The 72089-nt window shown below is 31.9% G+C and overlaps 9 protein-coding genes across 12 annotated transcripts in view; 5 read left to right on the forward strand and 4 right to left on the reverse strand.

The window, feature by feature from the left end:
* Nucleotides 1–12140: 12140 nt before the first annotated feature.
* LOC107031954 (probable calcium-binding protein CML36) lies at nt 12141–13194 on the reverse strand. The gene has a single exon (XM_015233480.2). The coding sequence runs from the start codon at nt 13036–13038 to the stop codon at nt 12409–12411; it is 630 nt and encodes a 209-aa protein (XP_015088966.1). The 5' UTR covers nt 13039–13194; the 3' UTR covers nt 12141–12408.
* A 3100-nt stretch (nt 13195–16294) lies between these two features.
* LOC107002460 (triacylglycerol lipase SDP1) lies at nt 16295–20930 on the reverse strand. The gene is made up of 3 exons (XM_015200500.2): nt 18751–20930; nt 17707–17850; nt 16295–17534 (listed from the first exon to the last, which is right to left on the reverse strand). Exons 1-3 carry the CDS (start codon nt 20179–20181, stop codon nt 16524–16526), a joined length of 2586 nt encoding a protein of 861 aa, XP_015055986.1. The 5' UTR covers nt 20182–20930; the 3' UTR covers nt 16295–16523.
* A 3168-nt stretch (nt 20931–24098) lies between these two features.
* On the forward strand, nt 24099–28209 carry LOC107032403 (calmodulin binding protein PICBP-like). Of its 2 annotated transcripts, XR_003574643.1 has the most exons (3): nt 24099–25531; nt 25631–27326; nt 27858–28209. XR_003574643.1 is itself a non-coding variant. In XM_015234001.2 (2 exons), exons 1-2 carry the CDS (start codon nt 24262–24264, stop codon nt 27256–27258), a joined length of 2898 nt encoding a protein of 965 aa, XP_015089487.1. In that variant the 5' UTR covers nt 24099–24261; the 3' UTR covers nt 27259–27741. The 2 variants fall into 2 exon arrangements, 1 of the variants encoding a protein (XP_015089487.1); XM_015234001.2 differs by lacking the exon at nt 27858–28209 and having other exon boundaries at nt 25631–27741.
* Nucleotides 28210–36970: 8761 nt separating this feature from the next.
* LOC107002417 (protein EARLY RESPONSIVE TO DEHYDRATION 15-like) lies at nt 36971–39164 on the forward strand. Of its 2 annotated transcripts, none has more exons than XM_015200439.2 (3): nt 36971–37121; nt 38097–38456; nt 38777–39164. In XM_015200439.2, exons 2-3 carry the CDS (start codon nt 38120–38122, stop codon nt 38908–38910), a joined length of 471 nt encoding a protein of 156 aa, XP_015055925.1. In that variant the 5' UTR covers nt 36971–37121; nt 38097–38119; the 3' UTR covers nt 38911–39164. The 2 variants fall into 2 exon arrangements, with proteins under 2 accessions (XP_015055925.1, XP_015055926.1); XM_015200440.2 differs by having other exon boundaries at nt 37080–37162.
* A 1212-nt stretch (nt 39165–40376) lies between these two features.
* LOC107032322 (dihydroneopterin aldolase 1-like) lies at nt 40377–43101 on the forward strand. Its single transcript, XM_015233913.2, has 3 exons — nt 40377–40531; nt 41793–41985; nt 42772–43101. The coding sequence occupies exons 2-3, from the start codon at nt 41798–41800 to the stop codon at nt 42974–42976; spliced, it is 393 nt and encodes a 130-aa protein (XP_015089399.1). The 5' UTR covers nt 40377–40531; nt 41793–41797; the 3' UTR covers nt 42977–43101.
* An 808-nt stretch (nt 43102–43909) lies between these two features.
* Nucleotides 43910–49143, forward strand: LOC107031844 (peptide chain release factor PrfB3, chloroplastic). 2 transcript variants are annotated; one of them, XM_027912036.1, is made up of 6 exons: nt 43910–44262; nt 44822–45039; nt 45165–45365; nt 46001–46213; nt 47208–47379; nt 47506–48509. In XM_027912036.1, the coding sequence occupies exons 1-6, from the start codon at nt 44106–44108 to the stop codon at nt 47604–47606; spliced, it is 1062 nt and encodes a 353-aa protein (XP_027767837.1). In that variant the 5' UTR covers nt 43910–44105; the 3' UTR covers nt 47607–48509. The 2 variants fall into 2 exon arrangements, with proteins under 2 accessions (XP_027767837.1, XP_015088817.1); XM_015233331.2 differs by lacking the exon at nt 47506–48509 and adding an exon at nt 48516–49143 and having other exon boundaries at nt 43918–44262.
* Nucleotides 49144–49353: 210 nt separating this feature from the next.
* On the reverse strand, nt 49354–53899 carry LOC107002171. The gene is made up of 3 exons (XM_015200085.2): nt 52350–53899; nt 51281–51720; nt 49354–51063 (listed from the first exon to the last, which is right to left on the reverse strand). Exons 1-3 carry the CDS (start codon nt 53811–53813, stop codon nt 49575–49577), a joined length of 3393 nt encoding a protein of 1130 aa, XP_015055571.1. The 5' UTR covers nt 53814–53899; the 3' UTR covers nt 49354–49574.
* Nucleotides 53900–54463: 564 nt separating this feature from the next.
* LOC107002174 (glucan endo-1,3-beta-glucosidase, acidic-like) lies at nt 54464–55867 on the reverse strand. The gene is made up of 2 exons (XM_015200088.2): nt 55730–55867; nt 54464–55588 (listed from the first exon to the last, which is right to left on the reverse strand). Exons 1-2 carry the CDS (start codon nt 55809–55811, stop codon nt 54636–54638), a joined length of 1035 nt encoding a protein of 344 aa, XP_015055574.1. The 5' UTR covers nt 55812–55867; the 3' UTR covers nt 54464–54635.
* Nucleotides 55868–71961: 16094 nt separating this feature from the next.
* LOC107002172 (cytokinin dehydrogenase 1-like) overlaps nt 71962–72089 on the forward strand; it is a 2850-nt gene continuing 2722 nt past the window's right edge. The window contains exon 1 of the mRNA XM_015200086.2: nt 71962–72089. This exon is cut by the window's right edge and continues 588 nt beyond it. Within this exon, the coding sequence (XP_015055572.1) occupies nt 72044–72089 (46 nt within the window). The 5' untranslated portion in view covers nt 71962–72043.

A 72089-nucleotide genomic window follows, 5' to 3' on the forward strand; every position in this document is an offset into this window, starting at 1 on the left:
CTTATTGGAAACACAATCCCTAAATAAGCCTTTAATTGATGTGCGATTTAAATTTATTTAGAGCTCCGATAAAAACTTTAAATATCGAGTAAATTTTTACTTAATTTCAAAAAAAATGACAATTGGTAAACCAAGTGGGACAGGAATCAATTAATTTTTATATTAAAGTTATTATTATCTTCAACTATTTAAAAGAAAGTCACAAGTATTTTTTTGGATTCTATCTTTGACTCAAACAAAATTTCCTAATGGGGAAAAAAAAGTAGTAAAAAATATTTACTGTTATTTTCATGATCTTTTACCATATGACATTTGAAGAATATAATGATTTCGACTTCAAAATAATGATTCCAAAGCTTCCTAAAATTGATTTTAATTCTAGAGTTTTAAATTTCCAACTAGGGAAAGTAAGGAGTTAATTAGCTAGTAAGTAATTTTATACAATGTATATTGGCTTTATGAGTAATTATATGATAAAAACATTCTTTAGATTTTATAATGAGAAATAAGTCTTTAAGAGAGATGTAAAAATTACGAGAAAATGCACGAGTACTCCTTAACCTATATCTGAAATCTCAGAGGCACACTTATATTATACTAACGTTCTATTATCCTCCTGAATTTATTTTATAAGTAATTTTCTATCCCTTTTCGACTTAACTGACACTATCTTGAAAAAAAAATCAACCAGCGTTGAACGACAAGATAGGGCCACGTAGGCCGAAAAAGGATAGAAAATTATTTAAAAGATAAGTTCAGGGAGGTAATAGGACCTTAGTATAGCATATGTGTGTCTTTGAGATTTCGGCATAGGTTGAAGGGGCACTTGTACATTATCCCAAAAATTAAAGATAAGGGGGATAATAAAGAAATTTAAAGTGAGTCACATATTAAAGTATAAATATTTATAAAATTATTAAAATTTAACTTACAATAGAAGGTTAAATGTTGTTGAGAGTATGAACAAAGAATTATATTGATAATTGAAAAGATTGCAAAACATATAAAGAGTGTAAAAATATACTTATATTATGTGAAAACTTTTTGGGAGTAATAGGTTTCCACTCAAACGAACAATATCATATGATCATTGTTAAGGGTGTTTTTATCTTTAACTTATTGTATCAAATAAAATGATTTAACGAGATGAATATGAAAACAATGATTACAAAGTGTTAGGGCTCGAATCTATTAATTGTCTTTACCGATGAAGCAGCTAGCTCTGGGCTTAGTCAAGTGAGTGATATAGAGTGAAATTTATAAATGGACTCGTAAAAAATCGTAATAATAAGTCACTGAAATTAAGTTCGAAGAGAAGATTCTTAAATCATAGCAATGAGCCACGGTGAAACCTAGTTTGATGAAAACTTTTAAATATTCAAATAAACTCTCGCATTGATAATTTAAATAATAAACTGTATACCTCTTAGAGAATATAGTATGAATTAGACTCATATCGAACAATATCACATCACAATTTATCTACATAAGCTAACAACTATCCATTTCAAGAAAAGGCCACCAAATTGCTTTATGACCTTATTTATTGATCATACTTACTTTTGAGGGAACATAACCCATAGGAGTATGTTTTGTTAAAGCAAAAGCCATCCAATTAAAAAATCCACTTTATTATTAACCCCTTTGACTTCTTCCTTTTTTAGACAAACTTTTAATCATAACCAAGTCCATAATACTTCAATTTTTTTGAGTGGCATTAAGATGATGACCTCCAAATTCCCATCTTTCAACTTAAGTGGAACTAAGGTAATAATCCAAATTAAAAAAAAAATACTTAATCTAGATCGTCATAGACGCCCCCTAAATATAATGACAAATTCAAAACTACGAGTAATATATAAACTTCAAATTCTGATTTCACTTCACGCTTTGAGTGGAACATGCATGGGGTAGGTCTATGATATGATATGTGGTTTGTGACTAACATCACATGGAACCAAATGATGAAAATGTATCATAGTATTTACATTTTTGTTTAGACAGAATATTTTGGAGACTTCAAAAATGAAGAATAGTATAGTGACAAATAGGAAAAGTTTTCTACTACTTTTATGACTAGTCTTTTTTGTCTTTCTGCACACTCACTAGAAGTATCATCAAAAATTGCATTATGATTGCATGTGGACCAAAAAAAAATTTAAAATATCTCAAACTTAGTGTAAATTAACTATTGGTCATTACTCATTACCCAATAAAATAAGTCATTTGTGTTGTTGAAGACACAATTCATTAAAGAAAAGAATTTGAAAGTGAGAAATTATCAAGTGGAGTTCACAGTGTAAATCTAAAATATAGACAAGTAATTTAATTGAACTCAATTTCTCAATTTAAAAGGAGAAACCATCTAACAAAAATATTCCTATATTCTTGTTCATACACCTAAATATTTGAAATATGAAAATAAATCTGTCTAGATCGAATTCATTAGGTCATGGTAACTTATATATATAAGGTAAGTCGTAACATCCGTTTATAAGAAAATTAAATGTCTTAGATAGGAAACATATCCAATTTTTTCTTGTAGCTAGTTAAATGTTTGGTTCGATCACTAGTCACTAAGCAATACACCACTTGTGTTTAGATCAAGCTAAACTCGGCGACACTCTCATCTACTAACACCATATCTCAAACTCATTCTAATTACTAAATTCGTTAGTGGTAGATCTCAGACTTACTTGTTTTGATCATCTGAATCAACATGTTTTTGAACCACGTTTATAAATTTAACTATACCATTTTAAATCTTGAATTCACCGCAATAGAACTCAATAGATCATAAAATCCAAAAAAGGGTCAGCCCAAGCTAATGCATGAAACATTATTAAGTGGTCACTTCTTATTAAGATACAAACTTTGATGTGACAAGACAATGCAAATGTGACAATTGCTAATGACAATGTAAGTGTATCTTCTTCTTTCTTTTTGACAATGGATATCACACATATATACAATGAACTACTCCATCTTTCCATCAGTCTCTATTTTGTACTTTTCAGATCACTAATTTGTTTGCAAGATTTTTTTTTTAACTCCAGTCATGGTTTAGGTAAAGAGGGGCAATGTGGCACTAACTTCAATGTTTCACTCACCTTACTTCAATGATAAGATTAATTTAACTTTGTGTTTGTGCAATGAAATATTTTAGAGCTATACGTGTAAATTAGGTTTTAGATTTAACTCAAAAGAGTCGAATTGATCAACGATTAATTTAAATTTATGTCTGTAATATGAAATATTTTAGAGTCATATATGTAAATTAGGTTTTAGATTTAACTCAAAAGAGTCGAATTGACCAAGTTGATCGCAATGAAATTCATTCCATTCATTATCTCTTTCACGCTCAGATCTAAACATTTTTTATTTAGGGTTTGACTATGTACGCCTTTTCATAGACCGAGGTAGTTTCAACCCTACTAAAAGTAAAACATACACCAATTAGGTATTTGGCATAACTCACACACCAAAACTATTTTCCTAATAGTATAAATTTTTTATATTGAATGGATCTAAGCAAAAAAATAAGACGCAAAACTTATAGGTCGTTATTGCTCCTATGCTATCTAATAAAGATTGGCATATGAGTAATGAGATGTTAGTTGGTTACAAATGGATGAATTCATTGCACTACACTCGTTGATGATTATAAATGTTGATTCAAAGATAAAAATATTAATTTTTATGAGAGTAATTAATTTTCACTAGGGATTCAATAATTTTAGAATAACTTGGTAAGTCATCCTAGTACTATTCTCGTCTAAGCATATACCTTTTCCAAATTAGTATAAGAAAACGATGCATGCATTAGTGTTGATATGATTTAATTCAGAGTTTTTTTCTTTTTAAATAGAATCAGAAATATATTTTTTTATACAACAATTATTAATTGAATGACCATACGAGAAATTACCGAAACATAAACGATCCTTTTGGCTTTTGATCGAAAAGAACTGATTCGTTATGATTTCATATTTAGCGTCTCTTTCAATCTGTCTTTTTTAAAAAAAAATAAAATTCTTTTTGCCTCTCTTTAAAGCAGCTTTAGCTAACTGAACTTATAGTTTCATTATACTATTCAAGTCTCCTTTTTCTATATTCTTTATTGACCACCTTTTTCTTTTCTCCTTTTTAAATTTTTTATCGATATTTGATATTTCTATAAGAATTGCGTAGAATTTATTTGAGGGGGCGCATTCTCTATTAATTTATTTTTAAAAAAAATAATAATTTGAACTCAAGACATCTGATTAAAGTAAAAGCAGTCTAATCTGCGTCATATATCTTGAGTGGTTATTCACCACCTTCCATTCACTCACACATAAATAATTTATTTGAATAATCAGTCTAATTTATTATATATATATATATATATATAATAAAAATAAAAGTCATATAGATAAATAAGTTGTAATCTAGTGAATAGTTTAATGTAAATATCGAGTACTGCTTATAAAATCTTTAGATTAAAAAAAGAAGAAGAGGGGAATGTGTGTTTATACTATTATGAAAACGTTCGTGTCTCATTGTATTCATGTATGAGATACGAGATATGTATACACAAAGTTGGCTATTGTATATCTACGAAAATTTGTATTTACTTATATACGAATCTTTTCATACACTAATAAGAGATACAACTAGACGATAATCGACTAGAATATACGTATATGGTGAAAATCAATTAGCTAAAACAAAATAGTCAAAAAGTTTGTAGGATTTGTAGGTGCAGCAGTACTTACTACCATGGGACAAAGACATAATTGTAGTAGGTTTGAAGAAGACTAATTTTTGAGCAATAAATGTACAAGTATAATGTTGAATAGTCATGTCAATACATTAAACTTCATTGATTCTTCTTTTATTTCCTTACGATATCTACGAGATAACTGCTACTTTTCATCGATACAAATAAAAAGAACTCATTCAGTAATATTATCTATACTTTAATATAAATATAATATCGATGTCATGATTGTTGATTTGTTCCATTCATCACTATGTCATACCTTTGGTTAGGGTACTACCTTTAATACTCCCTCAATTTCAATTTGTGGCACTTAATCTTATTTTATGGGGGGAAATGTGCTCTTTATTAATATGTTACAAGATTTCTTTGACTTCGAAATTATCTGATTAAAGATAAAATATAAAATTTTAAATAAAATTACTTCCAAATATATACATAAACGTGTCATTCTTCTTAGATTCAACTAATAAGGAATTTTGTAACACCTAAAAACAAAATGAACTTTTAAGTATTTCCTTCATTCTATTTTATGCTATGATATTTCATTGAAAATAGAATTTACTTGTAAAAAATGAAAGCTCTTTATATAGTTTATAATAAATTTTTTCATATTTGTATGACAATTAATCATTTAATTAAGGAATTATTCCGAAAAAAGGAATTTCAAAAGATGAAAACAATTTATATGGGCCGGGAGAAAACTCTCATTGTGATGAAGAAAGGCCCAATGGTTTTATGTGTGGTATATTTGGGCCTTTAAATAACTGGACTTTATCTTAAAGGAAAAACTACATATCTATCGATACTTAACTATCACATATACATATTTTATTTCTACTTTAAAAAATATATCGTATTTATAAAAAATTAAATCAAATACACAATCCCTTTAAATATGATAATGAATAGTTATCTTAAAATTACTTTTCCTCAATTAGTTGGACACTACCAATTCAAATTAATTTTATTTTATTCTTTTCAGTTGTTTCCCTTCCCAATCCCAAAATAGATACCTCACGTATCCCGCCATTACCCTTTTTTCTTCTTCTTCATTAAACGTTTCCTTCCCCTATCACAAAAAATATTGTATCTCATTCTCACTCCCACACGTATCCCTTCTTCCTTAACCATTTTTATTTTCTTTTGCATGTGCTAAATTCATATCAAACTCTACATAATTAGCATTAGTTAAAGTGACAAAGTAAGATTATCTTTAGTTTTTTCTATTGTATATTTGTTTTCAGTCGTATCATGTATTTGATTCGATGGTTTAAATTTTTCTAGCCAATCTATTGTAGGGTTTTTATATAGTTTGCTCCATTTTAATGGCTCACAATTCAGAAAATAGTATGAATATTGCTATGTATTCGAGACACATGCTTTTGAATATAATGTATGAAATTGATACTTGATACATCGAATTAATAATAGATACATGAAATTAAAGTAAGATCTATAAATAGATACATGAAATTAATATTATCATATAAATAGATACATGAAACTAATACTAGACACATATAACAAATACACAAAATTAATATTAGATACTTTTATGGTACAGATGAATCTACTTATATGATACATATCTAAGTGTTTTGTTTGTTGGATACATCATATATTGATAATAGATATATCAAATTAATGAATTTTATTATTTTAAGAGTAATAAAAATGAAATTAATCAAACTGCATGACCAAGATATACATATTTTTGTCTTTTATAAATGATGTTAACGAATCTATTATTTCAAATAGTAATAAAATGAAATTAATTAAAATAGATACACTCCTTGATTTTCGCCTTATATTAAGGAATTTCGTTATAACCAATTAATTCAAACAAATAAAATATGTATCTCAATTTTAAAATTCGACAGATACATGTATCTCACGGATTCAAACCAATGTATCCTAAGTATGAAATATGGTAGAGGAAGTAATATATAAAACTATTGGGAATCTAAGTAATTAGAACCTAAACTAATGGGATTTATGTAGTTTACCCACGTATACATGATCTTCATTAACGTCATTGAAGAATAAAAATACAGTGCTTAGAATTAAAACTTGTCTCCTAGCTCTCCACCACGAGCGAAATTAGGGGGAGTTACGTGGGCTCAGACAAACTCAATAGCTTTATCATAAACCCCTATATTTGTACTAAATAATTAAGTAATAACTTGTGAACCCCTAACAAAATTGATTGACAGCTCAATAATAAGAAAGGGGAAAGAAATTTAAAACTCATAAACTCCTAATACTGACGCCGCATCTGCTCTCCACCCCTAGCATCTCATTCAACCCCCTTACTCCAGTCTACCATACTCACTCCGCCCCCAACCCGACCTTTATCCCATGTTAGTAGTGTTTATCAAAATTATATATATATATATTCGCGTTTGCAATACTATTTTTTATTTACCAATCAAATATATTAAAAGATACACTCATTTTTCACGAAAACTTTTTTTCGCGAAAAACATTTTCCTTTCTTCCAAAATACTTATTTTAACATATATAAAGACATAACAATCTATCAACTACTTTCGATTTGTGTCATCATGTTAACCTAGTTGTCAAGTTGAAGCAACTAGCTAGTGCACCCAAAGTGGTAGGTAAGTAGGTACCTTAATTGGATTCTAGTTCACACATGTTTTGCAACTTGTCATCATGTAGAATCCTTGGCAGAGTGATTTTACTGTTACGATCCACTAAGATTCAATCATTAATTATTTTAACTTTTATAAAAAAAATTATTTTTAAATATCGTATTATAAAAAAAATGATTTCAAAGTAGATGAGATAAAAGAAAATTTGACATTGGTCACTTTCTTGAATTTTTTTTTATTAATTACAACTCAAGTAATTTAAATTTGTTCATATACGTGGATATAACTTATTATCTTATGTTGGATTATTAAAGATCTACCTTTATGAGAAGATTATTGAATTATTTCAAATGTGTCCTTTTCAAATTTGATAATATTAATTTTGTAATGTAATGAGAGAAAGAAGGCAATTTCTAAAAATTTTCTTACCGTTATTATATACTTCCTCCCTCTGTCCCTATTTACTTGTCCATATTTTTTTTATATCTGTCCTATTTACTTATTTATTTTAACAAATCAAAAAAGGACAATAATATTTTTTCTAATATACCCTTATTTAATTCTAGAAAATTTCTACTACTACGAAGTTGTAATGCATGTTTTTTGGAACCAAAAAATATATTTATTATATTTGGGGAATTACATAATCTTTTAAGTTAAGAGTATGTATGTCACTTTTAAAGTGGACAACTAAATAGGAACAGAGGGAATACTTAGTTGCAAAATAAGATAACTTTTTCGTTTTCCAATTACAAATTATTTGTAATTTCATTCAACTCTCTAATTATATATTTAAGATAAGCATCATAAATTGTCTAATTAATATTTAACAGTTTAATACTTGACTTACCTCTCCAAACATAATTAATTTAAGTCCAGAAAACTTAATCTAACCCCAAACAGCCAAAAAATTTCCACAAGAAATAGGTCACAACGTGTGACTTTTTGCCAATAAATATATTCATTTCGTATCGAATGTAAAATTTTGAATTTATAGTTCGTAAATTTAAGAATAAAACAACTTATAATGTTTGAAATAGATAATTTATACATACTAAAATAATTTTTTCACCCAATATAAAGTTTAAACCATAACAATTTATCGAAATACAACTTATAAAATAACCATGAACACTATTTATTTATACTCTAGAACTAAATGCCAAGTTTCAAACCCATCCTCAAAGGAAGAGAAGAAAAAATATTTTTTTTAAAAAAAACATTCTTTTTTTAATATATAAATATTTTAATAATGATACACATGTCAGTCTTTGGTTATAATTTCATATGGTCCAAATATCAAAATAGAAAAACTATGTTTACCATCACTTCGCTCCAAACCGCCCATGTTTGATGACTTTTTATAGTAAATTAAAAAACAACTAAAATATTTATTAGCTAAATTAAAATAACTATTAAAAATTAGTATGGCCTTCTAATTGACAGTTAATTTTTTTTGTAAATATATATAATAGCTTTGTCTTATAAATATTACTCTCTCTGTTCAGAAATATTTGTCATGTTGTGCTTATCGAAATTTAATTTGAATAATTTTTAAAGGTAAATTAAATCACATTAATTCGATATTTTAAACAAAAAAATTAGATATTCTAAAACTATATGAATAAAACTTTTTTCATATTAATATGATGAAAAATGCATCTTAAAAATGTTAGTCAAAGTTTTTATAGTTTGACTCTAAAAATAGAAACCATGACAAACAATACCGGACGAAGGGAGTATTATTTAGCATATATATAAAATATAATATAAAAAATGATTTTAATTCTTTTTTGAAGATTATACTGATATATTATTATAGAGGATCCGTTTGTATTAGATTTAACTAATTAAAACTTGTTACTCTCAGCAAGATAGGAGCTCTTTTGATCGAGTACGAATTTGAAGAAATAATAGAAGATTTTTTACTCTTATAAGGTTAAATTAATTGTATTTGTGATTTTGTTATGTATAACATATTGAAATTGAAAAACTTATACTTCCTTCATTTAAAAAAAAATGACCTCCTATCTTTTTTAGTATGTTTAAAAAAGAATGACATTTTTCTTTTGGGTAACAACTTTTCACGTGGCATGTTTAAGGCCACAAAATCAAAGGGCAATTTTGTATATTTGATCTAACTTTAATTTAGGACCACAAGATTCAAAAGTATTCTTTATATTCTTAAATTCCGTGCCAAGTCAAAATAGGTTATTCTTTGTGAAACGGAAAAAAAGAAGCGGAACATCTAAAATGAGTATCAATTATCGAATAAGTATTATATACTTGAATTCACTTTCATTGTCGAAAATTAAACAGTTTAATTATGAATTTACGCATAAATTGTCATAATTAATAAATATAAATTTTATTATTTAACAGTATGGAGTGCTGATCATATCGAGGAAAGAACCATAAACAAATAGCAAAAGTAACAACTTGCATGGATATTTATCAATTTATGGCCTTAAGTTATCGAATTTAATTTTGCCTTTTATGACCTAGCGTTTGACATTTAAATCAATTATTGAACCTAATCAATTAATTTGTTGCATTAGTTTTTTCCTTACACCTATTTTTTTTTTCGTTGTTTCCTATTTAGTGTTTGGAATCTGCATTGAAGCTCTGACTAAATACGAATCACTCACTGCAAAACTTATTTGAAGGTGATGTTCCCAACAAGATTTTCTTCATAATCAGACTTCGAACTCGAGATCTTTGATTACGAGAGTAGCAATCTCACTATTAATATACCACTCTAACATTAACTTCCATTGTATATTAGTTAATCATAGAGCAAGTATACTTATAATCATCATTATAGAAAGAAGTCAACTCTTTTAATGTCTTTCTTTGGATCCTTTTATTACCAAAACACAAATTAAAAGTGAAAGCAAGTAGATTTTTAGAGAGTTGTGTGTAGCTTATCTAATGGACGGTTGGATGATGATGTTGATAGTGAGAGGTGGGGCCCAACCAAAAAGAAAAAAGAATTTTCTATAGTTATTGGAGTTATATATACATGGGTAAAAATAGACATGTATAATATCAAATTATTGTTAAATTACATGATATTTATCGATCAAAAGATAATTGAGTCATCAAAGTATGAATGATGTGACCATACTATATATGCAAGACACCTCACATATTATCAAGACTAGTCCAAAATTTAGATGAATATTAGCTCAATTCATCTCGTAAACTAGAATTATTGTAATAGACGTTGAGATAATATTTTGAAAGAAGCAAATAAGTGCGTAGATCTTTTAACAAATGAAGAACATAAACATAAAATAGATATCGTAATAAATGAAGCTCCGCTCAAGAAAATGGAGTTAAAGGTATGTTTTGCTAGATGTAAGAAAATAAATGAATAATTGAAGTGATAATTAATTAAATCAAAGAAATTATTAGAAACAATCTAAGCCATAATGGAATATTGCATTAGTTTTGAGTTTTGAGTTAGTGATTGGTTTGTATTTATGGATTTGGTTACAATCCAATTACTAAATCATTATTAAATCAACAGCATTAGCCTCGTTTTTAAATTAATCATGCTTTAAACATAATAATGAAATAATATTGCAATTCAAGAGTAAAAATAAAAGATACTGTATATCACTATTTTAAGATAACAATAACGATAATATATTCCCGTATAATTTTACGAATCAAATATGAGAAGATTTATCTTTATGAAATATGAAAATCAATCTCGATAGACCATCTACTTGAAATAAAGAGATATTTAGTGAATGACACAAATGGAAAAGCTTTGTACCAAAATTCCATTAAACTTGAGTTTTTCACTATTAGCATATGGTCTATGTTTAAGATGAAGAAAATATTATCAATTGCACTCATAAGGTAATGATAATAATAATAATAATAATAATAATAATAATAATATTTATGTGAAATGCTTTGGATATCTAACTTGCTATATACAATAAAATGCAATAATTATTTAGTCTTTATATACACAAATCAATTACTATAATATAGTTCAATCATTTCCACAAATGATTTTGACATTTTATAAAAATAAAAATGAATGAGAAATATTATTGCTAACATGGAACATGTTGAACTTAGCTATCATTGAAAAATTAAGGTCAAATACATAAGCAAATCTCTAAAATTGTTGGGTTTTTTTCCTAAGGTATTTCAACTACGTCATTTTCCTATTGAATCATTGAATCCCCATAATTTGTTCCAAAAAATAAACACTGTTGTCTGATGTGAAACCAGATTTATGAAGGATATTGATAGAGGAGACATATATTGTTCCATAACTCATTATTTCAATTGATAGTGAAAATGTTCGAGAATAATTGTGTTTTACTTAAGTCATTTGAACACATTTGAAAACAAATGAGACTAACACGGTTTGTCTTCATTCCTACAATCAAAACTATTACAATTCGAACACAATTAAAGACATTTACAATAGAAAAGCCGATCAAAATCAAATAGCAAACGTTTTAAAGGAATAAATTATGAATGATTCAATAGAAAAATGAGGCAGTTGAGGTACCCGAGGAAAAAAATCTAACAAGTTTAAAAATCTGTTTATGTATTTGGCCAAAAATTAACATCATTTATCACTTAGGAGATGTGTGAATATAACAAACTTATTATTTCAATTTCGATGGCTGAAGAGAATAGCGTATACATTTCATTATTTTTGATAGATTCTCAATTAAAATAGATAAATATATAGAGAGTAAATTGTTTTCAATAGATTCTCGAGATAACAATAAAAAGAAACAAAATTACGTAAACGTTTGATATTGATATTAGGCACAATAAGCCAATTCCATTTCGGTTTCAGGGGTAAAAAAGGGAGGAATTTGTTCTCACATGTATTTACGAGATCAATAACTTTGGTACAACCTCCAAAATGGATCAATCCTAGCCGTTGATTAGATTATAATCAAATCCCCACCCTTAAAAACAAACACACTTTTTCACCGAAATTGAAAAAAAAATAAAAAAAAGGAGAATCAAACGATCACCAATTACTTATCAACATCTATGCTGCTGTTCCATCATAATACAAAAGTCCTCGAAGCATACAAACCCATCACCATTTTTATCCACACCTCTTATCATACGCCGGCACTCCTCTAACGTGCACCGTGAATATCCGATCTGTCTAAACACGCTAAACAGCTCATCCGCCGTGATCTTCCCGTCGTGATCGGCATCGAAGAAATCAAAAGCATCTCTCAGCTCAGAATCACACGCCGGCGGTCCAAACGCTGAGCTAATAGCTCCGAATTCCTGTAAACTAATACATCCATCTCCGTTAACATCAACTTCTTCAAGCAACAACATGAGTTCCTCCTTACTCGGTGGTTCAGTTCCGACTCTGCTTAAAATCGCTTCCAGCTCCTCCTTCCTTATCTTACCGTCGCCGTCAGTATCCATCATGTGAAACGCATGGATTAGCTCAGCGTAAACTACTTCCGCATCAGAGATTTCGTTCGGTAAGACGCTAGTTGGAGTAGATGATCCGGTTGGTTTTCTGAAGCCGCGATGAGGAAGGGAATCGGAATCGGAGGAGGAACCGAAGGATGAGGTTTGAGATCTGGAAATTGATCGAGTTTTTTTGTAGTTGAAGAGCTTTTTGGGGAAGTTTTTGAGGAGCTTCATAGCTATGGAGGATGAGAAAGTGAAATGGAGAATGAAAAAGAAGAAAAGATGAGTGTATGATATAAGAGGAAGAAGATGGAGGTTAAATGGTAGAAAGCCATGGTGATTTCCAGGAAGCTTCCTAGTGAGAGAAAATGATTTGAAGAGAGATAAAGAGAAAAAGAGTATATATATACACTGTACTTTTGGTATATTTGTTCAATTATATTTGGGCCTTGGGAATAGACAACTATGTCCGGTGTCTTTAGATACGAATTTAAATTTAGTCTAATTCATCGGTATCGAAGCAAACCTGTAACTACTCATTCAATATTTGATATTTGTATTTATCTGCAGAATTATAACTTATATGCTCAATCTACTTGTTCGATATTTGATTCAAGAGTTACAAACTTGTATAATCATTTCGAGTTATTTGAATTATATATTTTTTTAAACTACACAATATAAACAATGAAAAAGGACCAAAAATATGTCTAAGTTATGATTTTTGATATAATAATACTCTTTATTAACTTTTCTAAGCCGAAGATATTGTGATATTAACCTTTTTAACTCTAGATTTATTAAATTTTTATTATTTTTGAATCTTTTATTAATAAGTCAAAATATATTTCTTATAATTTTATACGTATTATAAGTTATAAGATTACAAAAACTTTACATTAAAAGATACATAATTAAATGTTCATAAGTATAGAAATACTAGTTTACTATTTATAGATAGAAAATCAAGTTTATGTGGTACATGTACTATTAAACTCAATGATGATATAACTAAAAAAAAATCATAAAATTTATTGAATCAAAAGGGACAATACCTAAGTCACTTTCATTAATTATGTTTGTGGGACTTTAATTTAATCTCCAACTACTAGAAGTATTCTGCATTTAAAGAGTGATAATTATCTCTTTTAGAAGGTGTTTGTGAAAAAAATGAGTGGTCGAGGGAGGTTACGCGTTTATCATAATTATAAATTATAATATAATGTTTATTTTTCAAATAATGTAGGGAAAAGAAAAAAGATTTTATTGAACGAAAATTAAAGAATATAAAGCTTTTAGTGAAAAAATAATGTAAAAAGAAAAGATGATCAACTTATATATCAGTTGATATAAATATCGAGCGCGAATAAAATTTGTGAATGTATGATTGGACATATAGGTTACAAGATTTAATTAATTTGATAGGTATTTATGATTGATAATCAATAAGTAAATGATTGGACATAAGTTAGTTTTAATTAGGTTCATTAATTATATATAAGAGAATCATCTTATGTTTATATTCTAACTATGATTTCCTATTCATTCATTGCACCAAAACTTGGTGTTGGATTCACATTAATTAGTATAATGAAATTGTTGCATATATAGATCATGATCACCAAGTAAGAATTGATATCGCAAGTCTATCGAATCTCATTATACTACTTATTATATATATATATATATATATAAAGAAGTCTAATCCGTCTTACTTGAGGCTACACTTATCCTCAGATAAAATAATTCTCGCACATAAGTTCATTTGAATTTACGATCGTAAATATCAACATAAGATTTAGACAACTTCAGTTTTGTGAAAAAGACAGAATGTCCATCGGGGCGCCTAGTTCAATTGTTCATACAAAAATTTCATTTGATCAATAAGTTGATCACGAGATTTTGAGTTCAAATTGTTTTGATAGAGAAAGTAATTCAAACCTCTGTCTATTATTAATGATCAAGAAGTGATAAATATCTCGTAAAATTAATTAAAATACGTTTAATGAAAAAGGGCAAAAGTCGTGAGTGGTGTTATGGGAGCATGCTTGTGCACTTCTGGAATTGAAACTTAAAAGATTGTGAACCTTTTGGCTTTTATATTGGCACGCCAAGATAAACTAACACATTATTTTACTAGCAAAAGTTACATTCTGAGTCGGATTCTTTCTCAAGTACGATAGTAAAATATTAGCCTCGATAAACTACCTAGCTCTAAAGAAATATACGTAATATTCATGACACGTGAGCATTAAAAAGAACGATCGATTTACAAACTTTAGAATTTACAACTATCGAAGAAAACAGTACACAACACTTTTAAGCGAATTTCACATTAAAAAACAAAACTAAATTTATTTTTAATAAAATTATAATATAAGATATTGGTGTTTTCGATAATAACATTAGCCCTAGCAATAAATTATGGTATAGAGTTTGGATTATGACAAGTCACCCATTAAAGCCTTAAAAGAGTAGGTCCTCTTTGGTCTCAAAAGAATATACATATATGTAATAAAAACACTTTAATTCAATACTTTTATATTAGTCGTTTATATTATTAAAAAAATAAATTTTCATATTAACCTTTTCATTTAAACAAATTAAGATAGATTTTTTAATTTGATTGATCGACTTAAATCGATTGGACTTCGTTAAAATCAATGTTTATAGATTATTAATTTGTCTCGTTTGGTCTTCACTTGTCTAAATGCAGTTAATAACACCAACTGACAGCCCATTCAAACATGTTGTAATTAGAATTTATGGCCTAACAGTCAACATGCAAATTGTTTGCTTCTGGACCACAAAAATTAAAATTATAATAATATTGATCGAATATATTAATAATAACAAATTCAATATAATTTTATTAGTGAAATCTGAAAAAGATGATAGATATATAACTTTTGAGAGGTACATACATTATTTTCAATCGAATGTCAGGCAAAAGTAATAATAACGTTACGATAACAACATACTTAATGTGATTCCATCGTTATCCTATCCCAACCTTAAAAATTAGCTAGAAAAATTATTTACGATAAACGCTAGATAAAATAAGGCATATTTAAAGACTTATGACAACTGGAAAACCTCCTGGCCAGGACTCAAAAGACTTGTCAACACGCTTCAGTGGCAGACAATTTGCACATGCCGCTCTTCCAAATGCTGAGAAACAGGCAACTGTTTTGCCTATACAAAAGTCACTCAGATAGACACCAGACACAGGATCAGAATTTAGACATGTATAGACAAAATTCTGCTCGGAACGTTACTCTTGAATAGGTCATATAGTGTGCGATCTAAAGTTTAAATATATATAGACAAAACTCTGCTTAGAGCGTTACCCTTGAATAGGTCATACAACGAGCGATCTAAAGTTTGAATAGATCATACCGTAAGCTGTCTGTCAAATATGGTTCTCCATAACACAATTTAACCAGGGATATAAGAAACAAGAAAAAGATTCTTTAAAATTAACTCAGAATTATCAAAGTTGTAAATTCTCATTGAGAACTAAAAGTACTATGAACTAGTAGAAGAGTGATGATCAAGTACACTAAAAAATAATTACACATAAAATTAGTAACTCTTGTATTTACAATATCAATTCTGAGTGTGTTAGCTCTGACTATAAACCATTGAGAATATAAAAGAATTTTTTGAGTGTTGTGTGTTCTGTGCAGAATAATCAAAGCTAAACGAACCTCGTTTTCTCAATGATCGATAACTTGCTTGTCGATGACTTGTTTATCGTCACCATCATCAATGGTTGAACGATTTTCACCAGAGTGAATGGAATCAACTTCATTTATCTTGCCACTTTCTTGCTCGACATAGTCCTCACCATCCTCAGATACTGAGCTAATATCCATCTCCTTTTCTGGACTGTCAAGTTGCACACACTCAGCAACTGTGTCCTGCACAGAACTGTTATTTTCTGAATCGAGGCTTCTATTCGATGGGGTTACGTCTCCTTTTCTTACCACGTTGAAGACAATACCGTTGTTAGTCCTTTCTGGCTGTAGAAGGTCACCTTCACCTACCATAATGCTTGAACTACCCGCGGGGACTCTAATACTGAAATCTCTTTGATCAAATTCGGTGTCTGAAGTTCTATCTGGTGTTGTTACCCTTGGGCTCGGGGAAAACAGGTCCCTACCAGCCATCTGAGGAACGAGATTGTTGAGGTCAATAGTCAATCCTTTGTTCAATCGTGAACCAATCTCCAAGTTCTGGACAAAGTCGATAAACTTATCAGCAGATGTTGTCCTCATCAGAGGACCACCAGATCTTGTCCAAGAGTTAAGGTCCACATTTTCGGACTCGCTGTCACTGCCATCATGTGCGCTCCGGTGTGTTCGCCAATTTCTGGTGGTATGTGCCCCGGAACCACTGCCTCCTTGATGATGTGAAGCAGCAACATCCGCAAGAAAGTCTTCAAGGGAACCTGTTGAATTCTCCCGCGCAATGCAGTTCCAAGAAGGAATTCTTCTGGAAGCATTAAATCTGACAGTGCTTGACAAGCCGTGAGAAGCAGCAGCCGCTCTCTCGGCACTCCTTTTCAATCTACGCATGTGATTCAGAATAGCAACACATTCATCAAGTGCAAGCTCAATTCCACAGTTCGCTTTAATGGCTGAGAGCTTTTCCCAAGTGCACCGTCTTCCTTGATTTGCTGCCTTTTGCAGCTCCAGAGTAGAAGGGTTCTGTATGATTTTCGAGTACTGTATCATAAAAAAAATGGAGAAAAGATCAGATGTCGAGCCAACCTGCAGTTCTTTATCGTAGAACTTATTTTGAAAATTAAGACAAACTTCCGTATAAACTTGACATGATTTGACGAAACAACACTTTTTTCTTATTTGCAAAAAGAGAAATTGCTCGTAGTGGACATACCTGAGCGAGAGTGGCAGGCATCACAACAGTTACGTCACCCTCCCAATCTTGAGCAAAAAGCTTTGCTATTCCTCCCAAGGGAAAACCAAGTTCTAACACCTGATGGCATCTGTGCTTTACCTCCATTTCAGCAAGCTGGGCAAGCTGCACGGCCAAATACTTTATGTTACAATTGTTCTGCTTAAATCTCAGTCTCAACAAAAGATAACAACGGTAGGAGCATGCAAGGATACGAGCCATGAACTAGCAATAGCAATTCTTAGTTACGAGTTAACAACAACCAACAAGTTCTACATAGAGCCTACACATTTGGATGTCTAAACCATAGAACTAAAACGAGTATACATGTGAAGATGTGATCAGTTGATCTAACGGAATAAATGCAATTTGGTTGGCTAGATTTATATTATATTCAGGATTTTTCTATAGATTTGACAGACTCATTCCGTTACTCTAGCACCTAAATGATAGCAGAAGAATATCAAAAAGTGAATCTTGTTTTGATTATATAATTCAAAACCACTTTGAGCTGCAAACTGCTCATTAAATTTTCCAACAAAAGATTGTTGCTCAGAAACTGATCACCAGTGACTTACAAGAACCCTATTTCTACAAAGGAGAAAATCCCATAGAGATGTTCACACCGCTACTTGGCGGTGCATGTTAACTGTAAAAATTATTCTGCATATTATTCCTTCAAATCAGTCCCTTCAGTGACTTCGATTGAACTAAAGAGCTTATTTTAAATGTTCAAACAAGTGAAGATTCTCTAAGTTAAATGAGGGAATCAAATAGCTCCTTATCACCATATGGTTGAAGTCTATGGTATACACATCTACCAGTAGATACAGAATAGTTACTTGAAACTAACTAAATAATCACAATAACCAAAAGCATTTTAAAATGCTCTAAACTTCTGTTGAAATGAGACAAATACATGTACAAGAGTTAGATGATGCATTAACAGTGAGCATGGACATCAACTGAAAGCAAAGAGACCAAGACCATCTATAATAAAGACAATAAAAGTCCACATGAACATACCTTGGCAGCAAAGTTGCCTCCATAAGCTCTTACAAACTCTTTGATCCTCAGTAGAGGAGCGATATGTGGATTCGCCTGGCTCACAATGAAGTGATTGACATTGAAGAGCTCCTTTAGCTGCATCATTGGTAAATCAACCTCCAAGCTACCATCCCTCCACCGGCGAGAAGATGCACCAGAAGTGTCATCAGGTCCCAAATGAAATGGTGGGTGATATGGAACAAGATCTCCACTTCTGTCCTTTGCCATCAGTTCTTGAGCTTCGAAGAGACCAGGGAAGGCACAAGAAGCAGTCACAGCACTCCATATAACAATATGAGGTGAAGTCAAGTAATTCAAGCATCTAGGAGGTTCATGTTTCCTCGGGGAGCAAACAGTAATCCCGAGAACTCTACCAGTCATGTCATAGGCTTCTTGGAAAGTAAGATTATTCGTGAGATTGCGTAAAAGCACCTGCAGCTGTCTGATTTCATGTACAGCACCCTGGGTCATGACCCTCCTGAAAATAGTAAAAATTCCACCTAACTGATCGAAAAATTGCAAGGAATGCCAGGAGTCTTCGAAAAAACTCTGGAGCTCAGGCCAAGATCGAGTTGCAACTATGGAGCACATAATCGATCCGACACTTGAACCAGCAATTATCCGTGGCAGCAGCTTGTGTTCTACAAGCGTTTTCACCACACCAACATGGAAAGCTCCTAGAGAGGCGCCTCCACTTAAAAGCAAAGCCGTCCTACCAAAGGCATGTCTTGTTTCATGCATGAAAGCAAGCTTCTCTTCCAACAGAAGCTCCTCTGAATCCGAGTCGCATACCATTTTCAACTGAGTTGAAACCTCATCAATATATTCCTTAATAAGTCTAGGCACATGAAGCCTTCCCTTGTGAAGTTCTGAATTGCACATATTACCAAGATTCCTTACAAGGTCAGCTCTCATACAGAAAATGATATCTCTCAGAGAACCCTCTTGCCTACGATGTCGAAGCTCTTGAAGTTTATTTCGAACTAATTCTTCATCATAAAGATCTGCCTCATTCAATTTAGGTGTCTCTTTATCCAACATCTTAGCAGCATGAGCCCACTCCTCATAAGTCAAGGCAGATCTCATCATATTCCTCCAAAACTTCCTCCTATAAGCCATCTCAGCCTTAACTTTTACATTAGTATACCGCCTCAACAAGAAGGCGAGAAGCGTTACTAATGCCAATATCCCTTGTGGATTGCGAGGGTGCAACCACGAAATCAAAGGTGTCACATAGTACGAAAATCCATTCTTAAACTTGTACAAGTAATACACCAAGAAATGAAACAATCGATGCCTCAACTGCGTAATCGACTTGCAAAACAAGACTCTAAAGGCAACTGTTCGACCCAATATCGTAGAAGGTCCAATAGCAAAGAAGTCAATAGTAGCCTCATTACTTATATCCATCTCAAATGGACAAATGAACTGGTTCCAATAGGTTGCTCAGCAAAATGTTAAGACAACCAATACACAAATACCTAATAATCTAAAGGCTCTAAACTTGTACCAATTGAACAAGATTAGCACAACAAAGGTTTGTCCTAGCTCTGAATATTAAAGAAACACAAAAACTAATGATACTTTGACAAAGGTTATTCACAAGATTCAAAGAAATCAGATTGAACCAGAAATTAACAAAGCTAAGTTAAAGTTCAAGAATAGAACTACTAGATCAAAGAAAATACCTCAAATATTAGGAAAGTCAAAGAGATATATTCCCAATCTTTTCCTGTTTCAACCTATCCCTTTGTACAAAATCTTGTCAATTCAGCTCAAACACCAACAACAACTTGACAAAAGCACAAAACCCAACACACCCAGAAATCAAGATTTAATCTTTTAACATCAAGATTCAATTTTTATGCAACCCCACAAACCAAAATCAAAAGGGGCTCTAGGAATCAACCAAAAAAACTAAAATTTCTCAAAGCAAAACCCAGGAAAGGGATAAGAACTCAGGAACAGGCTAATGCTTCTTTCTCAAAAAATACAGAGAAAATGTGAAAAATAATAAATTTAATCGCACTGCAATTTGGCACAGATTGGATTTAATAGAATCATATTGGGATTCGAAAAAGGAAAAAAAAGTCAGAAATTTGGATCAGATAACGATTTGAGTATATGGTTAATAAACTGACGTATAATATGTATCAGCTAAGGAAGTATGGATAGACATGATTGAATATATTATTTCTAAAATTCAATTCAATTCTATAAATATAAAATAAAATATTATTCAACAATTTTCTTATTCTGCAGAAATTTGTAACTCGTTTTAATTATTTTTTAAAAATAAAAGTTTGAATTTGTCCTTTTCTCCTTTCTCAATATGAAAATTGTTTTGATTTTTTTGTGAGGGAATGGAGAAAAGGGCAAAAGTAAATGTTTTCGAGATATGAGGTTGTTGCTTGCAAGTAATTTAATGACTTTTTTGCCGATTTTTATTTGATGTTTAATATTTAAATTCGAATTTGATTAATGAAAATTTGTGTAGAATAGGGTAAATCTAGGGGTGGCGCGTTTCTATCAAGGACTCGAAATTGAAATTTATGATTAGAAAAGAATTGTCTGATTTAATGCACCACATCTTTAGATTACTTTTAGGTTGGGAGTAATTAGGTATACATTTATGGTTCGACTTGATTTAATTTCTAATTTCTAGTACTAAAAATCAAAATTAAATTAGTATAATAATTTTTTAGTTATTTTGGCTTGGTAACTGATAATTGTGTCATGATATGTTGTTTATTATACCGACATAATTAAGAATAAAATAATTAAAATAACTATTAATTGTTTTTTAGAGTATAAAAGAGAAACACGATATTAATTTGATATGATGAAGTATGACATAGATATAAAACACGTGTATTAAAGAAATATTAAAGTTTAGAAGTAATTAATGAATAATAATACTCAAACAACTTTTTTTTGGTTGTGTGTACATATTGAGAAAAAGACATTTGGAATACCTTTCAAGTAAATCAATTTAGAATTAGTGTTACAATTTAATGATATTATTTGTTGCGTGTGTTCACAGTACTATAATTAATATTCTTTGTCCCTATACTTGAAAAATGTTTAGTTCATATATATACATACATATATAACTATTTATATACGCTGACAGTTTACGTATTTATCATACGGAAAAAAAAAGTAGTATAACAACTGTGTGTCATATGTATGCCACTATATGTATGATATCATGAAATGACTTATACATGAGATACATACACACAACAAACATGGATATATCACATATATCTTGTGTATAAGTTAATGTATATGTATTGTACAATAACATATCTGACGTATAATGATTTAAATACATCCAACGTATATACAACTATTCCACCATCAACACAACAAGAAGAAGTCGAAGTCAATGATACTATCGAGATAGATGAAGAGTGTCATATAATGAAAATCTTAATTGTTCAATCAGTTGATTATTTGAAATTACATTTTGTTGGTGAAAATTCAATTATCCGTGACTCAATTAAGAGAGGAGAGAGATTTGGGAAGAATGGAAGGGATTAGGTTTATCAAATGAAAATCTGAAAGTTAAGGCATTGCTATGTTTTGTAAACTAATATTATGTTAGATAGTAAATTAAAAATATTGCTAAAAAGGATAATCAAGGAACTTTTATAATCAATTTGAATTTAGATCACATAATTTTCCCTTTTAATGATTGGTCCCATCTTTTAGCCCAATATATATCATAGACATCATCAATTCTAATTAAACATTAGGTGAGAGATATTAGGCCCAAAGCATTCACTAATATTAAGTTTTAAATAAATAGAGAAATGTGATTTCTAATAGCAATTTATTGACGAGTTGACCTAACTCTGCATCACTTAGATTAAAGATTAAACATATTTATCTAAAGAATAATCATATAGCGATGCGTTAGCACACCTTAAGAAACACCTAAATTCTTTTAACGAACTCTAAATAAGGATTGTTTTATATATTCCAATTTTCTTAAATATATTAAAGTTATTTTTTTCTAATAGAAGAAAAAAGATACTGTCGGTGCCGACTTCGTTGTTATAGTGACCTTCCAACTAGAATTCCCAAATACCCTTACAAATATTTATCGATAATTTAAATCTTTTGAACTATTACATCATCTTTATTTGAAATTTCAAAATTATTATTTTAATAAGGTTTATTTATAGATATACATTTTAAAAATAATTTGAATAACCTTTTTTTTTACGGCATAAAGAAAGTTTTTGCTTAATTATTAAGATTTCAAGTAATTCTAGTAATATATTTAGTATAATTTTATGAATAAAATTTAAATATAATAATATATACGTAAATCTTATTGATTATCACTAAATCTGTGCACGTAAATAAAGAATTAATTAAAAGACCAATCACTTTGACCAAAAACATCTAAATTTGTAATCTATTGTCATTTTTATCAGTCATAAACTTAAAATAAACACACTTACAAGATAACCTAACTTTCTTGTCAACTAGTCAACTACCTTATAATATAAATTATGGAATATAATCACTACCATTCATGTAATATTAAATGAAAAAAAAAACTCAACTCCAACACAGCAGAAAAAACATTTCAACTACCTTCAAGAAAACAATTAACTAGTAAAAAAACTCTTAAAATAAAACAAATAAAGAAACCTTTTCCCATATTTTATTTTTTTAAAAAGTCAAATCTTGGAGAGGCAAATAGCATTGGACGAAGACTATCTTAACTCATCAGATTATCGAGTTTGAGTCATGAGAATAAAGAACCTGTTGGAAGTTGGAACTTGGAAGCGAACCATTTAGAGCCTGTTTGGCTCAGCTTAAAAGCTGGTCAAACTGACTTAAAAGCGGATTTTTGACTTATTCAGCTGTTTGGCAAGACTCAAAATAACTTATTTTAAGTTAAAAAAAACTTATTTTAAGCCAAAAGTTAAAAGCTGGGGTAGGGGTGCTTTTTTTTTTTAGCTTATAAGCTGTTTTAAGTTGACCATATTTTTATCTTTTTGCCCTTAATATTTTTATACAATATCCAAATTACCCACATAACCCTAACGATCTCTTTCTTCCATTTTTCCTTTTTCACGTTTGGCATAGCAACTTCAGCACTTTTATCCAAACACATAACTGCTTATTTTAAAAATAAGTTTCAGCACTTTCAAAAGTACTTTTTTAAAGCTGCTTTTATTAAGCCCATCCAAACGGGCCCTTAGTCCGGTTAACGGACCCACATGACACATATTTGGATTCGTTAAGCTAGTGAATTTCGAATAAAGTAGCTCAAAACTTGACATCTAGATGGGACAAAACACCATTAAGAAACCAAACAAACTTAGGTTCTTTCCTTGCCTTTTTCATTGCTCAATCAACAAAACAACCCAAAACAAGATAAACCAACAAGTCCAATTTCAAAAGCCATCACCAAGAATAGACTAATAAAGATTGAAAAACATCATTTTTTTTTCATTTTTTTGCAAAATGATAACAAATTTTGGCAACACAAAGTCACCTTGGAGAAGATCAAAATCAAGAATCAAGCAGGTATCTCCCTCTGATTATGCAGCAACCCCTCAACATCCATCTTCACTTGAAGTATCCGAATTGTCGTCTCATTGTATGAAGGCAACAAGTTGTTCTAAAGGGAAAACTCCTGATCATAGTCCATCTAGTAGAAAATCGTCGAGTTCTAAGTCAACTTGTTCATCCACTCTCAAGGATTCAAAGTTCCCTCAACAAGTTGAACTTCATCCTGGACTAAATGAATCAGACAGGATCTCAAAAGTGAAAGTTTGTTCATACCATCATTGTTCACTCAATAAACACTCTGATGATGATCCGTCTCCACCAGTAAAACGCGTATATAGAAGAAGAAGACTGTTAAAACCACAGAAAAGTATTAGACTAGAAAGTGAGTCAACAAATGCAGATCACTTTTCTATTGAGAAAAGCAACCTTATACAAGATGTTGGAGTTTTCGGAGTAAATGAGCCTATTGTTGAGAGTGTGTATGGTGAAGAGAGAAGTTATCAAGAGACGATCGATGTAATGAGGAAATATTCTACACAAGAGCAGGATACACTGGTTAGTTCTGATGTAGAATCAAATGATCAGAGTGTAACAACATCAGTTTTCCGCGATATAGAGGACATAGAAGCTGATTTCTGTCATACGGTTCTGATAAAGCCGGTTGACAATGTTGTTACCACGGTTGTGGAGGTTGAGGATATCAACAGAGAACTGCATAAGAATGAAACATCGTTGATATATGATCTCGTTGAAGCAAAATGTCGCACTGAGGTTTCCTCTGCTTTAGCTAGCAACGATACAATGGAACTCGTAGACAATTTGCAAGAGACGGATGACAAAGCTAATCCAACTGAAGATGTTGATCCCAATGCCTCGTCCAAGAAGTTGCACGTAGCCCAGCTTCCGAAAGAGAAGCACAGGAGCATGATTCATAGACATATGATATCGGAGGAATCTACAGAATTGGACAGCAAAGTGATCCGTGGAACTGATGAAGATAATCACAAGGATGGGAGCAACAAGTCTTGTGCAGCAGAAAGCTCTAATTCATTTTTGAGTTGTTCCGAAAGAGAGTCAATGACTACAAATCAGGATGCAAATAACCAAGAGATTGAAGCGCGTAAGCTTTTAGCAGTTAAGCTAGTACGAGAAGCAATCGAGAGAATTCTTCTTGCAGAAGTTCAAGATCACTCATCAGATGATCAATTAGTAACAAGTGAAGGTAAGACATGAATACTTCTACATGTGATTGTTTACTCTCCTCTCCTTAGAACTAAAAATTTTCTGCTAAATATTGACATAAGCATTCATTATACAACAGTGTGTAACGAAAAGAACTCCAACGAGTCAGACACCAAGAATGAGGAATGTGATAAGACAGATGAGGGAATTGTAATCAGAGAAAACATTAACAGCCCTCATGAGATACAGGAAAACGAAGAACGAGTCATGAACAAAGCTGAGAAGAAAGCACCAACGCACTGGAGCAATCTTAAAAGATGGATTATTCTCCAACGATTCATCAAAGAATTGGAAAAGTTGAGAAAATTCAATCCAAGGAAGCCACGGTATCTGCAGCTGGAGCCTGATCCTGAAGCAGAAAAGGTTAATCTGAAACATCAGATGGAGGATGAGAGAAAAAGTGCAGAAGAATGGATGCTTGACTATGCTCTACAGAAGGCGATAAGTCAGCTTGCTCCGACTCAGAAAAGAAAAGTAGGACTACTTGTAACAGCTTTCGAAAATGTGGTTTCTCCCCGAGGCAGTAATATCCAGGTTACATTTCCTAAATTGAAAACTAAAAATGAAGACAATTTGCAGACTGCAGGCAAGGGAAAGGCATCAGTCTCCAATGCAGATAATGTTCATAAACACGTAGACAAAAGGAATGCAGAAGATGACAGTTCGATGTTAAAAAATGATGATACTCAAAACGCCATTGTTCTCAGCCAGAAGCTGGATGAAGTAGCAAGCACTTCGAGTGACAAGGGATCGGTTGAAATAGAGAAGTTTGGTGATTCAAATGATGATTCTCTAAGAGGAACATCTTCTACTATCTCAAACTTAGGCAACGACGGTGATGAAACACAGGAAAATAACATGAATCTCTCTGAATGTGAGGCCATGGAGAGTAGTACTGTATCCAGTGATGAGAACGAAAAGATAACAGAAGATGAAGGCGAAACATACAGAAAACAGGTGAACAAACAGAAGCACATCAGCATGTGGCATTTGATATCGCAGCACATACTTTCAGATGTTGTATCAAAAATAGGGAATGAACAACTCGATGAGGTAAACGACAACAAAACACTAGCTGAAACGAATATGGACAACTCTCTTCACGATTTCTCTGAAGAAAAAGATGATATGAGCCACAATGGCAGAAGTTTCAGCAGAAATGATGCTGTCAATCTCATAAAAGAAGCTGTTAGTCAGATCCCAACAACGCCAATTCAAAATGATTCATCCAATACACGGAGTGTCACTAGTGACATACTTCCAGATGAGGAGCCACCAAAAACTGATCATACAGATTGCGGAGAGCAAAATAGTACAAATTCACTCAACGAAAGCTTGAGACATCGTGACAGTCCATTAGAAACAACGGAACTTGTTGCTAATAATCCTATCACCAAGAGTAAATTTGAGCCACCAAAGTCCAAGAGCTGGAGCAAGCTGAAGAAATTGATCCTCCTTAAGAGATCAATAAAGGTATTGGAAAGAGCTCGAAAAGTCAATCCACAACCCCCTCAACTTTTGCCCCCTACACCTGATCAAGAACAAGAAAAAGTGGATTTGAGGAACCAAATGTCAAATGAGAGGGAACAATGGATGCTCGATAATGCAGTGCAGCGCATGGTCAGTAAGCTAACTCCTGCACGGAAAACAAGAGTGGCGATGCTTGTGGAAGCTTTCGAAGCAGTTGTTCCACTCCCAGAAGTATGAATTCAACTGGAGTGGACTAAACTTAGTCAAGAAAATTCCTTGAGAACCTTTTTACGCGAATTGTGAAGGTAAGCAAATTAACTTCCTACACTTCCTAGAAATAGCTAAAGGTAACTCAACGAAAATCCTTCATAAAGGAACTCTTTTGCTTTCCCTTTTCATTCTGTTCCTTGAATAAGAGCTTGGAGGGGTAACATTTGAGGGATCGAAACGAGCTTATGCACTCGTTTGATTCTTCTACTTCACAGTGAGGACGCTGACAAGAGTTTGCACCTATCATTAGAGGCTAACTGAGGATGAAAGAACAGTCTCTTTATCATGATATGTGATAAAAAAATCGACTATTGTACAGATAAATAAGAAGTAAATTCGGAAGCTTGATCATTGCTTCAGCACATAAATAATAAAACAACCATATGATTTTTGTTTTTGGATTGATGAATGGAAGAAACTTTGACTCATGAGTATATGAATCAATGAAAATGTTATCTGATGCACAATTTTTTACCTGTTTATATTCACCTTACTAATTCATCATCAAATAGAACAAGCTAGAATGATCATACTAACTATATTTCTCCCACATCGTTTATGTATAGAGACTTTTGTGACTTCATAAGTGAGAAACAAGACAAATACATTCGCCGAGCCTTGTAACGTGGGCTTGTAACCCGAGTGGGGGCAACAATGTGGTGGAATGTTGGGTTGATCTTGATGGCTGGGCTTTGAAGGGCTAATGTTCTGGCCTGCCCTATCCAAGCACAGAGTTGGGTCAAGTGGTCTATACGAAAGTATAGGCTGCTTGGCCTTTAGAGTGGGGCGGACTGCGTGAGGTTGGTTTCACAGAGCAACGATTAGTCCTCGCTCTGTGCAGTGGAAGGATAACGGGCTAGTGTTCTTTGAGTCCAACAAAAATCTGATAGGCTGCCTAATTAAACCACCACTTTTTTTGGCCCTAAATCTTCGATAGTCTATGTTGGTATTTATATAAAATCATGTCAACTTACTATATATTAAATATTATGTCTATGTTTGTATTTATATAAAATCATGTCAACTTACTATATATTAAAGTAATATAATAAGGTGAATTTGTAATAAGTTAGCTCGTTTTGGCAACCTATCTGTAATCGCAAGTACTAATAGTGATAAAGTAATTAATGTTAAGTATGTAACTATATATAAATGCGATGGCACTTTTTGTGATCTCTTTTGTTCTATAGTTTTGGTCAATTCAAATTGATTCAAGGCTCTTTTGATCTTAAATCAATCTCTTTAGCCGCGTGAAGATTTGGGTCTATCAAAAAAATTTAACACTGTTTCCAACGTTTCTATCGTAAGATGGGAAGTCCTCCATTAAAGAAAAGCAGTCAAGCGATGAAATTGCGAAATAGAATAGTTTGCACTTTATTGTAACACCTTCTGTATAAAATCTATAAATGTCTAATGAAATAATGTCACAGATCTAGACTTTGGTTGAGTATTTAGTTTTTTAAGTTTTATTTACGCTATAAAATAAAGGTAATGTTAGGTAGACATTGTGTCATATTCTCCCACATCGTTTCTGAACAATGACTTATTTGTGTTTATATTTTAGACGACAAGACTCAACATCGCTGAGCCTTGTAACGTGGGCTTGTGAACTAAGTTGGGGCAACAAAGTGGTGGAATGTTAGACTGATACTGACGGCTGGGCTTGGAGGGCCAATCTCTGGCTTGCCCTATCCAAGCACGGAGTTGGGTCAAGTGGTCTATGCGAAGGTATAGGTTGCTTGGTCTTTAGAGTGGGGCGGATTACGTGAGGCTGATTTCACAGAGCAATGAATAGTCTCCGCTCTGTGCAGTGGAGGGATAACGAGTCGGTGCTTTCCAAGTTCAATAAACACCTGATGTGCTGTCTAATTAAACCACCACTTTTTTGTTGCCCTTTAATTAAAGGATCTCTCGTGTTTGAGTCCTCGTTATGGAAAGATCCTTTGTTTGAGTCATGATAATGTAAGTGCAGCAAATGGTCAATAAGCTAACTCCTGCAAGGGGAACAAGAGTGGCGATGCTTGTGGAAGCTTTCGAAGCAGTTGGTCAATAGGCAATTCTAAGGTTGCGAAAATCGTAGGCCTTGGTCTAGTCTAGTTCATTTCTAAGGTTGCGAAAATCGTAGGCCCTTGGTCTAGTCTTGTTCATTTTTGTTTTTGTTCTTTCATCATTTCAAACTGTGTGTCAAATGAGGTATGATGAAAGTATTCAGGATAACTTCATCGGTCACATTTAAAGGCGGATTCAAGATTTAAATTTAATAGGTTCGACATTTAAGAGTGTTACTATTGAACTCATTATACAGTCAAATTATGAGTTCAGATGTAAATATGTCTTTGATGTTTTACTCTGTGCCGGAAGCTATACCCACTCACCCTGGTTACACTTCCAGCACTTGTACTATTAAATATCTGTCACCGAAAAGGACAACAACAACAACCCAGTATAATCTCACCAGTAGAGTTCGGAGAAAGTGAAATGTATGCACACCTTACTACGATTGGGGCTAATCTCTGGCTTGCCTTATCCAAGCACGGAGTTGGGTCAAATGATTTATACGAAGGTATTGATTGCTTGTCTCTTTAGAGTGGGGCGGACTGCATCAGGCTAGTTTCACAGAGCAATGAATAGTCCCTGCTCTATGCGGTGGAAGGACAACGAGTCGGTGCTTTTCAAGTTCAAAAAACACCTGATGGGCTGTCTAATTAAACCACCACTTTTTGTTTACTTCAGCCCTTTTTACCCATCCAATTCAATTTCATTTTTTCCCATTGTTGCTCAATTCTCAAGTAAATGCAAATGATTTATTTTTGGGCAAATGCTTGTGTAAAATTGATGTATAAATGTGTTATCTAAATGTGTAAAAAAATATTTTAAACTGACAATGTATATTTGAATTATTACATGAAATGAATGATAAAAAAAATTGAAAAATGTGGTATAGTGGATGAGATTGCTCCTTAATCAAAGGTCTCGTGTTCGAGCTTTGCTTATATAAAAATCCTTGATAGAGAGCGCTTTCCTCCAAATAAGGTCATATGTGGTGCTAATTAGTCGAGCTTTAATGTGAATACCGAATAAAAGATCAAAAAGTAATACCAAATAGTCTTTTAACTTAAAAATGTGTCATATAATGTATGGAGCAACGACTTCCACATGAATTATTTCATACAATAATACAAGTTGAATGGTTGATAATGATTTAGGCCTATGTATGTGTGTTTTCATTGACTATTTTGTGGTGATAAGTAGTTGGAACTTTCATATTGTGGCCAACTTTTCACGTTACTAATGTATATTTTATTCCACTTATCTCTTCTAATAAAAGCATGCAATAATGCAAATTAAAAAATGGAGTAAATTAACCAGCTATAGTCAATTGACCACATTCATTGAATTGCTATCCTTTCAAAATTGTTCTTCTTCTCTTAATTATTTAGATCTCTAATTTGTTAACGAGCTATTAGAATAAGACTAAATACTTTACTCGTATAATTACTGTTAATTAAGATGGTTTGTGTTGTGAAGAAGAGATGCATATGTTTCGATAAGTAGGTGTGAAAGATCGGCTATGATGGATCTAAGGAGAGATATAGATAGATCGAGAATATATTAGGAAAAAGTGATTAGACGGCAGGACATAATACATCTTTACTTTACAAATGACGTGACTCTAGATAGAAAGGTATACGAATCGAGAATTAGGTAGAAATTTAGAAGGTAGTAATTGAGTGTTGTGTCGCTTTTCTTTGGGAAAGGCATGGTAATAGTCGTTCGGAACACCTTACTTGCTCCTTCTTTTCCACATCAATATTATTATGTTCATATTGTTATTGTTCTTTTCTCGTAAAGATGACCTCTCCACTACTGTATTTTCTTTCAAACTTGCTTTGAAATATTTTACTCAAACCAGAAGTTAAAGCCTACATACGTATCACTCTCCCCAATAAAATTACACCGAAGATATTATTTTTTTTTTTTATAAAACAGACTAAAATAATATAATTGATGAAACATTATTTGACATTTTTACCCTTTTAAAAAAATAATTCTAATTCTATTTTTGACGTAGACAATTATCAAGATTTATTTGGCCAGCAAAAGAACAATATTGTTTAGTGGAAAGAGAATCTTTATTTTGGTCCAAACACGAATATACAAAATTTATTTATTATATATTAGCTCTTATAATAAACCAAAGGTCGTTTAAAGTATCTTTCAAAGAATATGATTTTAATAATCCCACTAACCACATGCCTAATGAAATCACTCTCAATAATTCTTTTATAATAAACACCATTTGTTTAATTAATTTTTCGATCGTAATACTGAAATATTATAATTTATTGAGATGATGATATAAAAACACAAACGTGGAAGATCATTGTTCAGGTGATATATCAAAGTGGTCGGCATAGATACTACTCCTATAATAAATTTATAATCAACATAAAATAAATTAACAATAATTAGGTAAATTAATTTTATTTAATTTTTTGTGAAAGAAAAAAAAAACTGTTATTTGCATTATTCGTAAAGATTGATGAGTTGATCCATATGGTTGATTACATCTCAGAAATAAGATCAAAGGAAATAGATTGATTTCTCTAATCAATGTCATTTTAGTCGGACTTGTTATATCATACTCGTTTAGTAAAATTTGTATCGTTCTGTGTGACTTGCAAATTTTTACAAAAAACGAGTTTACTCAATATATATGGGTTTTCTTCGCGATTTTTTTTGAAATATTTATATTTTAAAGTATTTACAAAAAAAACAAATAAAGATTTAATATTAGATAGACATCTTCTTTTCTAAAAAATCATCAAATATTTTGAATAAATTATTGTTAATATTTTAAAAGGGAGTTAGTACTTTGACATATATTGTTTAAGCATGGTGTCACAAATAAAGTCAAATAAACTCATGAATTGGACTAGTGGAGTATTTATTTCAACAAAAGCAAATTTAAATATTTCCTCTTTCATACAAGTAGGTAGATCAATGGTACAACCTACCAAGGTGTGGGACGAATCGATTTTTTCATTTTTAATCAGATATTATATATATAAATTGTAAAAGTAAAAAATAATTATTAATAAGAGTGTTTTTCCCGTAAATAGCTTTTGTACACGACAAATTTAAATTTTTTCGTTGATTTATTCAAATATTTTCTTAATAAATCATCATTTAGGTTTTATCTCTATTTTAAAGATGCGTAAAATATATCTGTTAAAACTCACGAAGTGTTAGGTTTAGTGTGTTGCAAATTTTAAGCTTTGATCCAATATTATCTCATATAATTTTCAATTTGCTCAAAACATATTTTATTTACCGTTACTAAAAAGGTTCATAATTTACAAAAGAAAAAAAAAAGATAATCATCAAAAATTTTACAAATTAAACGTATCAATAAAATCTTAATACTAAATAATTATACCAACAATAACAATAATTCAGTGTAATTTCACATACCGACCTAAACCCTAATAGTGTGTAAAGTTAGATCCTTTGTTTGGAATATTCTAGGAATAAAAAAAGCATTTAAAAAAAAATAAACAAGAAGAATCCAACTCTAAAGCAATGACTTTTCAATACCCTTTGAGGGTGTCTAGTTTTTTTTCTATAAATAAGTGAAATACTCATCATAATTTTTAACACAACCAAAAAAAAAAAACAATAAATTTTTTAATTAGCTCTTTGATGGCTGGTCTTCAATACAAATTTTTTCCAACAGATTTTTTCTTCCCAATTCAAAAAACAGTTAGTGGAGAAAACATATCAAAGCAAAATCTCTTAATCAAGATTAGAAATAATGATGAATCCTTAATTGAGGAATCAAAGGGCAAAATTGTCATTAACAACAACAAGAAGAATCTCAAAGCTATTTCTTCATCTTCATTAGCTTTGATTTCTATGCCAAAACAGAAGAAAGATCAAGATTAATCAACTGATTATTCTTTTAATCATATAGTAATTAATTGTATGATTAAGAATAATCTTGTTCTCTTTGCTCTCTTTTCTCCTACTTCTTTTTTTTTTTTTTGAGTTTAATAAATATTTAGGAGGCTTTTGGAAATAGTTATTAGATTTTGTTTGATGTATTATATAAGTTTGCAATTGAATAAGACAGGAACAATAGTTTCTATGATCAAATCTAATTTTCATGGCTTGTCAATTTATTTATTTTATTTTTGCTATTTTTGGTAGAATTATTGGAGTTTTACTCATTTGAATGATGTGAAAATATTATTAAAAAGAAAATAAAAGTAGCATGAAAGATTAAGATATAGAGATCCTAGTTATAAGTCTATTGATTCAATTATAAAATTACTAAGGCAATTAAATATTTATAGTATTTAAAATCACTAACACATAATTCTTGTAGTTTGCAAAAGTCTTAATAGACGATTTTTATGTATTCAATTCTTCTAGTAAAAAAATTCTATTAATTATAATGGCAAAATTTGTTTGTTTTTTTTCTTCCTCACGGTGGCATAATATTAGACTAGAAATTAAAAAAATTGCTTAATTTTCGATGGTCAGGCAGTCAAATATTTTACTTTTTTATTTTTAATTTAACATGTTTTGGTCAATTATGGTGGCTTTATGAAGAAAGAACAAACCACAATAATTTTTTAAAAGTATATATATATGAGTTAAGTGCAGCTAGTGTATATTTTGAACCATAGTAGTTGTGAAAATTAGTTTTGACTAAAATTTTGAAATTAAATTGAATTTGATTAATTTAATATTTTAAAATTATTATTTAGATATTTAAAATCATACGAATGTCAATAAGATGATGAAAATATAGCTTTAAATATAGAGAAAAAGGATACATATATCCTTCATTTTATCATAAATGGTATGCAGATATCCTCCGTCATACTTTTAGGAACATTGGTGTTCCTGCACGTGTTATATTCTTATTTATCGACCCGACATCGGATCGGTGGATAAGATTGTGTCATGCGTCCGTATTTAGTCTTCTGTTGTTAGAGTAAAGAACATATACGCTCTAGTTGTTGGACGACAGGGGCATCAATGTTCTAAATAACATATACGCTCTAGTTCTTGGACGACAGGGGCATCAATGTCCCAAATGTATAACAAAGGGTATCTGCATATCATTTACAATAGTTCAAAAGTATATTTATCCTTTTTTCCTTTGTATATATATATATAATGCGAGAAGTTGGTGAACCTAGACTTGTGGTAAAGAAACTTTGCTTAGAGTATTATGTTGCTAATTGACTTTTTTTACACGATTTTAAAGAAATTATAAATAAAAAAATGAATAGCATAGTAAATATTTCAGATTTAAATTTCATTCGAAAGATTGTAATTTCGAATCATCAAAAAGGTGAAAACCGATGGAAAATAAGTACAACAATAAGTACGATTTTTTAGGTCAGTAATCTTGAAAGGGGAAAAAAGAATTAGTGGATTTAATTGATTTCCACATGCTCTTTTGTTGTCCTTTGAAGACTTCAACAACCAATTTCCCTTTATTAATTATTATTATTATGCACCTTTATTAATTATTATTACTCTTTTAAAAAAAATATTTTGAGTACTCACGTTTAGCATATGCCTTATCAAGATAACATGTGGAAGAACTTTAACACTTTTGGTATTAGACTATTATTAATATTTTATTTGTAAGATTGATAAATATATCTAATTAATTTAGTCTAATTGAATAGTAGCTTTTAGTTTAAGTTGTTGAAAGATTTGTTAAATATGTAAAAAGATTAATTTATTAATATCTGATATAGCTGTTCAAAAATTTTAAGCTCATAAAATTTTGAATCTCAACTCTATTTATGTAGGAACAAATATTAGATTCGAACCTAAATATTTTGCAAAAGGATAATATATTTGAACAACTTTTTAAAGGAGGGACAAATTCTAAATGATTTTCTTTTTTTTTAAAAAAAAGAGTAAATCAACCAAATGATAAAGAAAAAATTAAAATTTGATATTATGGAGTATGAAGATGGATTAGATTTGTTTTTTTTGTTTGTTGATAAATTTCTAATTTAAATACTTTTGAAAATAAATAAATAAATAAATACACATATAAACATGTAATATTAGCTAAGCCTGGACATGGCCCAACTAATTCATTGGACTTAATTCTTGGCCCAGTTCCTAACTAGCTCATTGGTCTTGGGCCTCCTGGCCCATAACTAATCATCAAAGCCCATCTAACGAAACGAACAATATATTGTCTTTTTTCTCTTGACTTTCACCTTTTCATTTTATTTTTTCACATCGATCTATCGGAAAGAATTTTTCTATCGTACTCAAATAAGGTAGGAGTAAAACTGATATATATTCTATTTTCACCAAAATTACTCTAATGTTATACTAGATATATTATCAGAGGTGGAGCCAGGTAGGATTCTTGGGTTTGTACGAACCCAACTCCCATCACGATAAATTCCTCAGTATCGTACTTTTGAAGATTCTTTGATGTTTTAGCTTTCTTCCTCAAATCGAAAATAAACTGAACATATTATACTCAACTTCACAAGTCATTTAACAATTGTAATATCACTTAAAAGACATAATACACAAATATGATCCTTAACTTGGTATCAGTCGGCAAATATGACTCTTAACTTTGGATGCACACAAATAAACACTTAAACTTATATAAAATCGAAACAAATATACATGATATATGTCGAACACCACATAAAACATAAAATACCATGCAAAATAAATGTGTCAATTCAAATAAACAATATCGTTATAAAAAGGTTTAACTATCTTCGACCTAAATTATTCATTTATTTGGAATTTCTACGAATATTTAGGTGGGTGGGCATACCGACCTACTCATCCATGTGCACGACGCGGATTACAGGGAATTTTAGCTAAACAATGGGTCCCACTTAACCATTTATTTGAATACATCATCATAACTACTCCAATAATTCTCCACCGTCCGATCAAACCACTCTCATCAATCAACCGTTCATCATAAAACAATATTGGCCCTACACACAATTATGAAAAAAATCAATCACCGTTTTTAATGGTCCATACAAGAACTTTCATACCAAGTCAATTACTAACACCTGTATACACAATTTTACTTTACCGGCTGCTTGTTGTACTCGTTCAGACTCGAGAAAAAATATTAAAAATATCTTTAAATTTGACTTGAATTGTTAATTTCGTTTTATAACTAATGAAACATTAGAAATACCCCTCACACTTTTGTAGGAGTGTGAGATTGTTAATAAAAGATCTATAGAAGTGTTGAGCAAGACTAGAGTATATTCAAAAAAGTGCTTTTAAAACTATCAATAGTTTAGTAATGAAACTACTAATTCGCGTCAAATCTAGAAATGTTTCCAATACCTGATGACTCACGTATATCAATTCTAAATAATGTAGGAAATTGCCTTTTCCTTAATCATAAATCTCGAGTTTGAATTTGAATATAATTTTTTTTTTAGATTTCCCTAAAATGAGGCTCTACACTACCGCAAATTCAAATTAGTTAAGCTTCTACGCAAGTATCGAAGAAAAGAAAGGAAGTATATCTACTAGTTGGGAAAATTAACCGGTTTATGGAAAATTGACCGGAGGTGCCGGTTTGGTATTAAGAATATCTGTTTGGCTATAAAAGAATATTTTAATTAGAATTATTTAACTCTTTCTCGAAGGTCAATCAGTGGACTGGTTCGGTCTATCTAACCTCAAGTTCGGTTCCAAACCTAATAGGCTCGGTATTCCTGCTTATAAATACAAGACCTTAACAGCAGATAAGATTTCATACGTGTACGAGTTCTCTCTGTATCTGTTTGAAGGTATTGTAGAAACGCCATTAAAGCTTCATTCAAGCTTTCAAGTATTTTTCTCGCTTCTAATCTGTCGATCTGTTGAATCCTATCTAGTTTTTTTACATATATATTTTATGTGTATGTTGTTAGCTTCTGTTTTTATGAGTTATATATGTTGATAGATGGATATGTTTGAAAATTGTGATTAATTGTGATCTGTGTTGTTTGTTGAGTAGTTTTAGATTGATTTCTTATGTCAATTTGAGTCAATATCTTGTACTTTTTGTTGATGAAATAGCGAAGACTATGGTTTTGAGTAGATCTGTTGAGGATCGAGGAGTTTTTCGAGAAAGTGAGGTTAATTGTTATTAGATTATCTGAAAGAGGATGGGTGGAGCATGTTTGGCCGTGGAAAGATGAGTTTTTTGATTTGTATGACTGTTATGAGTTAGGGTTTGGAGTAGCGAGTTGAAATTGCAGTAGAAGAAGGCTAGTAATTGTGGTGTGAGGTTATGTGGCTTGGGCTCTTTCAAAAATGGTGATGGCTGCGTGTCTGATTGTTCAAAAGTAGTGTTTGGGTTTTTTGAAGGATCCGACACGGTTAACCATCATTTTTGGAGAGTCCGAGCAACATAGGTATGAAGTGTTTACCTCATGTCTGTGGCGCGATGGTTTTGACTGTGTAGGTGCTAGATAGAATCATTGCTCAGAGGTTAGAAAGGATACTGCTGAAGTTTGGTTAGAGCTATATCCACGTGAGACGAGATAATTCGGGTTTTCTGAGTCGTATGTTGATTGAGAATGTTAATTTTCCTTTTCTGTAGTGTTCAGTTACCATACTTTGATAAATTTGCTCATGGATTGGTTTATTAGGCTAGGAAAAACTTCTACTTTAGTTCTGTGGGTGATTTTAATATTGAAGTTGAAACTTGACGTACTAAATATGGTCATATTCGGTATGTCATGCACTAACGTGTTTTTTGTTTTATCGAAAAACTTCAGGTATCAATTTTGAAATAAGCAATATGGCATTAGTTTCTGGAGGAAGATCAACGCTGAATCCAAATGCGCCCCTCTTTGTTCCTTCATTTGTGCGCCAGGTAGAGGATTTTTCACCAGAATGGTGGAACTTGGTGACAACTTCAACATGGTTCCATGACTACTGGATGAGCCAGAACCAGGGAGAGGAATATGGTGCTGGTAATGATGTTGCTGATTTGCTTCCTGAAAATATTGATCTCAATGTTGATGAGGACATCTTGAACATGGAAGCTCAGTTTGAGGAATTTCTTCAATCTTCCGAAAATGAGCAACAAGGAATCAAGTCATCTCTCTATGGTGTCAATGCGATGCCACAATATGGTATGCACAATCTGTCTATATCTTGTAATTAACCTACTGTCAGCAGAAAGATTATGTTCTGTTTGCATGGTTTACTGAAGTTTTAGTGCAGAACCTGTCTTGAAACCGAAAAAAGTGAGAAACCTTTAGTCAATTAGATCTTTATACTATAAACTCAACGAGTCTGGGGATCCCTGCTGGTGTCGGAATTTGTGTGAGCATGTTGAAACAAGATGGGAAAATTCCTACATGCCTGGTCTTAGCTGTGATTATTTTTGGTGTTTACTATGGTTACTCTTGTATGATGATTTGCTTATAACTTTACCCACTTGATAAAACAGGTTTACCATCTGATGCACTGATTAGAACATTGAGTTCACCAAGATCCCCCATTGGTCCACCCAAATACTTTGAGAAGCCATCCAAGATCGTGAGCCCGAGGAACAGATTCCGCAGCATCCAGCAGCCTCGTTGAATTCCCAGTTCAGGAAGTCAGATGTTAGTTTGCAGCAGTTTAGAAAGTCTTCAAATTTTAGTTTCATGTAACCTTTGTATAGAGCAAGGTAGGTGTCACTCTTGTATCTAGCCTTGTTCATAGTCTGATATCCTTTCTTTCTTTACCTTAACTTCATGTAAACAACAGAACTGTAAAAGTCCAAAAAAATTGTAAAAATCAGTTGAACAAAAGTGAAAAAAAGAGCAGCTTTCAAGTTTCATTTCTCCACCAAACAACGCTCTGAGTTAAGGTCATTTAATTTGCTCCTTCTCTTCCTCTATTTTTTGTACATAATATATAAATTTGGACCTAAGATTATACTCTTGTGTAGCACAATTGTGCAATTTGCAAGTAGTAACAAAGTCAGAAATTTTGATGAAGTGTGTGTTACAATATGATTTGCAAGAACATGTCCCTCACATCCTTTATGATCCCGGTGTATGGTCGGGATATAAAGGCAAATTCAAGATTTAAAACTCATAACAATCACGGGATATAAAGGCAAATTCAAGATTTAAAACTCGTAGCAATCACAATAATGTTATGTTGTTTAATGTTGACATGAACGGCCAAAAATTAGTGAAATATGATGCTTTATCCTGCTTTTATATTCGTTTAAAATATACATGCCTTGTGTGGCTAAGTTATCAACACCAATAAAGTAGAAAAAGATGGCACTAGAAAAAGTAGTATGTTGTCATGCAACGGTCAAATTCCATTCCTATTCATAATGACATATTCCCCCTTCAATTCAAGGTAAAAATGATTTTTACGAAAATATTTTTTAATCTTATGATCTTAAATATGTTATATGATTGAAACAAAAGTAAAAGATTTCAAAAAATTATTTTTATTGTATTAAAACAAATTAAAAATAAGACATATAAGTTAAAATAGTGAGAATATATAATAAAATAAAAGATGGAAAGCTAGGTTAGTGTTTGATAGAGTATGATTAAGCCACTTGTGTGCTGGACCCAAGAGCTAGTGGACAATTTATAAATTGTAAATTATTTACACCTTTAATTATTTGGTTCCCTATAATGGCATGGTAATTAAAACATGATAAATGGAGTATTAGAATAAGTAAGTTTAGATCTTTTCTCAAAGTATTTCATGGGCAGAATACATGACTTAATAATTATGTTTAAATAATCAATAACAAATTTGCAAACAAATTATTAATCGGTCTTGATATAGTTAGATACCTCTATGTTTATTTTCGAAATGAGTATTTTTTCGTTATTTCTCAAGTGTAATGTGATGGTACGGATATTAACAACTGGAAACTGTAATTTCAAAATTTACCTAACCTTAATGAGTAAATTTAGTTTTTTTTTTCATTTCTTTCTATATCCTTATATTTTAGTACAATATTATAAACATAGTGATTTGAAAAGTGTAAATTTAATTATGAGATTTATTATATTATTAAAAGATAACACTACAAAATATGCAAAATAAAACACACAAAAGATATTTGTACTCATTTTCGATATTCAGAAGCCCGGTAAACTTTCAATAAAAATTATTATTCAGATTCCGGCGGCTTCCCGGCTGTTCTCCGACCAAAAACCAGTAATAGCAAAACCCAGCTCCGGTAAGTTCTAAAGGTTTAGCCTTTTATTATTATTTGGTTTCTTTCTTGAGCTGATTTGAGCTTATTCTCAACTAATTTGGGTCTCTGATATCATTTAATTGTTCAAAATAAAAGTTTGGGGTTTGAAAATTCAATTGATTTTGATATATAAGCATGTAAAGGCATAATCTTTATGACTGCATAATAAGAATTTGATGTAGAGCTGCAAAAAAGGAATTTTCTGGAACAGAAGTTATGGTTTTTTTTTTCAGAATGTACTATTGCTAGAGTTTGGTTGAGCAGAGAGTCTATCGAAAATAGTTCTCGACCTCTATAGCTAGGTGGGGTTAATATCTTTTTATCTACGTACAGTAGATGTCGAATCGCCTTCGGCTAGTTCGTGTGTTTACTTGTTTGAAACCCCTAAGTGAAAATCCTGGCTCCGCTACTGTTTGGGGGATTACACTTAGTGGCGGATCTAAGATTTTCATTAAGGGGTACGAAAAAAAGAGTAGTGGTTTGAACTACTAAGCCAACCTCTAATCTTATATTTATTCAGGAGGTTCAAAATTAATATATAAACATAAAAAAATTCTTTAAAATACCTTAAATATGCAACGTGGGCATACTCTAGGTCCGCCACTGATTACACTGGATATATTATTGTAATAATGCTGGAGATAGCTAGTAGGATCTCATGAGGGGACCAATCATTTGCAAGACTTATTTCAACTTCATGAAGGCAAAGTTGTTGAAAGATGTTTAAAGAACCTTGTCTTTTGGTTAATTGGATAGATATATGTACTCGACAAAATTTACAAGTTAAGATTAGCTCTAGAGATCCTTGATAAGTTCATTGATGTCAACCAAATTAGTCTTTTGAAAGTAGTTCCTAGAATGTCTACACATACTGCGTCATTTGCAAACACCGAAGGAACTATCAAAATACTTAGCTTATCAAAAAGTTTCTTCTTATCTCCTCCTTAGCAAGAAGGTCAGCCAACCTATTTTGCTCTCGGTAGTTATGTTTGATGACTGTATTTCCCAGTCCTTGCATCAATAACCTGCGTTCAGAGTAATAGAAGAGTGAGGAATGTGTCCTTGATTAATCATTTTATTACCTCCATAGGACCAAATTGCTAGGACATAATTGATCACATGACCTGCTTTAGTTTGCAATATTTATGAGGATTTTTTTTGTATAACCATCTGGTATCCAGTTCGAGCCCCTGTGAATGGTGAATCCCCTGTAACGACTTCTTTTATGAGTATCCAATGACAGGTCACATGGACATGCCAAAAGGAGACAAACTTGTTCTAAGGGGTTTAAAGTTTCATGGATACCATGGGGTGAAGCAAGAGGAAAGGAAGCTTGGTCAGAAGTTCCTGGTAGATGTTGATGCTTGGATGGATCTTCGACCTGCTGGTGAATCCGACTGCTTGTCCGATACTCTAAGTTATACTGATATATACCGGTGAGTGATGCTTTCGAGTTTAATCATTTTGCATTTTTGAGAGTTGAGATGAATGAACAGAACAAACTTGATTTCATAGCTTAATAAATGAAACATCTTGAACGTTTATGTAACAAGGTTCTATTGCTCAGAGGTCAGTTTTAATAATACTCTTTTCACCAGATAGAAAATATACTAGGCTTGAGCAGTTTCACCAAAGTTAAACCGGAAGAGATGAATAGAACAGTACAGACGAGACTTCAGAATTGGGTTTTAAACTGCTGTAAAAGGACTAATGATTTTATAAGTTCTCGTAGTAAGAACTTGACTCATTTGAAACATCTTCGAGAGCACACTGAAGCAGATTTTTTGATGCTATGTAGTTTCTTGGATATTCCATCATACATGGGAATTTTGATGCCACTGCTAGAGGCTCTTGTAATCTCCTACTTTCTTGAGGAAACATTGGACTATTGCCTAATTATTATTTATCTTAGAGTAGTTCACTTTGCACCTAAGGGCGGGATCTAGTGGTCTGGATCCTGATTACTCAAGTAAAATCTCTTGACAGCGTGTGGCAATAAGAAAAGCCCGAAATTCCAATAGCTTAATCACTGATATAAGGTAACTTTCTATTGGCGCTAACTGATCTCCTGGACGGTGTTTGCTTGTAAGTTAGTGTTTCTTTTCTTCTCTTACCAAATCTTAGGAATAAACACTTCACAGATCAATTTTCTAGCTTGGTTCGTATGCTTTTTTTGGCGTGATCATTCATTAATTCTCTCTTTTAAATCTACGAATTGGCAGACTAGTGAAAGAGGTTATGGAGGGGCCACCTAAAAATCTGCTAGAATCTGTGGCTCAACTCATTGCATCGACAACCCTCACCAAGTATCCCGAGGTATCTGCTGTTCGCGTTCAAGTTGGTAAGCCTCATGTGGCTGTCCAAGGGCCTGTTGACTACTTGGGTGTCGAGATCATTAGATACAGAAGTCCTGATGTTCAAAACTAAGACAGTAATATGCTTTGTATTATTAGCAACTTCAAATTTCTGCTGATTGACAATAATTTTCAAGCCAGTACAATTTGATCAATTGTCATGACTCTTTGATGCTTAATTGACTACATTTCCTGTTACACACTGCTGCAGTGACACAAACTTCCCAAAAATAAAAGGGCAGTTCGGTGCATGATGCATTTCACGTTCACACAGGTTTCGGTTCAATCTACCTTGAGCAAGCATCACTGATTTCGTAGTTCAAACACTTTACCCTTGCTCAAAACAAGAATATAGAAATACAAGTTTAATAAGTGACATTTAATCTACCTTGAGCAAGCATCATTGATTTCGTAACTCGAACACTTTACCATTGCTCAAAACAAGAATATAGAAATACAAGTTTCGTAAGTGACATTTCACTCGATTGTCTGCTCCTAATACAATCATTACTACCATCATAATTCTGTTTGCTTAGATTATATATAGATATTATTTGTCTGCTCTTTATACAATCATCACTACCATCATAATTCTGTTTGCTTAGATTATATATAGATATTATTGAAATAATATTTTTTACTTACTAACCAAAATAAAAAAAGTATGAAAAACTTTAGTTTAAAAAAAGAGAGTATTTTTCCTGAAAAATAATTTTTGAGAAAGATATTTCTCTGTACCAAACAACTTTTTAATAGTACATCTTGTTATAACAATTTAAAACTAATCATAACATTAATTTTATGGAAAATGAATTACGTAGTTACAAAATATCTTGAGATATTTCACACGATAATATCGGGATAAAATATCTTGAGATATTTCACACAATAATATCAGGATTATAGTTTATTTGAATCAAGAGTTTATCGAAAAATACCATCTCTACATTTTGCAAGATACGAATATCAAAAAGTACCATCTCTAGATTTCACAAGATACGAATAAAACTACATACAGACCATCCTTTTTCGACTACGATAATAATATTTGGGGATATTTTTTTTAGACCATAGAAAAATATAAAAATAAGAATGTGGCACGTGCACATCAGCTGCACCACTCTCCATTTACCAAAACCCGTGTTCTTCGCGGCAGCCGGAAAATCAAGAAACATTTTATCTACCACCAGTCTACTACCAGTATGGCTAAAATGGCGGCTGACCCTTTTTTTGTACGGACAGAAGCTACTTGTTCGTCTTCTCCATTGAACCTTCGAAGCTCAAACACAGCAACTTTTCGAATTCGAGCTCATAATAATCAGCACACAGATGACAAGAACAGATTCTACAAAGAGCTTGGTTTGTTTCTTCTCTTCTCTGCTTGTGTTGTTGTTTTTTAGACATAAAGTAAATCTAACAAACAAAAAAAAAAGTTAACATTTTTAGTAGTTTTTAAGTTTGAGTTAATGGTTAAAAATACTAAGTCTGAGCTTTCACTTTTTCGTAGTTCAGCTATTTATTGTTCTATTTAGCTTTGCGAGTTTCATGCCTCAATTATCACTCCGTTTGTATTAAAACACACTTAAGATGCAGAGTTGGTCTAAGTGTGTCTGTTGTCGATTGGGAATAAATATTTGGCCAATTCAACATCAAGGTTTGTTTTAATACAAACAGATTTATAATGCGTGTATCGTCAGAAATAATAATAGGAAATATAATTGAAGAAGAAGATGGCCATATACATAAAAGTCGTGTTCTTTCATGAAGAAATGACTTTTCATTACAGTCATGTTCTTTCACGAACAGATGTGTTTATTCAATTTAAGGCCTCTATATATTACAAAAATCAAAATATCCAACATGTATAGTAAGTACGAATCTGTTAATTGTTGGTGGTATTGATGATTTCGTAATGTAGGAACATTTGCTTTGAAAAGGAAGATTGAAGATTTGGTACTCCGTGCTGAAATGTTAGCACCAACAGCACTGGAATTTGAAGAAGCAAGACGCCTCAAACAGGAAGAAATTATTCGGGAATATAATTTGTGGGATGATGTAGCCAAGTCAAATGAGGACCTTGTGCAATTAGCTGAAAGCGCCAAGGCCGTTGATGCCCTCAAAGACCTTAGATACAAGGTATCATGCAAGATAACTTAAAGCTAATCCTCACTTGTCAGCATATGTTTATTGCCTAGTTATTTAAGACTTAAAACGGAAAACCATCAAACTCAAATTCTATTGCATTGAGTGTGATTCTGCAGGCTGAAGAAGCTAAGTTGATTACGGAGCTAGCAGGAATGGATTCTATCAACTATGACTTTCTAAAGCAGGCTTATACAGCTTGTGTCAGTGTGAATAAGACATTAGATAAGTATGAAATGTCCAAGCTTCTTAGGGAGCCATATGATATGGAGGGAGCATGTGTCACCATTGAATCTGGAAGCGAGGGCATTTACTCGAAGGTATTCACCTGTGATCTCTTGCTATAATCCCGTATGTAATTGCTGAGTCAATAGTAAAGGTCCATATGTATCTCAGGTGAAAAAGGAGGCCAATAAGTGTTTTGAAATATAAACGTGCTATTAGCTAGGTATAAGAAGTGGAACTTTCATGATGAGTTCCCTGCATTTGAAGTTGCAAGGAGGGAAGGGGGTTATAATTGTATTATCAGTGCCCTTGCTCCTTATTACTGTTACTTATATACTCATCTCAACCATAAAGTTAATAGTCAATCTGCACCGTAGATTCTTCTCCCTAAAAGATTTAAACTTCTACTGTGAGAAACTTATTTTACATGGAAATGATTCTGAACTTCCAATTTTTTGTTCTTTTATGGAAAACATCGAATTTCAGAGAGGAGGTGGTAGTTTTGTAGACCTGATGCCTGATAAGGATTTATAGTTGAGATTAGTATACTAGCCTTCTGCTCCTAGCAACTCGTCTTCAAGCTGCTCAGGAGCATCTATTTATTCTACTTATTCAAAATCGAAGAGATGGTTTTTCTTCAAGCTGATGTAGCTTTATTTCCTTAGAAATTTCATTCTAGGCAAGACTATGGTACTGTTTCTCACTGTTAGACTTATCCACTTTGATCCAGATTTGGGCAGAAAAACTCACAAGAATGTATATCAAATGGGTAGAAAAACAAGGTCATAAGGCGAGGATAGTTGAGAAACAAGATTCAGAGAGTGGTGGTATCAAATATGTGATGATTGAGTTAGAATTCAAGTCAGCATATGGCTATCTTTCAGGGGAAAGAGGAATCCATTGCATGAATGGAAGTTCTGAAGGTAAATTTGATCTTTCAAAGGTATGGATTAGAGGACTCTTAGCTCAAATTTAGTTCTCCCCTTTCGCTATCAGTTGATTATGTGGAATTATAATATTCCAATAGTTTCCTATTTCCTACTAAATCCTTTGAATTATGTGTTCTATGAGAGTCATTTGACATATTCTTGTTGGCCTTTTAAGAGGAAAACATTTTTCATGCGTCGTCTTAAATCTCAGTATTCTGATGCATTCTGCTTAAGAGTTTAGTTTATCTGAAGTGAATAAATCACAACCGCTGACCGTTAGTTCAAAAATTCTCTGTAATCTATTTCAGGTCATAAAATGTGATTACTACCTAGTAATGTTATGAAGGAAACTGTGATTGTCCAACATTTAACTGAAAAGGAGAAAATATAATATAGTTATCATGGTGCGGTATTTTTGCATAGATAAAATAAAGTACAACAAGTTTTGAGTGGAACTATTATAAAAATTGATGATTTATGAAACAAGCTAAAATTTACCATGCTTCAATGCATTTCAACAGTCAGTGGAATAAGGGGTGACTTGTGAGTTAACAATAGTCAGTACTCAGTAGAATAAGGAGTAAAAACAATCATATGACGCAAAGTACAGTGATCTCTTCCTATTACCAAACTTGCACTAAGATAAAACGACCCCCTTTCATTTTCCTAGAACGTGGAATTCAAATCACTCGGTCATCGATTTTCATGATGAGGTATTGCTTTTGCGAAGAAAGAGCTCCTTGCGTGATGATGTCACAGAGACTTTATATGTCAGGAAAGAGGGGAACTTTAAAATGAATACTGAAATTCCTTTAAACGATTGGGAAGACAAAAACTTTAAACTTTTGAAGTAGTAACCGACTAATGAAGGATGATGTTTCGACACATGTTTGTCGAGCAATCATTATGTACCTTACATTAACACAACGGTCTATCTGGCTACTTGTATCCTCTTAGACGTTAATCAAAATGATAAAATTTACAGGTTAATCTTAATGGATTATGCAGGATGGAGCTGCTGCAATCGATGTTATTCCTCTTTTTCTTGAATCATCCCCTGACCTCCAAATTGATGAAAACGATCTAGAAATTACAACATCGTATGAAGAGGAACGGGGTAGGACTTCCCCTTCACTCATTATTCATCATATTCCAACAGGATTGCAAGTCCAGTCAACAGGTAATAATGGGTGTTTTAAGTAGAGTATCATATAGGTGATTTATACTACTTTGATGTTTTTGCACAATGATCTGTTTAAGGTTTCTAGATACACACATAATCTTCTCTATATTTTTATGTGTGTAGAAAATTTAATTTGGTGTGCCTATGGATCTGAATATCCACGAAAGTCCGTCCCAATAAGTGTTGCAGAGTGCAGAAGTTCGGCAGTATCGCCTGGAGAGTAGTATTCTGTTTTTAAGTCGAATGTTCATTACCATAATAAGTAGTCGATTAGGAAAGAAAAATAAACTTTTGCAGTCTGTCCTGCTGATCATAGAGAAGTTAGGCAGTTATACATGCTATAGCTCTAATAGATAATAATGAATGCAGAAGTTCTTGATAAGAAATACTTTGAAGGGAAGTATCTTGCAACTCTCTTGGTTTTCCTTTCTCCTAGGTCAGAACGATGAGAACCGAAGAATCATATGTCAAGAAGCACTGTTTATAAAGGGTATGATATATTACATGACAGGGAAACTTCTTCTATGATTCGTCTCCAGTTAAAGGATTGGATGCATTTTCAACAAGCAAACGATTTAAATGTCTATGGGGCATCCAATAGAACATAATAAGTTTATATAATACACATGAGTTGTTACATATCATTGTAATCATGTGGACACCATATTTAAGTGTGTCACTAATGATACCACTGTTAATTGAACTTAAAAGAATTGCTTGAATGTTGGGCGCATTCAGGGAAGTTTTCTTGTCCGTTGGTCATTCAAAAGTCATACTGCATATAAAAGTGATACATTACATTTCGGAGAAGAAAAGGTTGTGTTTCAAGATTCTGCAGTAGATCGTATACTACTACATGGTTGATAGATTCATGATAGTTGCTGGAGATACTGTCTTATATTCAATATTCCATGACGGCCGTGAGATACAGTCCAAGATATTTGTGTCCAACACAACCGTTGTTGCCTTCTTAGGAGAATCCATGCTCTAAATTTGTAGCTCTGAGCCTCTGACTAGTACTTTTGCCTGTGCAAGATGAATGTTTATTTTCCACACATCTAAAATCTCTTTTGGTTTCTCAATGTTTTTTTTTATTTTGGGCCACTCTCTACCATGATAGTTTCTATTTACAGGTGAAAGAAGTCGTTTTGCCAATAAGCTCAAGGCTCTGAATCGCTTAAAGGCAAAGCTTCTCATTGTAATGAGGGAGCAAGGAGTCTCAAACTTGGCTAGCATCAGAAGTAGTGATATATCTAGTAGTTGGAACCAAGTGATAAGGAGGTATGTATTTCATCCAAACAAACTGGTACAAGATATGAAGACGGGCGTCCAGTTGTCTGACCTTACTGCTGTGTTAAACGGAAACATTGAACCATTTATCGGTGCTCACATCAACAGTAGAAGACATTAAATCCCATGATACATATAGCTTTCTACTCTCATGCAAAAAAAAGAAGAAAGAAAGAGAGATTTTATGATAGAAAAGAAGCAGATAAAGATGAAGGGTGGAAGAGAAAAGCAGTCACTGCTCCATCTTCTTGTATTCTTAAGTTGGTGGTAACTTATTAAGTAGTTGTCCTCTACAAATCTGTAAAAATTTTGCTTTTAACGTCTATCGAAAACAACCCGTCTACTTGAGTAGAGGGGTAAGGGTGCGTACACACCACCATCCCCAGACCCAGTGGGATTATACAGAGTATGTTGTTGTAAAAGAGATTTATTTCAATTCTAAATTTATTTATTTATTGTGTATTATATCAAGCCATCATAGTACAAAAGAGGTTGATTCTCCATTTGCGGAGTCCGGGGAAGGGCTAGACCACATATGACAACAACTTTACCAGCTACTCTAAGGAGTTACGCCAAGGCTACCCTTCTACGATCTACAATAGCACGATAATATAAAATAATTCAATTGAAACCAATATTTTTTAAAAATAATTAATTCGATCAAGCATGGAACTTTGGCACTATCACAAGAAAAAGAAAGTTGCCACCAATTTCATCTCTCATCAAAAACATTATACAAGGTGTTTACATTCTTTGCAGTCTAACATATAAGTTTTTTGCAAAGAGAAGCAAATTTACATAAGACCTATTATTGAGTAAAATATCACAAGCTCACAAAGTGAACTTATGGGGGAAAAGAATATGACTCTCAATGAAATAAGGAAAGTAAATAACAAATTTCTTTAGGAAAACAAAGCTTCTAAATAGTCATCAACATAAGCTAGGCATGGCCAGTGATCTGTTCGAATTCGAACGAGTGTGGAGGTATTAGAGACTTCCATCTGAAAAAGGAGGTGAAATCTTGGAGGAAGGAATATCAAAATCTGAATAATGCCTAGGTTTTTCTTACTAATTTGGACATAACCTCCTCCTCCATCATCTTCATCATCCTTGTACTTGAGGTAAAGGGGTCCCCCAACTAAACTGGTTTCCCCGATGGTATCATCGGTGGAAGAGGAACTCAAGTGAATCTCATCCCATGTTATGTCTCTTATAACTCCTCCCTCCTTCATGAGGTTGGTTAGAGAATCACCGGTTACACATACTATAAAACGTGCCAAGGATCGCTCTACGGCTTGGATCAAAGATGTCACAGGAACCTCTAGTAATTTCACGGAGCGAGTACCACTGATTGCTGCGACCCCTTTGCCTCCTTTAAGTACAAATGTCTCCCGCCCAGTGCTGGTTGAAGTGCCACATGCTTCCCACAAAGCATTAAACAGATCAACGTAGTAATTACGTTCTGCATCTTCAGGGATGTCATCTGGAACAATAGCTTTGAGAAACATATCTTCAATTCCTACTGTAATGTTATGCAGCTGGCCTCTAATGATCTGACCATTATCCGCATTCGTTTCAATGAAAACATCAACAAAACCAGGTATTGGATCCTGTGGTTCCAATTCAATCAGAACAGGAGCTTTGAAGCTTTTGTCATCTCCAGGAGTTTCAGAAACATCTTCCACAGGGATGATATCAAGGGAATTCGTCTGGCTAAAAGAGTAGAAACCTTTGGGGGGTTGACCTAGAAGAAAAGGAACGTGGCATGATGGAATGGAGCCATACGGCGCAGAAGAAGAGAACTTGAGAACAGATGCATATAAGGCAGGAAGGGTATCGACTCCGTTAGCTGGCATATTGTTTCCCCAAATGCGACTGAAGGGCTCTGACTCGAACCTTAAAGCACAGGATATTTTGATCTTGGCACCAGGCATGTGTCTGAAGTCGGGAATAAATGAAAAATGTTTCCTCAAGATTTCAACTATCTGTGAAATCTTTGAATCCATAACACGTAATGGCTCCGGAGGCTGATTGTGCCGATTAGCTTCAGAGATCACTGTATCATCAGTACTTTTGTCAAACTCACTTTGCTCACTTGGGGATGCGTTGTCCTTGATGGGTTCTATATAACTAGGTTTCTTGGAATCAAATCCCAGGGCTGGCAGGGACAAAGACCAAGATTGTTTAACCAACAATGGCACCATGCGCTCAAGATGCACGCAGGATGAAATATTCCTAGATTTCTTGGGGTCGTGAGAAAGTCTAGGAGACTGAACACTGAAGAAAGAGCTGGAATGGCTAGATGGAGAAATTCCAGGAAGCAAGTCCCCACTGTTTAGAATGTCTCTTAACTTTTTCCCAGGAACACAAATCAGCATCCGCAGGTAAATTCTGCAAAATTTCACCAAATGTTAGAAAACAATACTATATTGCACACTCAATATGTTTATTTCCCCAGTTAATCCTACAAAGTGCAAATTCAACGTGAACAAGCTTCCCAATGTTTTTGACATCTGTCATTTGCAGTGAACAGGTGACTATATAAACAATGTGTACATCCCAACAGAACGAGGTAAGAAATGGGATGAAGATATTTTCATAGTATTACCTGGCATTATCACGAACCTCCAGATCTGGGAAGTAAAGACAAGTGAATGATAAAAGACGAGACAGCCCAACAAATAATTTGGAACTATAGTGATGCATGATCATAGTTCGACAAATTCCAAGAACTTTACTCCCATGACTCCAAGACCTTAATCCTGTATCTGGACCATGTTTTTCAACAAGAACTACCATGAACTTGGTAAGGAGCTCTATTAACCCACTAGGTGAAACTTTATCACTCTCACCAATCCTTTCCAATATACAGAAGTAAGATACCAATTTGTAGTCTATCTTGAGTTTTGGAAGCAAGTTATCATCAAATGTCTTAAGTAGCCGTTCTCCAAAAAATTGATGTTTGTAACATGTCAACAAGCGGTCTGTGAAGCTAACAATGACAGGGACCAATCCTCTATATTCAGACAAAGAGTCTATAAGTGATCTCTGCAAAACAAAAGTCAAGCTTCAGAAACATTTAGGCAAAAAATATATGAGCATCATTGCAAAATCAGAGTAGAGTGTCAGGAGGAGATGCATCATCTTGTCATTCATTTCTAAACTCCTAAAGACAAACTCCAATAACACCTTTAAGATATAGCTCGCCAGTTAAACTAATCAACATCCATATTTTGACAAGAAGATGGAAGACATCAAAGTTACACACGTGGCAGGGCACCTAAAGATGGCCTGAAGGAAGAACAAGTTTCACCTGAGAATCCAACCTAATCTTATGCAGCAAAAGAGACTCAAAAGAATGATGTATATTGTTGGAGAGTTGCGGTGTATGCAGATTCTTTTCACCAAACTTTCATTGAAGCGCATCTTCTAGACCTCTCTATTATGCTACAGCCTTCTAACCTTCTTTCATCAATGATATGTTTTCCTCTATACTTTCTAATTCAAACAGATCAAGTAGAAGGGAAAAGAAGAAAAAATCTAACAACTGTTTGCACATAGAGATGCAAAGTGCAAAGAATGCATAAGCTCTTTCCTTTTAGTGGAGCACCATATGCGTCAAACCAATGCCACAGGCTCAAAGTAAGAATAGAGCAACAGGTTCAAAGTATGTGTACCTGCACAGTGTGGTAGATTGCTGGCTCCAAAAGGGTTTTATTGGAGATAGAATCACTTTTTGAGTGAGATGTCTGACCGATCAAAAACTTATGGATTGCACGGAATGCCACAGAAGTTTCCGTACTCCAAGGAGGCAACCATTTAAAAGCTGATACACAAACAAGGCCATCTTCAAATAACTTTTCCCGAGTCATTTGTGGACTGCCTTTTGAACTCCTTACTCCGTCGTCATTATCAATCAAAACTGAACAATAGGCAAGCAAGTCAAGCTTCAATGATTTCAAAGCGAGGGGATCAAACACCGATGGGTAAAAGCTCAAGCTCATATCAACAACATTCTTCCTTTTCTCAAAATCCCTCTTCAATACCAACCCTATGAACCCAACTAACCAGTGCAGCACCAACAATCGAAAAAACAAATGATGCTGAGATTCTTTGGATAACAACAACAGTCGACTCGCAATTTCCATCTCTTGCCCTACGAAAGAATCCATATAGCTTAAGTACATAACTAAATATGCATGCCATAGCAATGGATCATATGTATGAAGCAATCCTGAAAACTGAACCTTCAACAAAGATGGCTGCAAATCCAATACTGCAGCAACTGGCAATGTCTTATCCATAAACTCCAATAACCCCCAAGGAGTCAAATTCTGTGGACATTCAAGCAAAAAAGCAACAACTCTCCTCAACTCCCTGTTACTCAAATCCGATAACTCCCCTTGAAAATGTCCATTTTTAACATTTTCATCAACCAAAAACCTAGGTACACTAAACGGAACCAACGTCGAAGAATTACTGAATGAAACAGTAGGTTTTAATCTAGCAATGTTATGAACAACAGTTGCTAACAATAATGCGTAGCTTTGGGAAGCATGAGTACGCTCATTTTGGCACAAACTCCACAAATGTGATCCAATTTCCGAAAGTAAACAAGGAAAAGCAGTTTCTAATTCACGTAAACACTCGCAAGCAATTGATCGAGTTTGCCGGTCAACGCTATGATTCGGCCGGTTAATAATAGTCAACAAAAGCTCAATTAAACTTTCAAGAGGAGTAACAAAGCTAGAATCGAGACAACTCGATGTATAACTCACGTAATTAACGAAAATTGAAGTTGAGGAGATGAGAAACTGTTCCTTGAGAGCGAACGACGTTGAAACGCCGTCGTTTGGTGATTGGATTACTGACCGGAGTGCTTCGAGGAGACGGCTGAGGAAATTAGGTGAAACGATGTCGTTCTCGTCTGTGCTGAAGTGTTCTTCGATGAAGATGAGGAGCTGGAGTTTGAGATTGTGAGGGATATCTTTCCGGAGAAGTGATGAAAGTGTGAGGTCAAGAAGAGGAACGGCGGCGTAGTTGATGGAAGTCCACCGGAGCCGCCGTGAACCGCCGTGGTTGTAATCGTCGATTAGATTTTCCCATTCTTGCGCCGATAAGGGTTTGAGTTCCGGTGACATTTGTTGGGTAATGACTCGGCCCGAGTCCGAGTCTTCAAAACTCGGTTGATTAATGGATCTTAGTTCTCCTCATTTTTTTTGTCAGCTACACGACAATGTCCAAAGGTGACACTTAAACTGTACTGCGTTTTAATTGAACATCTGAACGCATAATAACGTGTTTTAACTATATATTTTTATCTACGTAATTGATACTTGAAAACACATGCAAAAAAGTTTCAAAAGTTTGAGTTGGAAATATATCTAATAGAAATATTTTATCACGTGTTCAAATGTTGAATTAATACATATTGTAGTTTGAGTGTCTAAATGAAATTTATTATCAAATTTAACGGATCGTTTATGTATTCAATATATTTCTTTTTAGACGTGTATCTCCTTTAATCATTATCGAGTAATTGTTACTCCTTGCATTTACTTTCACTTATCCAGTTTGAACGTAACTTTACACACATCTTAAGAAAGTAATCGTTCTCTTCCTGTTGTGCTTAGAAGGATTTGAGTCTATTGAAGGAAATGGTCGTATGGAAGACGATCCAAAATTTGAACGTTATGAGTTATGATTTTTTCAATGACGACTTCAAGTACTAATTAGGTTATTCAATCACATTTTGAGAAATAGTTTCAAACCTGAGTTAGTAGAAATACACTTAGAGGAAAAAAAAGTTCAGATATAGATAATTGCCTTATATAAGCATGTAGGATGAGTACATATCACGCGCGAAGGGTTGCTCTCTGTTCAAGTTGAGCAACGATTCAATTATTCAACTACATATTATAAGAAGAAAAGATCGACAACTCTTATTCCGTAGCATAGTCTAGCTAGTTGAAACTGATTGGGTATTTTGGCTGCCTGTTTGGTGTAAACAGTCCAAAATGTTTCTCAATTTCAGGGCTCTTGAGATTTTCATTAAACAACGCGAAAATGTATGCCTCAATAGGCTTTGATGGTCTTTTCGGACTCCCTCCTTTCACATGTCTAATCAAGTTGTTGTTGTAAGTCCTCGCGTTGTCAATAGAGGTCAATTGCCCTGCTCCAGCTGAAGGCCAACCGCTCTCTGATACAACGATATCCAAAGATGAACCACCGGCTTTTTCAAGGGCTGAGTATGTAGCATCTAACAGTGCATCAAATAAGTTGCGGTATTCTCTTCCATTATCATTTACAACAACTCCAGGGGATGTAAACAACGTGTAGTCAAGCTTAATAGCTTGATTGTTTGCTATTGCAAAGTAAGGATATATGTTGACAAGTAAAGGTGAGCGGTTAGCTACTAAGAATCTAATGATGGGATCAACATACCCTCGGACGTTGTCTTTAAACTTGCCTCTTGATGGAGGGTAAGTATCTGTAGTAAGTTCGGTTTCAATAGCAGTAGAAACTTTGATCTGGTTTGCTAGACCAGCACCAGAAATCGCGTTCTGAATGTTTCTCATTGCATTGATCACGAAAGGCACATACTGCGCGTTACCATTTAATGGACTAACTTCATTTCCAACAGCTATATACCTGAACTTAACATTACCATAGTTCCTAACATTGTTTTGGACCCAAGCATTCGCGTTAGCTTGGCTAGACGCGATATTCTGAAGATCAGGATTTGGCACGCCTAGTATGAGTTCAATATTCGAGCCTCTAAGGGCTTGGAGAGTTGGTTGATGAGGATCATAGATTCTCATTCTTCGTATATTGTTTCGATTACATAGAGCCACAACATCTGCTGGAGATGGTAATCCATTCCCATTTCTTCCATAACAAACTCCTGTTTGTGCTCCTGTATAACAATATTATTGTCTATTAGCTCGTGATCGTGATCGTGATCGTGATCGTGATGAATCTATGTATATCACGACAACTAGAAAGATATAAGTTATACACACTGTCAATATGACGATTTTTAAAACTGTGTAAGTACCTGTGAAATCTAAGGTAGCCAATATAAGTATCACCAGCAGAGTCGTCGCGGTAATTGGAAAATGTAGTTTGGTACAAGCCATGGCAATAAGCAAAGAAAAGAAAATTGAGTTGTGGATGAAATAGAAGAAAAGCTTACACATTTTATAGTGAAATTTTACACTATGTTACTCTAATTTCCACATACAAGTCAAGTTAATCAATGGAAAAAATGTTACACCTTATTACAAGATGTAGAAAAGTCTGCAGCCCCTAATTTCCTTGGTGAAAATGACTGGATGAAATAATGTGGAATTTGTTAGGCAGGTTTGCAATTAATTGTTGCATTAACCATTGAGGAAAATTTGTTAGATATTTAAGTCCGCCTGAAACAGATTTTCTATCTAAGGTTACGTAACACAGTACTGCCCACTCTTGATCTTACTTGTAGAATTACTCCGGGGATGTTGTTATTATTATTTCTCTTAGGACTAGTCTATCGGAAAAATAAACTTATCTATCTTCTCGAGGTAGGAATAGGGTTTCGTAACAAACTACCCTCTCCAGACTCCAGTTGAAGGATTGCGTTGCATATGTTATTGTTATTTCTCTTGGGATTAAACATTACGTGGATGCAAGATAATTGAAGTCTTGCACAAGAGACACTAGCTACTAACATGGCTGTAATATTTTGACAATTCAAAGTTTGGACAACTAGCATGTCACTAATTTCTAGATGCAATGTGCGAAGGATATGTATAAGCAGTATCGATCTATTATCACAATTCAATTTATATAAGGACTTTAGTCCGGAATTCTAAAATTTTACTTACTATTCCAAAATTTATCATTTTTCAAAAGGTACAAGTCTATTATGCAAGTATGCATGCATTTAGTATTAACTGTTTTTCAGAAATACAAACATGTACGTGTGTTTATACGCGATCGTATGTCTTTTTAAAACGATATTTAATGATGCAAATAAGTATATGTGTCGGTGAAAGATAGCAAATACCTAATAATATTAAATAGTTGTGAGAACAAGCTGACCTAGACATCGAACTTGTAAAAAGAATGCATTTGCTTCTACCGCTAGAGAGTTACTAGTACTTGTGTCAAATGTATTTTTGTAATATAAATGTAACTATAATTGAATTAGTTACCATTTTAAAAGTCATACATAATACGTATAGCAATGGTTAGCATGATATTATTGACTATATTAAACACTAGACACCATGACCAAGGGTGTGTTTGGTAAATATGATAATAGTTTTTTTTTAGAGAAAAAAGTGGTTTTGTGACTTATTTTTTAATATTTTAATACGCAAGTAGAAAATATTATTTAAAAAATATTATATATAATCGATTCAAACACTATAAGAATAAGGGTGGGTTGGAGGGTTATGATATTAGACGTGTAGAATACTACTCATGCAATTTATTTTCTCAACAATTACTATAAAAGTCATTTTTCCTTGTCTATAAGAAACTAATTTTTCTGGACAAAATAATATAAACTTTTAATTAAAAAATCATTCCCTCCCTACCAAACACACCTTAATTATTGAAAATTTGCCAATTGATTTAGGACTTGACAATAGAAATTGTTCAACATGTGTTAGGTTGAGTCCATGAAGGACTTAAAAGTCAGATGACATATATATATAAAGAATAAATTACATTCTATTCTTATTTTTTTTCTAATTAAAATAATTTATTAAAATTTGTACCTTTTGAAAATATAAAGTCATCATTCGGATACATTAATTCGGTACAAGAAAAATCCTTTTGTTGCATTAAAAAAGGGAACAAAATCCATTCTGGTTGACCTTAAAAAGAAACAAAAACGTAAATTAAATATCAAATTCATAAATTATGCAATATTGTTTTCAGTGCTAATCAATCTCTCCAAAGTAAAACAACATCAAAAAATTAAAATTTCAAATTTTTTTTCCAAAATTTTCAAAAATCTTTTCAATTTCGATTCAAAATTATTGAAAAATTGAGTCGATTCATCGTGAATATCTCTATTTTGTTGAGACATTCAAGAAATTGAGAAAGTGAGGTGAGTTTAATCAGCCATTACAGCTCGGAGATCGATGAGTTGAGAAAAATCTGGAGATTTGAGACATTATAGAGACGAGTATTGCTTTATCCCTACACAATTGTTTAAAGATGCTCTCCATTTTTATTCAAAATTGTCAAAAAAAAAATTGAGATTCAAAATTCTTCTCTCAGTTCATCGAAGATCTTTCAGCTTTGATTCAAAATCATTGAAAAAAAATATTGAGATTCAAAATTCTTCTCCCAGTTTATCGAAGATCCTTTCAATTTTGATTCAAAATTGTCAAAAATTTGAGAAGATACATCATGAATATCTTCCTTAGTCTGTACTTGGAGGTGAAGAAATATGAGCGGAAATTTACAATGTATCAAGTATACATTTACACAACACAAAAAGGCTGGAGAGATGTTGTGTAGTCGATTTTTTGATTTGTGATCTCGAGATATTGTTTAGTCGATTTTTTGTGAATAATTATATAATTGGTTATTGTAATGTTTTGGGTACATGCTATAAGATTGTTAGAATTGTGATGCTATTTGTTAGTTTGTTACATAATTACCATAATTTGATACATAATAAAGTAGTCAATATTGTCACTGTTATGTATCATATACCTATTATCGGAACTGATATATAGTGCTCTAATTATAGAACATTATGATTAATGTATCAAGGTTATTTTTGGATAATATATATACATATACATAGCCTTCTAAGTAGGATAAGATTGAACAAACATTAAAGATCGTAGATACATAACACAAAACTGATTTGATATTGTCTATGTAGCCTTTTAAATTTGAATAGGATTAAACATATATTGTAGAACTTGATACATTAAGTAGTATGTATCAAATATATTTATATTGAGTAGGATAAACACGATAGATACATCATTTCGTTGTTTATATCTATTTTCATGAAAATTTTCATCATCAAATATATCAGAAAATTGTGGATGAAAAAGGTAAAAAGGATTTTTTTTTTTTAAAAAAAAAGATAATTCAAGAACTGGAAAGAAAAAGAATTGATGAAGAAATAGTTTTACCTCTTTAGGAACTTGAAATCTATGAAATGGAGAAAGAATAGATTTGAAATTCAAAAATAGAATGATGAAGGTAACTACTGATGAAAATAAGACACAAAAATTATTGGGTTAGAGAGTTGTGAGTTATGTATCTAGAAAAGGAGAAAAAGAGAGAAAATAAGATTTTTATAATATTTTAAGATGGTTGGGAATATTAGATTGAAAAAAAGATTGTATAATTAGTTAGGTAATTATTGGGTTAGAGAGATGTTTTTTCGGAAGTTAGCCGGTGCACGTGCACCCCCTCTCCATAGTGTGGGGTCACCTCTGATCCTGCCCTTCCGCGCCCCATTATGCCCTATCCCATCCTATTATTGAAAAGATAGTAGTGTAGGTTTCATCATAATAGTCAAACTTTACTCATTTACGAAAATTTACTTCTTTCGAAATCAAATTTTATCTTACCCAGTCTCATCTAGGGTTTGCCCCGCCTTGCCCTATCAAAAGTTAAAGTCATAAGAGGTTTATAATTTAAAATCTCTATTTTTTTTAATGATTACTTTGAATAAAGTTTTAATATTAATTAAACTTCTGTCACATATTTAATCAATCTCTATAAATAGAAATAATATAAATAAAAGTAATTGTATTTTTTTAAGTTAATATTTAAAGCCGTCATAATTAAAATTTATCTTGTTCTGTCATATCTTATTCTCGCTCTGCACCATTACTATCCCTCGTATACAGTAACAACAAGGCTAGCTCTAACCATCAAAATACTAGTAAAATGGCTAGCACATGCAAAGTACTGTAGTATATATCATATGTGCAGAATGGAAAGCAACTTATCAATCTCAAAAGTCTTTATATTATATAGAGAAAAGACGTAAAAATATCATCGAACTTTTAAAGTTTAGGTGTTTTTATGTAAATATGAGATAACTTCAATGGTATTTTTATGTTTTTTCTCTATTATATATTACTTTTTATTATATATTATATATAGATTCATGAGAGAGAATTAAATAATGAAAGCTAATAAATAATGTACTTAAATGTCTTTAAAGAAGAAACACAATTCCACCAAGAGTATTCAAATGCAATTACATTAAAAAGAATCTTGTTGGAACATACATTAAGCCTCTTATTTTGGTGATTAATAAATAACTTAAAAATATTACCCTAAAAACTTGGAATGACTTATGAGCATTTGTATTAATTCAACAATAGGAGAAGACTCAAATAAATCATCAAACTTTTAGAAAAGTATATTTATGTCATTCGTTAAAAGTGTAGTTCATCTATGTTATTTTTCATTTGGAAAAAAGTTTATTTATGTCATTAATTATTTGTTAACTGAAAAAACATAGATGAAATTTTTCCTCAAAATTCAAAGATATATTTGAGTCTTTTTTTCTTTTCAAAAAATAATTTAATTAATGACGTGATCGAATCATAATCGAACTATTTTCAATTATCAAATAATGGTGTGGACAAGCCCCTTCTCAAACGAAATGGCATAAATGAATCAAACTTTTAACGAATGATGTGTATGAGTCTTCTCTTAAAACTCGATAACATAATATTTAAGTCTTTTCCTTTAACCTTATAAAATTAAGTGAAAAATGATAAATACACCTCGGACTATCGTAAATGATATGCCAACGCCCTCCATCATACTTTCGTGACATTGGTGCCCCTACTGTCCAAAAAACTAAAGCATATATACCCTTTATACTAACGGACATTACACATTTCGTAATCTTATCCACCGATCCGACATTCATTAAATATCGAGTCCACAGATAAAATTGCAACACACGTCCTATTTAGTCTTCTGTTAGAGTGAAGGACATGTATGCTCTAATTTTCAAACGATATGAGTATCAATATCCCAAAAGTATGATGAAGAGTATCTGCATACTATTTACGATAGTTTAGAGATATATTTATCTTTTTTCCGTAAAATTAATTGAACTACCCTCTCAGTGTGGTATGTACTATATATGTACTAGACATCCACTTGTCAAAGACTCAAACATTAGTTAAAGTTCCTCAAAGGGGGGGTCAAGCAACTTGGTATTGACACACAACTTGTATATAAAAGTATATGTGCCTTGAATTACCAAGTCCACTAACTAACTGGATTTCATGCCCTACCAATTTAAAACTTTTAAAATGTCTCTTCATCTTCTCTAAATGGCTATTTTTTGTTTGCTAAAAGTAGTCACATGTACCTTTAATATTATTAATGTCTCAAAATGGATAATATCTTTATCTGACATGCACTTTTGACAAGCCTTCTCAATGCTCTTATTGGTCAAAATTTAATGCATATTTTATCCCTCACAAAATACTCTTTGCAGAAGCTGATTAGAGTTATGTGAGTAATAATATTATAGTGATTAGTAATGAATGTATTTATATATTATTTCATGTGAGTATTAATTATGTAATGGTTAGTTATTCATAGTTTGTATATGTATTAATCATGCGAATTTTGAAACTATTAACTAAACATCGTATTAATTTTATACATGAACAATTTATTTCTGATATACGTACAAAACATCATGCAAGTTACGTAGAAACTAATACATAAGTAATTTGTTTCTTATTCAACTAGCAAACGATCCCTTAGAAATATAAATTTTTCTAATTGTATTAATGAAAAAATTGTGTTATAAAACAATAACTTTTTCATCCATTTTTTAGCGAACCATCTTATTGGAAAATACTCATGATGAATAACATATTCTTATTTAAATATAGAAAAATTTTCTAAATTTTTCATGTGAAAAATACTACTATTAATAATTTCTCGTTTATTCACATAAAATATCCGTAAAAATAGCCGCTAGACATTTTCTATAAGAAATTTCAATAGGTAAATATTGATTTTTTTGGTAGTGGTAATTAATTCTCAATATTTAGATGAAACAACTTTAACAAATAAAGGATTTAATAGCAACAATAGAATTGTCAATATATTATATTTAATGAAAATTATAAATAGAATCATCTATAATCAACACTCTAAATAAATGTTAGTAAAGATTTTAGCGTCTCTATTTTTAACGATATTAACTTGGCTAGAAGAAAAATCTATTGAATATCTCTTTTAGATATTGTAACATAAATTGACCTATCATGAACTAGATTTCTATGAGTCATAATCTTGCAAAAATAAAATTATTTTTTTTAATGATCTTTAAATCTGATTAAGGATTCCTGTGTGTTACACAATAATACATATATTTCTATTTACAGATAAGGAAAGGTGAGATAAAGAGGGGATAGAAAAAAATATGAAATGGCACCACAACTCCAAAAGTCATAAAAAAAAATTACCCTAAATTATAGCATATTAAATCCAATCATATAGGTCTTATGGGAAAACACTGAGTCATAATCAACAATATTCCTAGTTTTTTTTGTATATCAATTATCTGGTATTGGTCTGTATCTACTGACTTGATTAATTCAGATTCACGTTATATAAAATTCACTAACAAAAAAAATGCTCCCTATCACAGGAGAAACGTAATTCCACATCAAAAAAATTAGTTTCATTTTCAAATTTTGAATTCGAGACCTCTGAGTAAGTGATCTGGTGATAATTATTAGTAACCGTAGGTAGTTTGCTAGCTTCTTGAGTTGCTTTCAATATAAAAGTTCTCTTGATATTCTTTTTATGTGGGGTACATAAATCTCTTAGTAGTTCCCTCCACCAACTTATTGTAAATGAATTAATGATAACAATAACATATTTTATAATATTATAATTTATAAGTTATAAAACCATGAAGACAAACATTTAATTCGTGATATTACAATATTTTTTAATTTGCGTCAGCACAAGGCCATTCAATAAATACTAACCTCCAATTATTAATCGATATATAAAACATAAAAAATTATATGTATGTGATGTATATATCAATCAAACTAATGAATACAAAGATATATAACCTACGGATATTTTTTTGACGATATGAAAAATTATTTATATTAACTATATATAAAATTCTATAAATATTCAATGCGAATAAATGATGACTCTCTCTATATAATTGCCAACTTGATTTCCAAACACTAAGAGAATGGAAGGCAGATATAAACCCTAAAAAACACTTACAATTTCAACCACCAAAAATATGTTGACTACTTCAACAAGTGGAACCAACTAGTGTTGCTTAGCTAGTGTGAATAAAAATAGACGATATCGTATTAAAAGTATCTTTCGATTGGTTTCATTTAACAACTGATATATCGTAGCTAATGATTCAACAAAATAAGTATAGAGATAGAGGAAATCACGCGAATGACACACAATGAATCTCTAGATTAATTAATTTATTTTTTTAAAAGAAAAATCATATGAATCTAAAGCAGACAATATCATAAGTTGGAAATGAACTTGATGAGGATATTCTTTAAGTGACCTTATAAAATGGTAAAAAAGAAATAAAATATGTATTATTTTTTTTATAATCAGTATTGTTTTGGTCTTATTGAAATTTAACTAATTTCTTTTGAGTTATTGTCTCTTCTTAAATAGCATAAGCAATAATATCTATACCTTCATATTTTTATTTTATTCTAAAGTAGTACTTGATAATTTTGCTCCTTCAGTAAGTTCTTAAAAGATAATATTCATTTGCTTCCTTTAATACCACAGAAAATAAATACGTCAATTGACTATAGAGTTTTTTTTTTAATTATTTTTTTTATTTTATAACTGTGATATTTGGATCAATTTATATATATTTAAGTTAATTGTAAGAGATATTTTCTATCTCCCATCGATATAAATACTGAAACTGTAACGACCTGATTTTCGTCGCTGGGGAAAAGTCAATGGGGAAAGAATTGGGGCCAGAAAGTTTTTTCGTTGTAATTTGAGATTTCCTAGCCTAGTCCAGATTTGGATGAAATTGGAGTGAGTGAGATCTAGGAAAATCTGGTAAAAAAATAAGAGATCTATTAATGATTTTGATTACATGAGTGGATAACTAAAACGTTAAGGAATCCGCACAACTTTACGGAATTGAATTCGGGTGAGTAAAACTTCTAAAATTGATCTTAGCGTGAACGGGTATTTCTAAGTGTCATCGGATGATGGTGTGTTGTGAAATGGGAGTTTGAAATTCTTAAATTTTCTCTCTAGTTCCATGCAAGCCATTGTGGCGGGATTTTCCTGCCAGGGCGGGGTCGCCATAGTGGAAGAAACGCGACTTAAGTCGTAACTAAAACCCCAAAAATGTTATATTCTGCACTTTGAGAGCTAAGGAACGACCTCAGGTGTGTTCTTGACAATTTTTTCACCAATTTTAGGCTAAATATAAGGTTTTTACTCCCTGAATCCATGTTTCGATTAGTAGAACTTCGTTTCTTGGGTATTATCAATGGGGAAGGATTTTGATCTGGAAATTATGGTGGAAAAAGCCCTAATCTGGATATGGAGATCATGAGTCTGGATTAGATCTTTGATTGTTGATCCTTGCGTATAAATGGTTGTTTGTAGACATAAAACAAGCAGAAAGAATCTGAAAAGGGAAGATTCAAGTGTCTTAGGGGATTCAAGCTTGGATTCCAGGTAGATAATGATTGTGATTTCATGTTTTGCGTGATGTATGTTAGTAATTGCGTCATTGTAATGCATGCATGTATGTGAATGAAGCCTATTGATCACACCTATTGTAACTAAGTATATATGAACGAACAACTACATGTCATTAATCACCCCTTGTTGTAATATACATTGTGATTGTGATTCTGGTTGTGGTTTATTGAATAGATCGGGTGTTGCGTTTCGACATATTAACTTGGACGGTTGCCACATTGCAGCATAAATATGGAATCGATTGTCACTTTCTGACATAAATATGGAATCGATTGCCACGTTCCGACATAAATATATTTGGATCGGGTACCACGTTTTGGTATGCAAACAATTTGAGTGTGGGTTCCATGAGAGGACCATTGAATTGAATTCCACGAGAGGACCATTGACTTGACATAACTGTATCTTGAGAATTGAGAAATTGTGCTTGTTCGCATGTGATAATCGTTGTGTATGTATATATTCTGTTCATGTATGTGTTTACCTTGTTGTAATTTTGATATAGTTGTGCTTACTAGAATACCTGTGTGATTCTACAGTACACTGTGGTTGTGTACTGATACTGCGCTTGCTTGTTCTTTGTCGAGTACATGACATCTTCAGGTGACTATTGATAGACCTCAACTAGGTGACTATTGAGCGTGACCGGATTCAAGGGTGAGCCAGTTCTTTTAGGCTGCCATGAATCTTTCTTGTTTTACTCCACTCTTTTCGGATGCAGATTATTTGTTTAAGATGTTTAGTTTTGGGGTTGTACTCCTTGCTTTTAGACTTGTCGTTAGTATAGTTTTGGTACAATAACTTTCAGGTTCTAGGAATTGTTTTTTTACATTAGTTTGATTAGTTATTTGTTTAAACCTTTGAAGTTTATGAAAACTCCGTATATTTATTGTCATTTAAACTTGTTTCTATATCTTTAAATGCCTTAATTTTCTTAAAAATTTTTAATTTGAATTTATAATAATGATTCTCCTACCGAAGAATTAATGTGAGTGCCAATCACAATTTTCTAATAACGGTAACACTTTTATTTCTTAAAAATAAACATACTAAAAAAATCACCTAATATATTTCTATCTTCACATTTACTAGGTCAAATAAGGTATCATAGTCACAATGATGTTGTCTATGAGAAAAAATGTAAACCAGTCTTTATATATTATGCTGATGAGGCAATTAGTGGATTACAGGCAAATTTTTCTAAAAGCATCCTGTGACCTAGAAATAGAATTCAACCAAATCAAGAAACCAATCATTTTATATTCATTATTCAAGAAATGGAAATGATTTCTTTGAAATATATATATATATATATATATATATATATATATATATAAAAGTGGGAAGTTTCAACCTTAAAAGTTAAATTACCATTTTGCTCCTTCACTAAATTAAAATAAATTAATTTATTTTTTGAATACTAATATTTAATTACATAATGATAGAATATGAAGTCCAACTACAATTTAATTTTTCAGTTATGACATTATAATTAAAATTAATTAGGTTGAATTAAATTAGAGTAGAAAATAATAATGTATGAAACTCTTCGAATTTTGTGATTCTTTGAATTTTAAAATTAACATAAATTTATCTATCATGAAACAATAATGTATGAAACTCTTCAAATTTTGTGATTCTTTGAATTTTGAAACTAAAATAAATTTATCTATCAAAATGTGCACCATTAAAATTTTTTGGTAGGTGAAAAGACAATCAAATATCACTATAAATACCAGTTAATTGCTTCCTAGGTCATTCACATTCATTTTTTTTCTATCATGTAATATTATCTTTTCTTCTTCTTAGATTTATGATATGAATACAAGTAGTTAAGAAGCTAACTGAGGAGAAGAACAAATAGCTTCATTGTGAAATTAAAAGAGAAGCTTTCTTAGCATAAGTTCAACAATATAAAATATGACTTATATATTTCTTTAGATCTTTTTTATGTTAGATTATGATTTTATGTTTTTGTTTTTCATTTTGGAGTTAAGGTATGGTTGTCCAAAATGGATTGGTATGCAATCCATATTTTTATGTAAATATGTATTATTTTGCATTGTTATGAAAAGAAAAATTCTTTATTTTCGTGTTATTATACTTTTAAGTGTTATTTAATTGACAAAATTTCTACTAATACATGATATGTTTGACAATACTTGAATAGTTTATGCAAATAGTGATGTTGCAAATAATAATGATTTATATATATATATACTGTGTAATTAGTTATGTTAGGGCAAATAATAATGATATATATATATATATACTGTGTAATTTTTTACTAAATTTTTCAGATTCGCCCTTGCTCTAATGAATATGGGAAAATGCACAAGCACCTCCTCAACCTATGCCCGAAATCCCAGACACACTTATACTATACTAAGTAACTATTACCCCTGAACTTATTTTATAACTAACTTTCTATCCTTTTTCGGTTTACGTGGCACTAACTTGAAAAAAAAGTCAACCAGCGTTGGGCCCACAAGACAGTGCCATGTAGGCTGAAAATGGGTAGAAAATTATTAATAAAATAAGTTCAGGGAGGTAATAGGACCTTAGTATAGTATAATTGTGTCTATAAAATTTCGAGCATAGGTTGAGGAGGTACTTGTGCATTATCCCAATAAATATTAATTTTGTAGATATCAAAATTTTGTAACACTCTATAAGATGAGTTCTATTTCAGTTAGGGTCTTTGAATGCTACTTTATCCTAAATTCAAATACGTGTCTATGAGGTAATATATATTTCCTTGAAGAAATATCTTGAAAATTCTATAAATTCATGCGATATTTATCAAGAGATCAAGATGTAGCCTCTTACGCGTACGAAAAGCACAATTTATCGATAAAATATCCGTGTTTCATCATTTTTTTGTGATTGCAATTTATTTTTAATCACTTTAAAATTTATTACACACAATTCTATTATCCAGACTTATTTTTTTTTACAAAATATTTTTTTGGCTCACTCCGATCTGATTTGACAGGTAAACAATCTTCCTTTAAGTTGAGATAAATTGAAGATTTAAATTTTATGTAGATTTAAAATTTTTGGTAGTGACATCAAGTGCACTTAATTAACTTGATTTGAAATTTAACATTTTTATATATTTACTAATTAAATTTCTTTAACATACATATATAGGATCTAGGCCAAAAGAGATAAAAGAGTCTATTAATATTATTCCATTTAGAGTATGATGGATTTTAGATGACGATTTATACTGAAAATGTCACATATGTAATTATCTTGTCTCTAGAGAAAAATAGAACAATTATCATAACTTTGGGTGTTTGTCTTATAGTCAGGGGCGGAACTAGTATGCTGATTATAAAATTTAGTAAAATTTGAATAGCTTTGATGCAGATTTTATATTAACTTTCAAAAAATTCACTTAATATGTATGGCTAATTTATCATGAATCTAATAACTTGTCCTTTTTAAAATTTAACATTTATAAACTCAAAATTTTAACTTCGCTTCGACATATATAACCACAACATGAGACCATTACATCATTGAGGCCATTTGCCAAATTCATACAAATTTAGGCTGACTATTCTTTTTTGGTGTTGTTGTCACATAGGTTTAATCGAGTTTCTTTCGAGAAAATATATATTATTTATATATAGTTTAAATTATGTTTAATGTATATATAGTATATGGATATTGAATTCTTCATTTTAATTAATTTTTCATGTATTTGCATTTTCATATTTTTTTATCCTCGAAATCCTAATTTTGCGATTACTTTTGAATTTTAAAACAATAGTGAACTTTGCTCATCTTATACAATTTGATCTATTCAAAATATGAAAAAAGTGAAACAAACAAACTATATATAATATATTTCCCCTATATGTACAAGTTGAGCTTCCAAGAAAATAGACTAACAATCGTTACTTTTTCAGTTTCAATTTATGTGACATATTTTTTTTGGAGAGTCAAACAGTTATAATTTAATCAGGAATTTATGCATGAAATCTTCAAATTATTGAAAATGAAATTTATATGTTTATAAACTATGTAAAATACTATAAGTTACAATAATTTATATTTAAAAAATATAAAAAAGTTCAATGAAAAATAGATTTATTTAAATTTCAAAATTTGAAAGTACGACATAAATCAAACGGAGAGTAGAATTTAGAAAAATGCCACATCAAACTTTTTTTAAAAAAAAATATTTTTGAAGCCTTCAAATTGAAATTTAATCTAACAAAATAAATTAACTTAATCAGCGTTTTCAAGCTTAAAACCTTTTGGTTACGTTGTGGGATTGGAGAAAAATTTTTGGTCAGGAAGAGAGGTGAGACACTAAACTATACCAAACGCCTCTAATTTTTATTTCTTTATGATAATTTTTTAAAATTAAATTAAAGAAACAAAAAAAAATATTTTCTTTTTATTTTTTAAAAATCATCATATATTTATATACCTGCGCATACGTGGCACTATCACAAGGTAGAATTTCCTTTCAAATTTATTTATTTTCAAAAATAGTCTTCCCATTTCATGAAAATATGTGACTTTTACGAAGAATTGCGACTTTATGAAAAAATGTGACTATTATGAAAGGATTGCGACTTTATGAAAAATACATTTTCGAAGGGTTATAACTTTTCAAAGAGTTGTGACATTTCTGATAAGTCATAAGAAACATTTGTTCACATTACTCTTTGTTGAATATAAATAGAGAACTTTCCTCTCATTTTAAAACAATTGAAATTTTTTTGAACTTCTTCTTCTTCTTCACAATTAAATGTTTGTGTACTTTGCTAATGTTAAGTTCCTCACTACCACCGTTGTTTTTGTATAAGTACACTTGTGAACGGAAACGTTCCATCCTAAGAGGATTTATTACTTTAAACCTCGGGTATTAGAGAATAATAATTTTCTTAAGAAGACACTGTGTATTCAATGGATTCAATTTTTTCCGTTTGGTATCCTGGTATATTGTTTTACGGTCATTAATTTATACTTATGAAATTGATTGTTATTTTTGAACATACCATTAGTCTTTTTCAAGCAAATTGCAGTGCTTCCTTATGGTGCCTGACCCCTACATAAACAGTAATAACACAGGTTACTCTTTAACCTTGTATGCATAAGGCTGACAAAATTAGTCCACATGTCCAATCCGTTTAAGTTTGGACGGGTACGTTGACTAAATATCTAGTTCAAATTGACTAATAAGAAATCTCATTAGATTCGAGCCTAGAAATAATGTATTAGAAAAAGCTAGTTATATATACCTTTCAATATCGTAAATTCGATTTAAATATTAGATGGTCAATAGATTTCAAATAATGTGCATTTAGATTAGTTAGGCCAATAAATTTCATATAATGATCAATGCTTGAAGGACTTAAAAACTAAAATAACATGCATATTCAAAGAAAATAATCATAACATCCTAATAATAGATAAACTATGGTTTTGTTAAGAATAATCTATTGGAAGTCACAATATATACTAATGGTCAAATCCATTTTTATGTTTTCCTAGAAATCATAATTATATTGATGTTTAAATCCATTATATCTAAAAACCTTACATAAGTTGTTTATGCTTCTTACATAATGACAAAGATCAAAGGGCGGAGTCTTAGCGTAATTGATAAAATTAATTATCGCCATATGATTAGGAGATTATGTGTTCGAATTATGAAAACAGTTTTCTACAGAAATGCAGGGTACACTACTTACAAATAGACCCTTTTTTGGACCAAAAAACTTAACGCACCGAACTGTCTTTTTACGGAATGACAAAATCAGGACCACCAGTACACATAACTCTAACATCAAAATGAACTTAGTAGGGGCCTCCCCATTTTTAGGCTCTCAAATAACCACTAAAATCCATCAAACATCTCTATATATCTGACATAGTACTAGTGGATGAATGACTATATATTATAAATAAAAAAAAAAAGAAAGGTCATTTTGAAGATGACACAATATATTAAACAGTAGTACACATCCATGTGAAGAGAAATTTCAAAATTTTAGATCTAGTAAGTTGAGAATGAGCAAATAATTGTAGCAATAATATATAAGTCTATGATGTATATTATGATTCATTGAACATAATGTAAAATATAACTTATCAATTTCATGTAGAAATGACTTTTCTATAAATGAAATGGTGTCATATCATCACCTAATATGGAAAGATTCTTAGTTGCAGATAGAATTTTAATTTGCTCAAAAGAGAAATAAGACAGTAAACTGTTAAATTATAGTTGATACAATGGAAAGTACAAATAATAGAGGTCAAATTGACCCTATGAACTAGGTAGCTCACGAGTCGAATATTGTGCAAGTCCATATAAAGAGAGAATTGAACACTCTCGGCCCCATAGATTCAGTGCTTGTACTAATAATAGGTGTTAAAAATCAACCCTAAAGACTAGGTTAGCTTATGAAGCGTGAATTGTGCAAGGTCATATAAGGAGATAACAGTTCAATATATGAACCGATGTTATGTAGGACAGTGTAATACTCTCGGACCCGCACACCCAACTTTTGATATAGTGATAACTCATAGGGCAAGTACTGCACAAGGTCATATAACACTACAACAAAATTAACTTTTACCGACAATAAATAAACATATTAATAAAGAGTGCTAAAGTCTTACCAGCATTAGTTAAGTGTTATTCGATCTAATGTCGCTAAAGGCTTTAGACAAAGACTGCTAAATGCTGCTCAAAATACATATTTAGTTGTAATTGAGTTATTGCCATTAATTAATTGCCGCTAAACACCATTTTCTGTAGTGTAACGAGACAATAGCTTACCAGCTCAATCAATATAGGACAATCTAACACTCTCAGCCCCACACATCCAACTCTTGATATAGTGATTACTCATAGGGCGAGTACTACACAAGGCCATGTAAGGGGAGACAACAACTTACCACCTCAACCAGTATAGGACAATCTAACACTCTCAACCCCACACACCCAACTCTTGATATAGTGATAACTCATAGGGCGAGTACTGGACAGGGCCATATAAGGAGACAATAGCTTAATTACTACCTCAACCAATATAAGACAATCTAACATTCTCGGCCACGCACACCCAACGCTTGATATAGTGTGAAGTACTAATATATTACACGTGTTAATTAAATCAACCCCGACCCAAAGACTAGATAGCTCATGAGGTGAGAATCACAGAAGGTCATACAATGAGACAATACCTCAATGCCTCGACCAATGTAGGACAATTTGACACTCTCAGCCCCGACATCTAAAGAGTGGGCCCAAATATCAGATAAATCGAGAACATGCATAAGAAACATCGACATTGAGCCTAACTCAATCTCAAATCTAACTCTTAACAATATAACAATAGGTGAAACTTTCCTCTTTCAATCAAAAAAATTTGAGCCAATAATATGATCATACATTTCCATTTCCAAATAATAAAAACATGATAATACTTGACCACAAGTGCCCAACATTGACAATGACATCTCAAATATTCCCCTAATATATTCTCTTCACCACCTTATTTCTTAATCCACTCAAACAACTCTCTATACTATCAAAAAAAGGGCAAAAACATTTTTTTTTCTCAATACATATATTGGAAAAATGAAGTCACCAACCCAATTTTTCTTTATTCAAAAGCATATACTTC

Source organism: Solanum pennellii, chromosome 10 (genome assembly GCF_001406875.1).
Source record: "Solanum pennellii chromosome 10, SPENNV200".
Lineage (NCBI taxonomy): Eukaryota > Viridiplantae > Streptophyta > Magnoliopsida > Solanales > Solanaceae > Solanum > Solanum pennellii.

Bases quoted from the DNA above. Each gene is read 5' to 3' on its own strand.
- LOC107031954 (XM_015233480.2), bottom strand. From the start codon at position 13,038: ATGAAGCTCCTCAAAAACTTCCCCAAAAAGCTCTTCAACTACAAAAAA.
- LOC107002460 (XM_015200500.2), bottom strand. From the start codon at position 20,181: ATGGATATAAGTAATGAGGCTACTATTGACTTCTTTGCTATTGGACCT. The intron at 17,851-18,750 runs GTATGTTCATGT...TTGGCCGTGCAG, and splicing joins GAGGCAACTTTGCTGCCAAG to CTTGCCCAGCTTGCTGAAAT. The intron at 17,535-17,706 runs GTATGTCCACTA...TTTATGATACAG, and splicing joins TGCCTGCCACTCTCGCTCAG to TACTCGAAAATCATACAGAA.
- LOC107032403 (XM_015234001.2), top strand. From the start codon at position 24,262: ATGATAACAAATTTTGGCAACACAAAGTCACCTTGGAGAAGATCAAAA. The intron at 25,532-25,630 runs GTAAGACATGAA...ATTATACAACAG, and splicing joins TCAATTAGTAACAAGTGAAG to TGTGTAACGAAAAGAACTCC.
- LOC107002417 (XM_015200439.2), top strand. From the start codon at position 38,120: ATGGCATTAGTTTCTGGAGGAAGATCAACGCTGAATCCAAATGCGCCC. The intron at 38,457-38,776 runs GTATGCACAATC...TTGATAAAACAG, and splicing joins CAATGCGATGCCACAATATG to GTTTACCATCTGATGCACTG.
- LOC107032322 (XM_015233913.2), top strand. From the start codon at position 41,798: ATGGACATGCCAAAAGGAGACAAACTTGTTCTAAGGGGTTTAAAGTTT. The intron at 41,986-42,771 runs GTGAGTGATGCT...ACGAATTGGCAG, and splicing joins AGTTATACTGATATATACCG to ACTAGTGAAAGAGGTTATGG.
- LOC107031844 (XM_015233331.2), top strand. From the start codon at position 44,106: ATGGCTAAAATGGCGGCTGACCCTTTTTTTGTACGGACAGAAGCTACT. The intron at 45,040-45,164 runs GTATCATGCAAG...GTGATTCTGCAG, and splicing joins TCAAAGACCTTAGATACAAG to GCTGAAGAAGCTAAGTTGAT. The intron at 46,214-47,207 runs GTATGGATTAGA...TGGATTATGCAG, and splicing joins GTAAATTTGATCTTTCAAAG to GATGGAGCTGCTGCAATCGA.
- LOC107002171 (XM_015200085.2), bottom strand. From the start codon at position 53,813: ATGTCACCGGAACTCAAACCCTTATCGGCGCAAGAATGGGAAAATCTA. The intron at 51,721-52,349 runs GTACACATACTT...TTTGTTTTGCAG, and splicing joins CAATCTACCACACTGTGCAG to AGATCACTTATAGACTCTTT. The intron at 51,064-51,280 runs GTAATACTATGA...GAAATTTTGCAG, and splicing joins GAGGTTCGTGATAATGCCAG to AATTTACCTGCGGATGCTGA.
- LOC107002174 (XM_015200088.2), bottom strand. From the start codon at position 55,811: ATGGCTTGTACCAAACTACATTTTCCAATTACCGCGACGACTCTGCTG. The intron at 55,589-55,729 runs GTACTTACACAG...ATTGTTATACAG, and splicing joins GGCTACCTTAGATTTCACAG to GAGCACAAACAGGAGTTTGT.